At 40.6% G+C, this 72089-nt stretch overlaps 1 protein-coding gene across 1 annotated transcript; it reads left to right on the forward strand.

Annotated features, from left to right (window-relative positions):
* Positions 1–5090: 5090 nt before the first annotated feature.
* Positions 5091–57845, forward strand: SLC6A15 (solute carrier family 6 member 15). The gene is made up of 13 exons (XM_030548614.1): positions 5091–5103; positions 11111–11113; positions 26267–26596; positions 38776–38933; positions 39340–39466; positions 43214–43395; positions 46115–46225; positions 48888–49129; positions 49234–49426; positions 49861–50053; positions 52640–52799; positions 56133–56295; positions 57045–57845. The coding sequence occupies exons 3-13, from the start codon at positions 26308–26310 to the stop codon at positions 57414–57416; spliced, it is 2190 nt and encodes a 729-aa protein (XP_030404474.1). The 5' UTR covers positions 5091–5103; positions 11111–11113; positions 26267–26307; the 3' UTR covers positions 57417–57845.
* Positions 57846–72089: the final 14244 nt, after the last annotated feature.

Here is a 72089-nt window from a genome sequence, read left to right on the forward strand (position 1 = left end):
AACAGTCAGGACTAGGAAAGGGACAAGCTAGAGGGGATGGGGCAGAAGGGGTCAAGCTTCGGGGAAATGAGCAGAAGAATCTGTGCACACTGGAACACATTCCACTCCAAAGCTTGGAATGGAACCCAAGATTCTTGAGTCGCATCATTCCTCCGCCGTTAGTGAAACCTACTGGCAAAGTATGTGTCTCACTCCCCACTAATGCTAGTCCAGGTAAAGGATGATAACATACCATTGCTATTAGTTGCTTAGTTAGCTCAAGTGGCAGAGGTATATGTGGTGAATCTAAAGTTTCCAATCCTGCTGATGCGGGTGTCAATATGATGCCACACAGTGGAATTTCAATTTTTTCAATATGATTTTCTAAAAACCTAGTAAATTACACAGAAAAAACTATGTTAAAAACACAATTAAGGTTGCAAAGTCAAGCACTCAAAAGTTAGGAAATGCTAGATTTAAAGTTGTCTATATTTGTGTTTATGCCTTGTGATACCGTCTTTAATAATATGATCACATATGATTTTTTTCCACAGGACTCCTGTCTTATTCAGTGTATAGAATGGTCTTGCTGCAAGGATGAATCAGTTATGTAATAAAGGAGGTTGTCGCTTGTAGCGCCTCGCCTCATTTGTTGCAGAAGTTGAAGGTTGTGTAGTGAATGAGGCAGGGCTGAAGGGAGGAGAAAGGCTGGTTTCATGGCTAAAACAGTGGGCTGCTGCCCTGGAGAACTGGATTCTATCCTTACCTCTGCCACAAAATTCCTGTGTGATGTTCAACAAATCATTTAACACAAATGTTTCAGAGGTGGTCACTAGCTATGTGCTCCTCATTTTCTGGATGCCTGACTGGAGTTCCTGAGGTCTGACTTGCTGCATTTGCAGAAGTGCTGAGTACTCACAAATGCCACTGCAGTCATTGACAGCTGTGCTTCAAAGTGCTATACAACGCTAAGTACTCTGAAAAAATCGTGTATTAGGTGTCTCAAATTGCGCAGCCAAAATTAGTGGATAAATTTACCTTAATCTCTCTGTGCCTCAGCTCCCCATCTGTAAAATGGGGATACCACCCCATCACTTTACAGGGGTGTTGTGAAGATAAATTAACTGTGGAGCACTCAGATACTATACTAATAAACACCACTGAAAGCTAAGAGGAAATTAATAATTTGATCTTCATAACAGAGTTTGAATAGTGTGCAGTAATAAGGTCCAGGACAACACATTGAACAGAGATGAAAAAACAAAATATTCCAAAGCTGCTCATTAAGTGACCACTGTCTGTCTTGTGTACTGAATGAAGCAAAGGGTCCTGTGGGAAAAATAGTATGTGATAACATAATTAAAAACTGTATTATAGTGCATATGCACAAGAGCACCGAATTAAGGTTGCACAGGGAAATGTCTCTCCCAAAATGCCTCCAACATTTTGCAGTCCTTTTAGAAGTCATCCACAGCGTGGCTGCAGGACTCATACATTGTTACTCCTGATCTCAATTTTTCAAATGTATGATCAGATCCTCATTCCCAGGCCTTCACCTCACTAATTTCCCAAATCACCTCCTCACCTCCACTCTTCCATCTTCCTACTCTCCCATCCCTCAGAGAGCTCTTCTTCCTCACTCCTTCATTAACTGCCCTGCCCCAACTCCCAGCACAACTCCTCACCTCCACCCTACATCCAATCCAATTCTTCAAAATACAGCTGGGCTCCTCACCTGCCTCTGGGCTCTCCCACCGCCCAGCTCAACTCCTCCACATCCTCTTTCCATTCCATGTACTTTTTAGCTCCTCACTCCTGTGTTTCTCCACCCCTGTGCCCTCTCCCGTTCCTCTATCAGCATGTCAACCACAAAACACACAAAAATACACACACTCCTCCCATCCCTTGCCTTACAGATTCTAACTCTCCATCCTGCCCAACTGCAGTGGAACGCTGGACCTGGGCCAAGGGCATGGTAAGAGCCATAACTACTTCAGCTTTCCCATAACCCTTAGGCAGACAGGTACCTTTCATGTGTGCACTAGGGGTGCAGTGGTGGTAGCGGAGGGGAAGAGGGTGGAAAAAGGCGCTTCTTGCCTTTGTGAGACAGGGCAAGGAGCATATTGCAGGTGCCATGGACCAGCGCTGGAGACAGGGTGGGGCCAGCTGGGGGCTGCTGATAGTTCTTGAACACAAACAGCAGAGCCTTAAACAAACAGGGCTAAGGACCACCAGGCAGCAGCACGCGTGTGGAATGGAGCACTGGGCCCCCAGCCCCACACCCATCACCCCCATCGCTGGCTGAGCAAGGATGCAGCTGCGGGCGGGAGTTGCAGAGTTTCCTCTGCGTCAAGGGAGGCGCGGCTCCCCCCTGCCCACCCTCTTTCCACCGGCGCCGCTCTCCACCTCGTGTTCTTTTTTTTTTTTTTTTTTTGTGTCCGCCTTTAAGCCGCCGCTGCATAGAGGGCTGGGCACATGTGCGCCTGCATGTCGCACACAAACCCTACGACAAACACGCTCATTCATTCACGCCAAGCACACAGGGCGAAGCCAGCCTCCGCTGCAGGGCCTCGCCCCGCGGGACACCCCAAAGAAAGGTAGGTAAGGCGGCCGCATCGCCGGGCAAGGGGGCATGTCTGGGGCGGGTGTGGGGGTGTGGGTGAAGGGGAGAGAGGAAGGGAGAGGAATCAGGAGTCCCCACTGGATGCTCCAGGCTTTATTGCTCCCAAGCCATCTTGTGCGGGTCGTGATCTGGCGGGATGGAAAGAAACACATCATCGGGGGCAAGGTTTGCCTGGTAGGCTAGTACCAGTAGTGGGGTTTGCGGGCACCAGAGAACTCACGCTGGGGGAGTAAAGAGAGTCCCCCTCCCCCCGCTTATCCGTGTGTGCTGGGAGCTGAGGGGAAGTGGTTTCTCTCCGCCCGGTGTTTCCCCTCTCGCAGAAGCCAGGGGCATTGTCACAGCAATCCCTGGGAGATTCTCTTTGCTAGACTGAACATCGCCTGTTCCGAGGGAAGCGTGTTTGCCCTTGGGGAAACAATAGTCTGGCCAGATGGAAAGAGGCGCCGTGTGCTCTGATTCGGTGGGGTTGGGTTTTCTTTCTCTTTTGGCGGGGAGTTCCTTTCCTTGTGTGGATCAAAAGCATTTCATTCAGGTCCCGCGCGTTGTGTAAAACGCCTTGGTTGCCTGCGTGTCTGCAGCGCACGGAAGGGAGCATTTAATCTGGAGATCTGCCTTTCTGGATTTAGCTATTTCGGTGGCTCCGCGGGAACTGCCTGATCTTAATCGTTTAAGCTATGTAGGGGATGAAAGAGGATGAATAGCGCCGGTTGCGCCTGTAGCGGTTCCCAAATCTGCATCTCTCTCTCTCTCTCTCTTTAATTGGAGGGCCGCGAATGGATGCGAGGTTTAGGGAAAAATCCTCAGAAGGCAGGATCTGCTCGGATGAGGCTACTGTCATATTATTTTGGAGGCGGGGGCGAGGGGCCGGGATCATTTTAGCGGTGGTAGGGAGGAAGAGATCCGGATGCTGTCTCATTCTGTGTATCCAATGGTCATGGCCAGTGCGTATTCCTCTTTCTCCCACGCCTTCCGAATCTCAGTCTGGCTGGAGTAACTCGGAGGTGGGGGGGCACACAAGGCTGGTCTCCTGTGATGTCAGCCATGTTTGGGTGGGTATGTTAATGAGGATCTCTCCCCAGTCTTGTTCGGTCTTTGGTTTTTTCGCCCTCCCGCATTTTAAGGCTCATCCCCTCTCCCCAGCACACGTACAACAATATATCTCAGAGAGAGGGGAGATTCACGCCTGTAATTTTCATGCTGTGACTGGACTCTGCGCTACTGGATTCCTTTTATAATCCTCCTCATTGCCTATATGCTCCTGTAATATTTCCCTTGGGTTGTTGCTAGTATGGGAATGAACTGCTAGCCATGCAGAGGTTCAGCATTTCTCTGCCATACAGTACTTTGTTTTGGTTGAGGAAGCACATAGGATATTTAAAAGGTATCATCGTCTCCTTGCCCTTAGGGATGCAAAGGAATGTAGATTTCCATTGCACAAAATTTAATTTTATTTGTTAAATTTTGCAATCAAAGTTTTATATTACCATGCGGATCAGCCATTTTAGACCATCTGGTATTTAGTATTTGCTACATATCAATCACAGTATTTGTAGTAGCATTGGTTAATAAGTGACCCTAACTATTTTCAAAACACAGTCCTCCTCTTAAGAGGCAATTATTATTTTTAATAGAGGATAAAGATGCTGGTTTCTCCCAATTTCTTTTTCCCTCAAAAAATGAATAAATTAGCACTAGTGATTTCATAAGAGTCAGATGTTACATCAGCCGTTACGCTTGTGCACTCAGATATGTTCTCTCCAGACAACTTTCTCCCTTTGATAAAAATGACAAAATTTTCCCCAAATCCTTGTTGCAACTTACTTACCAGACAACCATTTGTATTGCTATTTTCTGCATTAAAATGAAAATTTAGTTAACTAAATGTTAGAAAACCCAAATCAGGATTTCTCCATTTTGGACGTCTTTGCCATTATTGAAGGATTGAATTTATACATAGGAGCTATTAAATAAACAGCTCCTTACACACACAGAACTCCTTGGGAGATGAATATTACACTCCAAGTACAAGGGGAGGGGAGCCTTCCTGTTGATTTTGGTCTTAGAATCCAGAATTGGGTCCCCTCATAGAAATTCAGATGTGCCACCAACAGTGGAATTAAGAAGTTGCTGATGCAATTCCAAGTTACGTTCTCAGAATACAGCTGATTCATTGATTCATAGATTCCAAGGCTAGAAGGGACAATTGTGACCATCCAGTCTGACCTACTGTATAACATAAATCATAGAACTTCCTCCAAAATAATTCCTTTTAGAAAAATAACCAGTATTGATTTACAAATTCTTGTTGATGGATAATTCATCACAAACCTTGATAAGTTGTTCAAATGGTTTATTACTCTTATTTAAAAAAAAAGCCTTATTTCCTGTCTGAATTTGTGTTCTCTGTATTTTAAATTATTTAAAAGTGTTGGAATATTTTAACATTAAAGTAAAATATGTTCCTTCATGTTTCTTCCTATCAGATTTCTCTTTGTCATCCTCTTCTTTTGGTAATTATCTCATGACTTAAGGATCAGGATCAATTTTTCAGGCAAGTGATTTGGCAGCTATGTAGTTCCCTGAAGTTGTTAAATTATTTTTGGTTATTTACAGAGACTATTTTCTCTCCACTCACTACATTTTTCATTTTAATCCTCTCTAACACAAAAGAATATCTGATCTTTTCACCAATTAAATATTAAGTTCTATAAAATCTATTATGAAATTACTTACAGTTGAGTGAACTAAGATGGCCGACAAAACTGCTTTACTTAATGCAAGCTTTTAGCACTTTTGGTCCTTATAGGCAGAGTTGGTAACAATCACTATATTTACATTGCCTAGTAGCTTCTATTATAAAAAGATTCTTGTGATCTTTTTTTAGAAATGCTAACACATCCACTGTTTGCAGCAGGCCTTTGAAGTTTTTCATGGAGAAACACCCAGCTAGAAAAGTACATTTTTCTTTTGTCCTTTGAAATTTCATATAGATTTAACTCCTTTTCCCTTTTTCACTTCTATTCCTCAGGGAAAATTTAGCAACCTACCATAATAATAACTGAACACCAACATTCCAAAGACCTGGGCCCACACCACCAAATAGCAGCAGAACACACTGTACTTGGTGTGCCACATCTCAGGTGAGTACTCTAAACGCTGGGCTAAAAGTTATGAGCGAAGTCATCTTGTGTGGAACTGCACACCTACAGGGTCGGGCCCCACAGGTGAGTGAGGTGGAAGAGGCCTGTCTTCCCTCAGTTGGTGCATCACACTGGATTTTAAACATCTGGATGTCTAGAATGAGGCAGCAGTGCACATGCTCAAAGGCAGGGACATAGGCGCAGAGCCGTAACATTCTCTCCCAATGAAAATCCACGCAGATTGGGTAACCAATAGGACAGTTCTCCAGAGGCCTAAAAGGATCAGGAGGAAATACCGATCAGGAACCAGTAGACCAGTTAAGGAGGCTAGCCTGCTTTTGCTCAGGGGCAGAACTGGGTGACATTGGGACAGAGGAGGAGCTCATCAGGGCTAACTGGGAAATCAGCCTAAGGGCCTGCCCTAAGCACTGCAACTAAGCATTTGCATTTTGAAGAAATTTCCCCCCTCGTTGTTGAAAAGCACAGATAGCCAAATCTTGAGTTGCTATTTTTGTTTAGAGCTTGATGTCAAGCTTACAGCCCTAAGTAGGTGGCCAGCTTTTCAGACCAAGGCATGGAGCAGCTCCCGTACCACATGCAGCCTTGCCTGCCTCAACTTGGACCCAGAAGTGGGATTGACTTTTTTTGTAAAGGGGAACTATGGAGAAGATCATACAACTCCTAGCTTAGCAGCAGCAGGTCCAGGCAGAGGCCCAGCGGCTTTTTCGGAAGGGCAATGGGAGACTTGGTGAGCCACCCAATAGCAACAAGCAAGCAATAATGGCAGCAGCAGTTTTAGGGGGCAATACTGGAATGGATCACCAGCTGCTCCCACTCTGAAGTGATTCAGACAGCCCCAGTATTGTCCTTTCCAAAGTGGGACCTGCTGCTAACCCTGAGACATATCTTGTTACGTTTGAGCTGATAGGTGCTGCCACACAGTGGGAGGCCACATAGGCCACACGACTAGCCCCTTTTCTGACTGGGGAAGCCAGGTGGCCTACCTGTCCTTAGATGATGAAGCTGCAAAGGATTCTGATACCCTGAAAGCTACTGTCTCGACCAATGAGGGGTATTGCCAGAGACGATTCTAGACAGAACATTTCCTGCCAGGGGTAAAATCCCAGGCTGTGGCCTAGCGGCTAAAGGACTAAGCTGCCCACCAGCTCCGGCTGGCATCCCACTGTCCAGCCAAGATTCTAGAGGTGATGGTGCTCGAACAGTACCTAGATATTCTGCCAACTGCCATCCAAACCTGGGTATGCTGATACAATCTCAGCACGGTGACAGTTCAACTCACATAGGACTTTATGGCAACAGGTTGGTCCAGCCAGAGCGAATGGCTCTTGTCTGGTGAAGCCTGGCCCCAACCTCCTGAAGAGTCAACTTGAGGTACTAGAAAAGGCCCAGGGGGCTCCCAGAGAAGTCCCAAAATGAGGGGTACCTTCCCAATGGAACCCAGAAGGCACCCCCTCAAATGATGGCAGTCAATGAAAGACACTAACTCTCACATTACTTGGTGGTATCTGGAGTTAGAACCCTATGCCTTTTGTGTACACCAGCCAGGTTCACAGCATCAGAATGCAGATTTCTTTTTCTGGGAGGGTGGCATTATTGCAGAGGAGGGAGATTGGGCCAATAGGCCCATTCTGTGGGGCGGAGGTGTGTGATGGGGTCTATTAGGACTTCTCTGCCCCCTGCTGCAGGCATCAGTGCCCAAAACTCCTAGCCCAAGGAAAATCTTCTAAGAACAGGCGATCAACAAGCCAGTCCTCCAAGGGTCAGGAGAAAATATTGACTACTCAGGAACCAGCAAGCCAGTTAAGAACTTTGCAGACTAAGGTGGGGAGAGGCCCTGAAGGGGACACTACACACCATCTCTGCCTGTCACAGTGACAAGTGTTGAGAAGTCTATAGAATCTGCTGAGAAGATTAGAGGAACAAGAGATAAAATTATGATCTGTTCAGGCCACAATTTAGATGATTATTAGAGACAACCTACAAATGCAGAACAAAAATGGCACTCAAGAATTCCAAAATAAAATAATCTTAGATATTCTCCAGATGTCCAATTGGAGATACCCAAATATTAGTCCCTGCTGTGCCACTGATTTGCAAGGAGAAAGTTGCCATTGAGTTAATGAACCAACTATCAACAAATATTTACTGAAGTCTGATGCTTCTGTGAAGAATAGTTTCAACCCCTAGCTAAGCCATATTGTTTGCCTAATAATTACAGAAAGAATCCTCCAATGGACCTGAGTGTTCTGATGAGAGAACAAGAGGGAGAAATGAAGGACTTATTTGGCCTGTATTTAAGATTGTGAAAGAAATCCCTGTTCTAAGAGAGATCCCAAGAAGAACATTTATTAGGAATTGAGGGCTATATTCACTGTTAAAATAAGCAAACATAATTTCACTGAAGTCAGTAGATATGCACCTACTTACATGAGTGGTAAATTTGGTCCCGCGTCTTTAAATTATTTTGCCTGGGTCAAAATATTTAATTGGGGTAGGGGTATTTAAGGGGGAGATACTCATTATTTCTCATGCCTCCAAACCAAAGGTTCATTTCTGAGCCTATAAGCAAAATTGTAATGTCGCATTTTCTGTTATATTCCTGCATATCTCAGGTAGAATCACAAGGGAACACATAGACCTAGGTCCCTCTTTATATGGATGAGTTCACATCTTTCATAAGGGAAAGATCAAGTCAGATGCAGCTTGAGTCTTCATCTGTTTCTACCACACTGGTTGATAATTGTTTGGAGTCTAGCCTTAGAGACAATATGGATGAAACTGAGAACGCCATGTTTTCCTAACAGATTAAAATTTCTTAAGAGTTTTATGAACACTTGTATAACAGTTTTATGATGGGAAACTTGTATTAACTTTTTGGTGCGTATATCTACATTAATTAACTAGGACAAAATGCTATAACATGCAGCTCCTACTGAGGAGCAATATAATGGCCACTCCTATACTTTCCCATCTTGTAGGGTGCAGAAGGGAAACAATGGGCTTGACTTGGCAGGAAGAAGACAGTGCAGGCTCTGGATACCTGCAAGGATATGCTGCTGCATTGCAGCAGTAGTTCAATGTCTACTAAACAGAGTACTGTAATGTAGCATAGCTTTTCCTTTATGTGATTAGTTGCCTGCAAACAGGTCTTCACCAACTTTAGCCATTCTTCACAATCACACTCTGCCTCCAAAACTTGATCAATCCTGCTACCTTTCCCCTCCCATTCCTATTTCCCAGTCAGAACTGATGTCTTTCAGATCTTCCCCCAGGTCCAATCAACAGCACCGGTCCACTTCTTCTCAGTTCAGCTCTGAACTGCACCTCTGCTCCTGCTCTTTTTCTTTTCCTCTCCCAGCATTAGTTTCCACTGTCCTGCTCTATATTTGGACTGACTCCTGCAAGGTTCCTTTGCTCAGAGCTTTTTGCACATAAATCTCAGAGGTGGGTAAGTATCATCATCATTTTACAGATGGGAAAACTGAAGCCTGGAGATGTGATTTGACCAAGGTCAGAAAGCCACTCAGTGGCAGAGTGAGGATAGAATCTTGACGACTAGTCCAGTATCTTATCTGCAGAACTACACTATCCTTCATTGGAATCAATGGGACATTTTGTGAATGGGAGAAGAAGGCACTTAACACCTTGCAGACTGGACTTTAAACTGTTCTGGCATCTTCTTCACAAAGTTAGGAGAATATGGCATGAACTCCATATACCTTTTCATACCATGCATTCCACCTTTCCCTAACTCCGCAAAGTTATGAACAGAGCTACCCCTGAAAGGAACATTGAGCTCTAAGAGAATGAATCTCTTACTCCTCTTAAAGAGTAATCTTGAATTTAAAAGGAAATCGATTTCATTTTTCTTTTTTTCTATTTTGAATGTGTAAGTATAGTATATTATATTAGTATTAAGTGAGACTTTTCAAACAAACAAAAGAAATTCTGCTGTATTTGATGTTTATTGCTAGTCTTTTATAAAGCTTTAAAAGTGATATCTTCATTTTGTCTTTGTTTCCTTTACGTAAATGTCCAAATGAGGGCCGAAACTAAATAAATATAATATATTAATTAGTGTGTTTAGACTCTTTCATTTTCTTTTTGACTAATGATTTTAATTTTGATTAAATACAAAATAAAATGTATAAAAATAAAATGAAAAAGAAATAAAATACATTACAATACACCTTCCATTAAAGGCATGTTGGGATCTATATGTTTTCAGATGATAGTATGTCTGAAAGCTATGAATCTAAAAACAATTATGTTTTACTTTATGTCAAAATAGATCTTTGCTATGGCTCTTTGCTGTTGAGTTATATCAATCGGTGTAATAATATTCTACTGTACTTTAAAAACTAAAATTGCCTTACATATATATTTGCATATAGGCTGATACTGTGATTATAGCTATAGGATTTCTGGGTCAGCTATGTTCATTTTACTTTCAAATTTGTATGCAATACTACAGATGTTTTGTAAATGTTTTTTTCCCTACTGATGGTAAAAGTCTCCAGCATCATCACTTTTTAATTATTTATTCATACTACATAATTGACTGCTCTTGGAAAACAGTCTATATCCAGTCAATTGCACTCATATATTAATATATACATCTTACTGGATAAGCCTGAAAAGGATTGTTGAGTCAGATTCAAGTTTAAATGCTTAAAAAAGGATTTAAATATTGGTGATGGTCTCTGGTATAGTGGAAAACAGTGCAAAGCTGCTACAACTCTTAATGAGAGAGCAGGAATGGGTGGCAGTGAAACCTCCCTAAATGGGCAGGACCAGCAGGAAAAAGCTGTCTAGCCAGGCTGCTTAGAGAATGTATCTATTCAGATTCTCCCACTGGTGAAGTTCCTAGGTGTCTGATTGGAAATTTGAACTCCTCTCTGCCTCCTGACAAACTCCATCTGCCTGTCATCATCATTAAATGTCTGTAGTCTACCAAGGACTGTTGTGCCAGCCAGAGTGACCAGGGTTGATGGCGTCACACCATGTATTGTGTAGTGAAGTTCCCAGATCTGGCCGGGGTCAGGAGTAGCACCAGGGTTTCTGACGCCCTAGGTGGACGGCCGTTTCGCTGCCCCCCACGGCCCTGGTGGACCTACCGCAGTGATGCTGGCGGGCGGTCCGCTGGTCTAAAGGCTCCGGTGGTCCTGCCGCAGGCAAGACTGCGGTAGGTCTGCCGGAGCCTTTAGACCAGCGCACTGTGCACTGAAATGACTGCGGCAGCTCCACTGGAGCCTTTCTAGCAGCGGATCGTCCGCCGACATGACTGCGGTAGGTCCACTGGACCCGCGTGCCGCCCCCCAAAATAGCGCCCCCCCCAAATTCTGACGCCCTAGGCCATTGCCTAGGTCGCCTAAATGGTAGCGCCGGCCCTGCCAGGGGTGAAAGTAGAAATAGGGACTTATCGGTATGGGGCTGGATTGGGACCGACTCTGGCCCCCGGAAGGGGCGGGGCCTTGGGCAGAAGGGACGGGGATGAGGGGGTCAGAGCCAGCCCCGGCCTGCCCTACAGCCATGTTATTTGCCAGGTCACATAGCTCTGGACAGTTGTCAGAAGGTTGGTTTCTGAGCATGTGGAAGACCATTATGAAAATCTAGCTCTTCTTGTGTCCTATACGGTACATGCATCCATGGTCATGGCTCATCCACCTTTACCACCGTTGTGGAATGTGTCTCTGTTCCACTGGGTCTGTCATTGGCTTTAGTAAGGGATGAATTTTCCATCAGAGGCAATATGCATGACTGGTCCAGAGTTATACTTCCCATCTGCCTGTGCCAGCTTTTCCGAATGTGGCTGTGAACTTAAAAGAAAAGTTGTGACTCTGTATACAGTGAAGCTAAGACAGTTAAAGAGTACATTCAAGCTTAAATTCCCCACTGAAGGTATTAATATTGCTTCAGCTATTAACAAACTCACAGTAATGTGAGAGGTCCGGTGGTTAGGTTACTAGCTTAGGAGTTAGGAGACCTGGGTTCAATTCCCTGCTCTTCCACAGACTTCCTGTGTGACCTTGGGCAAGTCACTTAGGCCCTGAGCCTCAAAGGTACTTAGTCATTGCTCCACTCAGCATTGCAATGACTAACCTCTAGGCAGCCTGTTGCCTAGGGGAATTTTCAGCCTGAAGCTAGGCACTCAACCTCCCCATACAATGCATGGGAAGAGTCAGGTGCCTAAAAAGGGATCATCTGAGACTAGAAAGCTGAGCTAGGAGCTGTCTAGGATAGCCAGGAGTAAAATGCTTAGGAGAGAGGTGTAGGCATCCAAGTGTCTGATCTGGTTCATGCCTCCCTGTGCTAGGGATCTTCAGCCATGAATCCTCTTCTGGAGTTCGGCCACTTCAATAGTCAATGCTCTAGCAGCTGAAACCATATCCCTGCCTCCAGTTCATACTTGATACCTCTCAGTTGTCCTACATTTCCTTGAGTCCCCGGCTGTCTTTTGAGTGAGTGCCGTGCTGCCCCCTTCACCTATGAGTGGCCTGCATTTGGCTTTCCTGCTGTGGGGTCTGATAGGTATCAGGTCTTGAGCATATTCAGAGATGACCCCCCCTGCTGAGAAATGCATTTCCCTGCATAGTTTAAGAATTCTGCTTCAGGGCCTTAGCGTCTCTGTGCTTCAGTTCTCCATCTTAAAAAAAGATAATAATAATAGTACACACTACCTCACAAGGGAGTTGTGAGGATAAGTACATTAAACATTGTGAGGTGCTCTGATACTCTGATGATAGGGGGTCAATATAAGTACCTAATGTAGATAAAATCTAAGCGGGTTACTTTCTTTTCTGAATCTAGACTTATTGGGTATGTCTATACAGCCTGCAGCAACGAGGTTCCAGGCCAGGTCGATGGACTCCGTGTTGCGGGGATCATGCTTGCACTCTAAAAATTGCTGTTTAGCCAATGCTTTGAAGGTACGGCTTGGGCTGGTGCTCAGGCTCTGAGGCCCACTTCCTCAAGGGCCCACCCCTTGGCTTTAGAGCCTAGGCTTCAGCTTAACCACAACACTTACACAGCTATTTTTAGCAAAGTAGTGTGAGCCCTGTGAGCCTGAGTCTGTCAACCTGAGCTGGGAGTCTTGCTGCCCGGGGATGTGTAGACATACCCATTATGCCTTGACTGTAGTAAATAATAAAGCTCCCACTGTCTTCTCCAGGAGAAAGATTGGGCCCATAGTTTCGATGATGCAAATGTCAACATGATTCTCTTAGTTTTGATATTTCAACAGTAGAAAGAAAAGGCAACATTTTAATTTAACCAATTTAAAAAATGTCTAAGAGATGATAATCATTAGTCAGTTGCTAGCTGGGTATTGTTTTAATTTAGAAGGTTTGCTTATAAATGATTGTGAAGGGATTTCCAAAGAATTCTGATTGTGCTAGTTCAGATTATTAATTACTATTAACATGTTCCTATTTGTGTATTTTGTTCTAAAATATTTTTAACTGGGTCACACATCACCTATACCAGCAATTTCCATTCTGTTAAGTTCTCTTAGACATCAAAGGGCACTTGTCCAGTCGATTTAAGACCAAATTTAGATTTTTAAAAACAGGGATTTACACAGCAAAAGGGCACGGGGTTGGGGGAGGGAGTTTCTTTGGTTTTCTGTTGCTGTTAAATTCCAAAGCAAAAATTCTTTTCCCATTTAAAAAAAAGAAAAAGTCCTCTATTGTAGCGTTTCCAAGCTAAACGATGCAACAACAGCCTGTGTACGAAAATGGGCATGTAAAACTGTCTAGAAACAAAAATTAAACTGACTAGTTTATTTCCATTGTCCAGATCAAGTTAAACAAACAGCATTAATGATGAGAAAATTAGACTTTAGATATCCTTTCAGTGGGAAGGTATTATTAATAGTAGAGCCAGTGATTTTTTAAAATATACAAGATTTTAAATTGTCCCTTTAAACTTGCACTGAGTTGAAATATTTTTATAGCAAGTTTTATATTAGAACTAAAGTTTGCTTTTTTTTTGCTTTTGAACTGCACTGCAAAAACTGTTTTGTTGTCAGTTAGTATCTTTTAAGCCTTCAAGAAACTGCAGAGGTTGCCATAAGACTAATCTGGGGTTATGAAGTGACTGTCCTATTAGGAAAATCTCAGAATGATGAACATATTTAAGGCTTGATTTTGTCATAAATCTATAAATGTGTAACTCCAGGCTATGGAATAATTAATATAGTAGGAGGTAGGAGCTGGTGGAGTAGGCCCCATAGTCCAGCAACACCACAAAGCCTTTCACTAACAATGATTTCCCCCCCAAGGCTTTATTCTTGTGGTTTGTGTCACACAGATTTTTGGAAGCAAATAGTCAGTAAAAAGGGAGTAAAACAACAATCTCAACCTGTGGTTGAAACCCAGCCATATAGCAACTGTGTGTGACACTGCAAGCTACTTTTATAGAGTGTCCTAGATGTTCTCTAATGGGGCCCCAAGTCCCCAGCCCTGCCGCAGTTCTTTCCCTTTGCACCTGTAGGTCTGAGCAGGGCATTAACTCGCTACTTGCCAATGCTCAGTTAGGTTTTCTGCATTTGGCCAGACAGGGGTTCCCTCAGCTTTCATGCAGTGATGTGGAGCTGATGCTATTTTGTTTACATGCCAAAAAATGCTTATTCCCAAATCTGCATTTTTGGTAGTATGTACCCCAAAAGCAATGTGGTTTGGTGAAGGATTTAAATGGTTACAGTGAAATGCTGAGTCTATTCTAGTACCTTGTGTTGGAACGTCATTAGCTCCTAACTACATTTGTAATGGTATTATTAGTGGGGAATTGTTTTTCCCCCTAATGTTAGATAACAGAAGTAGAGTGGACACATATAAGTGACATGGTCTAAATTTGCCTATCAGTCACTGCTATATGACTTCATCAGCCTGCTTAGAAGGTAGCCAGGAATGGTCCTAATGTGGCAACACAGCAGATTATCTGGCAGTAATACCAAACTCAGGAGTTCACTACTTGGAACATAAACCAAAAATAAGCCTGTGAGATTTATTTCCAATATATAATGCAAACACAGTTCATTTCTAGAGTAGGCACCTGTGATGGGTTCCCCCTGGGTGCCACCAGCAACTGGGATACCACTGAGCCCTCTGACCCACCAGCCTGGGCTCTCTCTCTCTCACACTGTGTTTCTGTGACAAGCTGCAAAGCCCTCCAACTTGCACTTTCACCAGCATTCACACAAATAGGGATACACCCGACTGAAGTCACACACAGGCTCTCTAACCTCCAGCCTAGGACCCCAGAGCGGCATCATCCCTCCTTGGTCTAATCTGGCCAGTATATGGGTTTAACAGCCAGTCCGCCTCTCCTTCAATATGAAGAGGACTATGCACACTTGTAACCAAGCTGAGATTTTTCACTAGACACCTTAGTCAAACACACATTGGTTTGGATTAAAACATAAAATAAATTAATTAACTACAAAGGATAGATTTTAAGTGATTATAAGGGATTAAAAACAGATCAAAGCATATTACCTAGCAAATAAACAAAAACACAACCTAAGCTTAATATACTAAAGAGATTAGATATGAGTAGCAAATTCTCTCCCTAAATGTTGAAACAAGTAGGCTGCAGAAATTCTTAAGGGACTAGCTGCACTTTCTTGAAGCTCAGAAACCCCAGGAGTTTCTTTCACAGGCTAAAAATCACTTTTAACCTGGGTCTAGCATTTCTCCCAAGTTCAGTCCTTGTTCCTCGGGTGTTTCCAAGAGTCTCTTTGGGGTGGGGAGTTGGTGAAGATGATGTCACTCCCCTCCCTTAAATAGCTTTTGCAAGTGCTGGGAAGTCTTTTTATCCATGCTTATTTCCCATGCAACTCAGTGGAAAATCATTGGTATTCCAGGATGGAGTCCAGTACCAGGTGACCTGGTCACCTGTCTCTGTGGGGTCCTGGCAGCCATGATTCAGAGACTGTTTACAGTGTCCCCAGGAAGGCTTCAAGGTGGGAGATAAGCTTTTCCTAAGGCCTATCATTCTTCCTAATGGTTCATTAACTTTGAATGAGTCCTTCCCAGCCAGCCATCTAGACTGAGTGAATTCTACCTGGTGGGCATTCGCCATGTATAAACACATTTGTAATAGATACATAGACAATATTCCTAACTTCAGATACAAAAATGATACATGCATACAAATAGGATAATCATATTCAGTAAATCATAACCTTTCCAAAGATATCTCACATGACCTGATCTTGCATAAAATACATCATAGTTGTGCCATAATCATATCATAAAGATATCACTCTCAAGAATATGGGGTGCAGTGCCACAGCACTTACACATGCATTACAGTATCATTCTAAGGAAAATACCATGGGGTGGGATGTGCCCTGTTTCACAGATTATTTAGGCTGAAAGGGACCTCAAGTTCAACCCCCTGCTCAAAGCAGGACCAATCCCCTTATTCCCCCCTCAAGGATTGAACTCACAACCCTGGGTTTAAGCAGGCTAATGCTCAAACCACTGAGGTAGCCCTCTCCCCATTTGTTGTCCCTCAGGGCCACATTTTTTATTTTGTCATATCACTACATCCTAATCAGTAACCAACCCACTCCAAGTAAACAGAAAGCCAGTGTTACACAGGAGGTCAGACTAGATGATCACAATGTTCCCTTCTGGCCTCAGAATGTAGTAAAACTCATGTCAGAGTGCTTAGTAGTTTTGGCTACATCCAGGACTCCAGATAATAAAGCCCAACATTTAGTACAACACACAGGTTCTTTGTATTCAGCCTTATGAAAATCACTGGTTTAAAGTATTCTTTGTTTTATTTTATTATTTTAGGGACAGGGTCTGTCTTCTATTCCAGCAGTTCTCAAAATTTAGCAAACCAAAGACCCCCGTTTTGATTTAAAACAGACAGAACAGAATGGAAATGGTTCATACAAAATGTGAAGGGGTGGTAGCATTTCCTTATAAATGCCTATTGTCTCAGATAAGTAAAGAGAAAAGACACCCCATCTTTTTTGTTGTGGCATGTTATTGCTGGTTGTCATATGCCTTTCGCTTTAGGGATGTGCTACAATACATATCACATTATGCTACAACTTCCTCTGTTTTTGTTGGGAACCGAACTGCTTGGTGAAAAAAAATCTAACTTGACAGAGGGTCCAGGACATGATTTACCATAATATTTGCTCTGTTGTGACAGGTAACATTCTTGGTATATGTTCTCTCCTAAATGATCCATTCTGGAATAAATCACATAAATCATTGGGAGTAATCTGATTTTTCTTTAGAAAATTAGTTATGTCACATATAATGCTCTGTCTGTTTGCTTAAGTGGACAGTAAGTTGCTGAGGAAACGAGGCACTAATTCAGGTTGTTGTATAAAGGGAAGAAATAATGCATAGTTTACAATGAGATATATGGGGTGAATGTGAAATTATATAAGGGCAAAAGTGGCTGGCAACTTGATCATATTGTTCTTGGACTGAACATAACATATATGAAAAAAGCATTCCCATTGCTATCTGCATAAGAGCTGAAAAGCAAGAAATAATAATAATAAAAGAAAGAAGTAGCAGAAGCTAGGACCTGTCATAATTCCTGTATGCCCCAATAGTGCATAGAAATACTTCAGATACTTCAGAAATGAACATATATGAATTTTCCTCTTCAGATTTGTTCCTTAAAATTAAAAGTTTTTGAGAGATTAATTTAAATTATAGGCTAATTTATATGGAGCCAAGATAGTGAGGCTGGGAATTATTTTGCTTTCATTACAAGATAACAGTTAAACATGTGGTCATGATCTAATTTGAGAGGATATTGAATTAGGTTACATATTAGGCAAAAATTTCCCAGAAGGCTTAAGAGGTAAGGAAAATCTCATCTGGGAACCTGTAGAATTTGCAAGCATCTGAGAATTCTGAACATTTTGAATATGACATGTTGGTCATTCAGTGAAGTAGTGAAATGGACTAGAAGGGGCAATGATACTTAGCACTGTTTTTGTTATTTTTAATTTCTCTTCCATACAGTTGCCAGAGGTTTTTGAAAATAATTCTATTCTAGCTTTTTAGTCCCTGAGAAAGATTGCTTGTTCCATCATTCACATTTATTTCTAGAAGAAATTACTCTTATAAGTTACATTTTAAAATTGAAAGTCTTGTTTAAGAAGTCTATTTCATTCTCTGGAAGCTAAAAATATAGTTCAAGGGTATACTGCTGAAAAATCAGTGGAAACACCTCTGTCTCTAATGATTATGGTTGTGACTTCAATGGGATGACTCATGTACTTAAAATGTTATTATTATTCATTATTTATATTCTGAGAGCACCTAAAGATTCTAGTCATGCTGGGACCCCTTTGTGCTGGGTACTGTACACACAATAGAACAGAACAGCATTTCTCAAACTGGGGTCTGCAGATAGCTGGGGGTCTGCGAGGGTACTCCAGGGGCCCCAGGGGCCCCATTGATCAACTCTTCCTCCTCCCTCCTAAACACCTTCTGCATGTTGGGGAACAGTAGTTCAGCAGCGTGCAGGAGGTACTGGGAAGGAGGAGAAGGAGCGGGGACAGGGTGCGCTTGGAGGAGGGGGTGGAATCATGTCTGGGGGCTGCCAGCCCCACTATCAACTCGTTCCCCTCCCTCCGAGTGCCTCCTGCGCGCTGCTGAACAGCTGTTCCCCAGCATGCAGGATGCGCTGACAGGGAGGGGGAGGAGAGGGGACGAGGCGTGCTTGTAGGAGGGAATGGGAAGAGGCGGGGGAGGGGTGGAGCAGAGGCGAGAAGAGGTGGGGTGGGGTGGGCCTTGGGGGAACGGGTGGGGTGGAGTGGGGGGCAGGATCTGGAGCTGAGCAGGAGGCTTGGTGGGGGGGTCTGTGAAAATTTAAAAAATCAAAATGAGGGTCTTTGAGTTGCTGAAGTTAGAAGTAACCATTGGAATAGAAGACACACCCTGTCCCTAAAAAGGCAAGATAAACAAACATACAGAGATAAACAACAAAAAGTATGATACTATTTCTTCCCACTTTTCCCTTTATATAACACCTCACTGTCCCACCAATCTCTGCTGAGTTTGCTGCTAGTCCATTATGAGCTTAAGTACTTTTCAGAATTGGTGCCTCTGTCGGCCCTATTTCTAGTTCAACACATGCCAGAATGCCCCTTAACTTAAAGTGTGGAAAATATTCTACTCAGCAGTCACCCCATATACAGTTTTTGTCACCCATTTTCATATTATTTCTGCCGAAGTAGACATTAAAGGGGTAATGTGGATTGTGCATGGGAGCCAGTTTCAGGCCTGGAAGCATACATGCACCAATGGTATCTTCAAGACCCTGCTCCAGGATGCTCTTCTGGGGCATGTGACACAGAAAGCCTGCAGAGCAACCTTGCTGCCACTTTTAGGGAAACCAAAATAGGAGTGGAAAACATTTGTTTTGTGCATGGGAGTCTGGTGGGTGCCCTGTCAGGATGTGAATCTTAGAATATAGAGTAATGTATTCATTAATGCTAATTTAAAAGGGCATTTTGAGGCCAATTTATAGTCTACAGTATCCTCTAGAGACTTGAAAACAAATACTCTTTATTTTCCCTTTTTCTACTTAACAAGTGTTTATATTTTTCTATCAAGAAAAGCATACAAATAGGTTTTGTTTATTTCTCTTCCAAAGCATGGGCTTTGTTACATAATCTATGATAAAGGTAGATATGTGCACGTCATTGGCAATGCTGCTTTGTACCATAATAGCAAAGAGATATGTATGACCCGTTCTTGTTTTACCTCTTTAAGAGTCAACATCCGTTTCATAGCAGTAGGTTCATCTCAGGTAGCAAAGCAGGCAGTGCACACATTGACCTAGATTCATTGAGAAACTGCATTTTCTAATGCTGCTGAAGTGAGCTTTGGATTTCCATTGCTGCATTTATTTCCCTTGGCCCACTCTTTTGCATTCACAAACCTATATGAATTGTCAGTTACAGTTAATGGTGTTGTGTGTTGCCTTTATACTAACATGGCAAGTACAGTTATAAGTGCATTGGGTCTAATATTATTCAGTTGTTATTTGAAAAAAAAAATTGTCTACATAGGAACTTGTTGTTAAAAAAAATCTAATCGTCCAGTCAGGATGACCGTATTAGAGGAAGGGAGTTTATGTAAGTAGCAATCACAAAGAGGCAGGACTCATGAAGAAATGTGCTAATGTGCTCATCCTTCCTCTTCTGAAGCATGCAGGAGCCCTCCTACATTTTGGACTCCATGGATGAAGAGGGATGGGAAATGGGCAGGAGATGAGACACTTGGGTCATACCACTTTCCATGGCATTATCTCCCTCTAATCTTGCAGGCTTCCTCACTCAAGATGATAGCACTTACATTGACAGTGAATCCAGTTCTTTTTCTGCAAACATTCCTCTTGATTAGCTGCAGGCTGAGGTCTGGGGAAAAATAACTCCCTTCATTGCTGTCATCTGGCATTAAGACTACAGTGGAGTCCTACTGCTAGAGGCCAGATGCTGCTACAGAAACTCTGAAAGCCTAGAGGAGTTTTCATGCATCACATAAATCATGATTCCCCATCAGTTGGGACTTCAAGATTAGGCCTTTTGGGTAAATTTACTTACTTCAGAGGGCCTGCACCAACCTGTCCACATCACTTAAGTCTGAATTATAAGACCTCTGGTAGGGGTTTAAATTGTCCAGATGGCTTCATACCAGTCCTTTGCAGTAGGCTGAACATCACCCTATGAGAAGAGGGAAAAATTCCTTCCAAAGCACTTTCCCAGAAATCGGATAGCCACTCAGATATGTCTACAGTACTTTATGAGCAGTTGCAAGCAAGCCCAAATATCTTTTTAAATGGCTTATTGTGTTAAAAGAAAGCATAATTATATATACTTTATATGTCTATGCTAAAATATATATGTTCAAAAGGGAACACAGGTTTAAAAACACAGGTTGTCAGACATTTCAGCCTGTATTCAGATATCCTCTTTCCCCAAAATAATTGTATCTAAAGCACCATTTCAGCTCACTCTGAAGAAATGAAAAGACCTACCTTGAAAATGTGTTTGGGGGCTCTTACATTTCTTGTGCTGTATAGTTATGCACACAATATAGGCTGTCCACACTGTTAAAGCAACAGCACTTCTCTGTATATTAAATTTGAAAATCTTACTGATGTCGGAGTTTCAGGAAACAATTTCAGAAAATGTAGGCTGCCCCCATTAAGATTCTTAATAAATAAATTCCAGAAAAAAATAATTTCAAGTTTTTAGCCACAAGTCAAATAGAAATTCTGAACTGAGATTTTTAATTTTATTTTAGACATGTACCAGATGACAATATACGTAGGTATGACTACATGAAAATATTAGCAGTTGGGAAGTTGGTCTGTAAAGACTTCTTAAGAACATAAGAATGGCCATACTGGGTCAAACCAAAGGTCCACCTACCCCAGTATCCTGTCTTCCGATAGTGGCCAGTGCCAGGTGCCCCTAAGAGAATGAACAGAACAGGTAGTCGTCAAGTTATCCTTCCCCTATTGCCCATTCCCAGCTTCCGGCAAACAGATGCTAAGGACACCATCTCTGCCTGTCCTGGCTAATAGCCATTGATGGACCTATCCTCTGTTAATTGATCTAATTCTTTTTTGAACTCTGTTATAGTTTTGGCCTTCACATCATCCTCTGGCAAAGAGTTCCACAGGTTGACCATGCGTGTATGAAACAATACTTCCTTTTGTTTGTTTTAAACCTGCTGCCTATTAATTTAATAGTTGTTGTGTTATGAGAAGAAGTAAGTAACACTTCCTTATTTACTTTCTCCACACCAGTCATGATTTTATATACTCTATCGTGTTTTCCAAGCTGAAAAGTCTCCATTTTATTCATCTCTCCTCATACGGAAGTCGTTCCATACACTTAATAATTTTTGTTGCCCTTTTCTGAAACTTTTCTAATTCTAATATATCTCTTTTGGGATGGGGCGACCACATTGCATGCAGTATTCAAGATGGGGCATACCATGGATTTATATAGAGACAATATGATATTTTCTATCTTAATATCTTTCACTTAATGATTCCCAACATTCTGTTTGCTTTTTTGACTGCTGCTGCCCATTGAGTGGATGTTTTCAGACAACTATACACAATGATTCCAATATCTCTTTCTCGAGTGGTAACAGCTAATTTAGACCCCATCATTTTAAATATATAGTTGGGTTTACGTTTTCCAGAGTGCATTGCTTTGCATGTATCAACATGGAATTTCATCTGCCATTTTGTTGCCTATCACCCAGTTTTGAGGGATCTTTTTGTAGCTCTTCGCAGTCTGTCTGGGACTTAACTATCTTGAGTAATTTTGTATCATCTGCAAATTTTGCCACCTCACTGTTTACCCCTTTATTCCAGATCATTTATGAATATGTTTAATAGGACTGGGCCCAGTACAGACTCCCGGTGGACACCACTATTTACCTCTCTCAATTCTGAAAACTGACCATTTATTTCTACCTTTTGTTTCCTATCTTTTAACCAGTTACCAATCCATGAGAGGACCTTCCCTCATATTCCATGACAGCTTACTTTGCTTAAGAGCCTTTGGTGAGGGACCTTGTCAAAGGCTTTCTGAAAATCTAAGTACACTACATCCACTGAATCCCCCTTGTCCACATGCTTGTTGACCCCGTCAAAGAAGTCTAGTAGATTGATGAGGCATAATTTCCCTTTACAAAAACCATGTTTACTATTCCCCAACGAATTATGTTCATCTATGTGTCTGACAATTTTGTTCTTTAATATAGTTTAAACCAGTTTGCCTGGTACTCAAGTCAGGCTTACCGGCCTGTAATTGGTGGGTTCACCTGTGGAGCCCTTTAAAAAAATTGGTGTTACATTAACTATCCTCCACTCATTTGGTACAGAAGCTGATTTAAATGATAGGTTACAGACTAGAGTTAGTAGTTGTGCAATTTCACATTTGAATTCCTTCAGACTTCTTGGGTGAATATCATCTGGTCCTGGTGCCTTATTACTGTTTAGTTTATCAATTTGTTCCCAAACATCCTCTAATGACACCTCAATCTGGGACAGTTCCTCAGATTTATCACCTAAAAAGAATGGCTCAGATTTGGGAATCTACCTCATATCCTCAGCCGTGAAGACCGATGCAAAAAATTCATTTTGTTTCTCCACAATGACCTTATTGTCCTTGACTGCTCTGTTAGCATCTCAATTGTCCAATGGCCCCACTGGTTGTTTAGCAGGCTTCCTGCTTCTGATGTTTTGTTTTTTTTTTTTTTTGCTGTTACTTTATGAGTCTTTGGCTAGCTGTTCTTCAAATTCTTTTTTGGTCTTAATTATATTTTTACATTTCATTTGCCAGAGTTTATGCTCCCTTGTATTTTCCTCACTAGGATTTAACTTCCACTTTTTAAATAATGCCTTTTTGTCTTTCACTGCCTCTTTTATTTAGTTGTTTAGCCACGGTGGCACTTCTTTGGTTCTCTTACTATGTTTTTTTTTTAATTTAAGGTATACGTTTAAGTTGAGCCTCTTATGATGATGTCTTTAAAAAGTTTCCATGCAGCTTGCAGGGATTTCACTTTTGGCACTGTGCCCTTTAATTTCTGTTTAACTAACCTCATTTTTGTGTAGCTCCCTTTTCTGAAATTAAACACTGCAGTGTTGGGCCACAGTGGTGTTTCCCACACCACAGGTTTGTTAAATTTAATTATATTATGGTCACTATTACCAAGAAGTACAGCTATATTTACCACTTGGACCAGATTCTGTGCTCCACTAAGGACTAAAGCAAGAATTGCCTCTCCTCTGGTGGGTTCCAGGACTAGCTGCTCCAAGAAGCGGTCATTTAAGGTGTCAAGAAACTTTATCTCTGCGTCCTGTCCTGAGGTGACATGTACCCAGTCAATATGGGGACAGTTGAAATCCCCCATTATTATTGATTTTTTTTATTTTAATAGCCTCTCTAATCTCCCTGAGCATTTCACAGTCATGATCACAACCTGGTCAGGTGGTTGGTAATGTATCGCTACTGCTATATTTTTATTATTAGAGCACAAAATTATTCTCCATAGAGATTCTTTGGTACAGTTGGGTTCATTTAAGAGTTTTACTTCATTTGAGTCTATACTTTTTTTCACATATAGTGCCACTGACCCACCAGCACGAACTGTTCTGTCCTTCCAATATATTTGATACCGTGATATTACTTTGTCCCATTGATTATCCTCATTCCACTAAGTTTCCTATTATACCTATTGTATCAATATCCTCATTTAATACAAGGCACTCTAGTTTACCCATCTTATTATTTAGACTTCTAGCACTGGTATATAAGCACTTAAAAAACTTGTCACTTTTTAGCTGTCTGCCATGATGTAATTGAATGGGATGTTTTTTTATTTGACTGTTTTCCCTCAGATCCTACCTTTATTTTATCATCTTCCATCCTCTCCTCCTTAGTAGGACATAGAGAATCTCCATTAATAGATCCTCCCCTAAGGGATGTCACTGTCCAAACCATCATGCTCCTCTACTCCTGTCAGCTCTGTCTCAGTCCTTAGTTTGAAAACTGCTCTTTGACCTTTTAATTTTAAGGGCCAGCAGTCTGGTTCCATTTTGGCTTAGGTGGAGGCCGTCCTTCCTGTATAGGCTCCCTATTTCCAAAAAGTCTTCCCAGTTCCTAATAAATCTAAATCCCTTCTCTCTACACCATCGTCTCATCCTCACATTGAGACCCACCCTGCAGTTCTGCCTCTCTAACTGGCCCTGTGCGTGGAACTGGAAGCCTTTCAGAGAACGCTACCATGGAGGTCCTGGACTTCAATCTCTTACCTAGCATTCTAAATTTGACCTCCAGGACCTCTATCCTATCCTTCCCTATGTCACCGATACCTATATGTACCACAATCACCAGTTCCTCCCCAGGACTACACGTAAATCTATCTTGATGTCTTGAGAGATCCGCAACTTTTGTACCGGGCAGGCATGTCACCATGAGGTTCTCCTGGTCATCAGAAACCCAGCTATCCATGTTTCTAATGATCAAATCCCCCATAACTATTACCTGTCTCTTCCTAATAACTGGAGTTTCCTCTCTTGGAGAGGTATCCCCAGTGCAAGAGGATACAACAACCTCATCTGGACGGAAGGTCCCAACTATGGGATCATTTCCCTCTGCTCCAGTTGGATGGTCTCCCTCCCTGAGACTTTCATCCTTCTCAACAGCACCAAAGCTGTCAGACTAGGGGTGGTACCATTCTACTGTGTCCTGGATAGCTTCATCTATATACCTCTGTCTCCCGTATCTCCTCCAGTTCAGCCACTCAGGTCTTCAAAGCCTGTACACAATCTCTGAGAGCCAGGAGCTCCTTGCACTGAATGCACACATATGCCACCTGCCAGGGCAAGTAATCATACATGCTGCACTGGATGCAGTAAACTGGATAGCCCCCACTCTGTTGCTGAACTTCTGCCTGCATTATCTTTTTACTCCTGCAGCTCATTCCTTTGTTGTTTTACTTTTATCAGGAGGTGCTTGGCTTTAAGTTTAAAGAATGTTAAGTGTATCTAGCCCCCTGGCTCACACTCCCTCCTCTAAACTCCCTTGCGAAATTCCCTGTTAGCTGCTCCTGATGGATGCTAAAGGGTTTAGGGATTAAAGCCTCATTAAGAAGCTCTCAGCTTTGCCTAGAAGGCTGCTAGGCTTAGCACACACACAGTCAGCTCACGGTCTCCCAAACAAATAGACCACATGGTATATTTCAATCAGGCAGCAAGCACACCACAAACACACACACTACAAATAACCAATTTACCCGAAGGGTCACATAATTGCTCCTCCTTCACCTGGAGAACTCCCTTGCGAAACTCCGCGGTTAGCCTCTTCTTTTTGCTAGCTTCTCTGGTTGCTTAGGAGCAGCCTTTTGAAAGCGCTGGTCTTCCTGAGTAGCCCCAGCCCCTGGTTAAGGGTTGATGGGTGCTAAAGGGCTTAGGGATCAAAGCCTTATTAAGAAGCTCTCAGTCTTGCCTAGCAGGCCGCTAGACTCTGTGCACACACGGTAGTTCTTAGTAGTTGAGTGAAACATATCTTAAAGAGACACTTGAAATCTGAAAGGCAGAGTCAAGTGGATTATCATAACTTAATGTAAATCAGAATTTGGACTTCCACATATTGATGGTGTCTCTCTGACATTTTATTTATAAGGAGAAGAATATAACTATTATGGTAGTCTACAGGCAAATTAAAACAACCAACCAAAAGATGAGTTAGGAGTTTTCTTGTAACCTAATGTGAAAATAAACTGAAATAGATAAATGAGCAAATAACGTTCCTAATTACATTTTCTTGTATAATTTAATAATCTATTCTTTTTATTAAATTCACAGGTATATATAGTTGAAACATTTAGAACCAGCGTCTTCCTTCTCCTGAACACTCTGTATGAAGGACTGCTCTGACATCCTCTTCAGTCTAGCTGTTCAGTGAATTACCAGCATTTTTGGAACTGAACCTGACCCACTTACACCTTTTCCTTATTGCAAATGCCTAAGAACAGCAAGGTGGTAAAAAGAGAACTAGACGATGAGGTTATCGAGTCAGTTAAGGATCTTCTCTCTAATGAAGACTCTGCAGATGATGCCTTTAAGAAGAGTGAACTGCTGGTTGATGATCAAGAACATAAAGATGTAGATGTTGAAGAGGGGTCAGATATAGAAGATGAAAGACCAGCCTGGAACAGCAAACTTCAGTATATTCTGGCACAAGTTGGATTTTCTGTAGGGTTGGGAAATGTGTGGCGATTCCCATATCTGTGTCAGAAAAATGGTGGAGGTAAGGGTCGGTTTTTATGAACTTGCCTTGCTGATTTCATTGTAAAAACCAGATAAATTTCTCCAGAGTCTAAAATTTATCTTTTAATTTTGGCAAGTGTTTATGAGAAGAAAGCACCCCATCTTTATTTTAGAGAGACAGATCTGCTGAAGGAAGCAGTACATTATCCTGATAAGCTTCTTTGGCCTTGTGTTTTGTGGTAGAATTTCCCTATTCATGTAACTGTTTTATTTTAACTTAAATTTTTGCTAAGCAAGGTCCTTTCATTTGTTATTTTCATAGGCAGATTGTGGAATGTGAAATAGTTAGGGTTTGATTCTCAGTCACACTAGGCCTCTTTACACCATTCAGGCAGTGTAATGGGACATTTAAATGGACACATATTTAATGTACACTCACTTTAAGGACCAAATGGAGACTTAGAATAACTGAGTGTTAGGTCATTTTTAATTAGATCACTACTTCCTAGATAGTTTGATCATGATCAGTTCTTTGCCAGAACAAAATATTATGGAAATGTAATGGAGTCTCTACAGGTAATTCATAACTTTAATTATACAGTGTATAATATGAGACAAAAAGGAGTTAATCTAGATGTTAACAGAACATATTATGCTAGGATATAAAATTGCTTCACTTCTTCTTAATACCTTTCACATAAAAAATAAACCACATCAAGTTGCATATTACTTGTCCGTTGATACATGTCTTAGATACATTGTGAGGCTCGAGCTGGGGCCTTCCTTCAAGATATGCAACAATAGCCTATTAATCCACACCCTGGGATGGCTGACTGCTCAGCTGAGTTGAAAAAGAATCTGTCCATATTTGCTGAACCAAAAATGAGAAGGTTCTAGAGAATTGAAAACAAACAAGAACTTTTATTCATGGTGCACATTAAGGGTCATATTCTTCAAAATGTACAGACTGGGACAACGGATGCCATGAAAGGCTACAGAATCAGGCCTAAAATAGTTATTTGAATTCTAACCTGTGGTCACAATGGCCCACATTCCATAGCTGCATAGCTCTCATTCATTTCAAACAATGGAAGAGTTTCCACCCTTCATTTAACTTTAATTTGTACCTTTATTCTGGAGCTAGAACCATTACATTGTTGGGTCCCTGTGGAACTGACTCATTTCCTTGTCTCTGTGCTAAATAGGTGGTTCCGATCGAGAAACTGGAAATTGGATATAGTGTACTTGAAAACCATATATTCTTTCTGTTTAAGGGCTGTTTGTAGGCAGTATATGGGTAGGGTAGGGCTGATCATGTATCCTCATTGGCAAACAAACAAGTTAAACTAATTCACATTCAGTAAAGGAGTGGCCACTTTTCTGCACCCAGTTCAGTTTCCAAAGGGTATTGAGATGCAGTCCCATGCACAGTGCTTTACAATAGTCTACTTATCAAACTTATCGTTATTCTGTGAAACTTTGGTTAGTGCTAATCAGCTATGAATTTTTGCAAACTCATTGCTTAATTCTGTGAACCAGCAGCACCAGTCTATCAGCTGCTTTCCTTAGAGCAAGGAAAGATTGGTTTGATATGGTTAGACATCTAGACAAGTACTGTGTCAGCTTCTGCTTGCCAAATTAATCCAGAAGAAACACAAAATTATTAATAAAATAAAAAAATGTATATTTAATTAAATGATTTAAGATAACAATAAAGCAAGATGGGGAGACTTTGATATAAATGGATACTCAAACATAAGTTTTGATTCTTCTCTTTTTGCACCCAGATTTTTAGACTGTTCAGTCTATTTTGCATTGCAATTAGAGTGCTCTTGCATAAATTTCACAAAGCCTATTTGAAATGTCTTTGTCAGAACTGCTCTACAATCTTCCATTAAGATCACTTGATTAAAGTATCTGCATGAGTTCTGATTATATAGCAAGACATCTTCATGTAGATTTTCCAATAGAACAGCTTTTCCAATATGATAATATTTATTGACCTACAAACTTTAGTCTAATCCAAACTTTTATTCTTTAACTATAAGCTACTTATACTTGACAAATAACTGCAGACAATGAAGAGCCTCGTGAATATTTTTAGAAGTAAACCAATCAATTTCCAGCTACCAAAAAATAATATATTTATTGACTAAAAAGCTTTCCATTAGAATAATAAATTTACCATATTTCCTTTTACATAATGTGTTTTAAAATCATTAATAGTATGTAAACTTTTATGATGGGCCTACCTTCAACATTTTTATTCTTGACATTTGTGACTTTAAAGATACAAATAACTACAGAAAAGAATTGTAGGCATGAGGCTGAATTGGTTACAGATAATTTCTCTAGTGAAAATATTGGTTTTATCCCAGTTCCTTAATGAGACTTGACTAGACTGGCGATAGGACTTGGGTGCCTCCAAACACTTTTCCTTTCTCTGTTTCCAGATCTCCCTATTCACTTTGACTCCCTAGTTTACTAGTTCTCTCTCTCTCTCTGACCTTGGGGTTTCAGACCTTTTTTTGCTTGCTCCCTTCTTGCACTCGTCTATAGAAGCTTATCAGTATTTTGAATTATATTTAGTATTGAACATGTTGTTGACATACAGAGCACACCATGTTATCCACAGATTGGTATGGAGGCAGTTCTTATAATGTTTGTTTTTCATTATAGTTTGAAGAAAGAAAGAATATGGAAATTGATTTGGGGGAGTGATATCAAGGTTACAGGGATAAAATAATGTCAGTGTCAATTAAGGACACCTTACTTACTGTGACCGGGGTCCTAGCAGGGAGCTATGGTCACTCAGTTAGGGTGAACTGCAAAAAATGGGGCAGACAATTCCCATAAAGCTGGTGGACATTCCAATACTTAGATTTACCAAGCCAGAATAAAACAGATTCTTTGTTACCTTGCTGGTTACTCAGAAGTCCAAACAACACAGTTGCCTTAAAGTGAGCCAGCCTCAGGCCTCCATTCAGATACCCATGATGAAAATTTCTATAAATCTTATTTCATCATATAAAGGGAAAGGTTCTACCAAACCCAGGGGATTGGACACATTACCTCCCAGGCTAATGAATGTTTCAGATCTTGCCCAAATACACGCTACAGCCAATTCTTATTAACTAAATTAAAATTTGTTAAAAAACGAAAGAGAGAGAGAGACTATGGTTAAAAGATCAATATACATACAGCTGTAGAGTTAAATTGATTGAGGCTCGGATTCATAGACGAGATGGTGAACTTTGTAGTTACAAAGAGTTCTTTCAGGAATAGTTCATAGGTTATAGTTCCATGTCCAAATCTCATATTCAGGGTGTACCAGCTCAACTGAGACCTCAGTCTTGGGCCTCAAACTTCGCCTGATGAAGCCTAAGCAGATCTGAGAAGATAGAATCAGGGCCCAAGGATCTTTTATACAATTTCATGTCTTTTGACAAGTTGGAATTCCTCAGGCCACGTCCAGACTAGGTATTAAAATCGATTTTAGATATGCAACTTCAGCTACGGGAATAACGTAGCTGAAGTCGAATTTCTAAAATCGAGGTACTCACCAGTCTGGACGGCGCTGCATCGATGTCCGCGGCTCTCCGTGTCGATTCCGGAACTCCTTTCGGATTGATGGAGTTCCGGAATCGATGTAAGCGCGCTCGGGGATCGATACATCGCGTCCAGACTAGACGCGATATATCGATCCCCGAGCTATCGATTTTAACCCGCCGATGCCGCGGGTTAGTCTGGACGAGGGCTCAGGGAACAAAACGTAATTAGAGTGACTTTGAAGGAGGTCCATCACTGGTACTTAGCTATACGAATTAACATAAGGCCATTTGCTTGTTCCTCCATCATTCACAATATATTTCAAAAAGAGATGAATACTGAGATATTCTGTGTTTACAATTCATTTAAATGACAGGATGTTCTTTTGACCTCTGAATTATCGGAATACAGCATAGACAGGTACTGTTGATTATGTCGTTGACCCTACTCAGACATATGTAAATACACAAAACCACAAACATTATCTGCCCACATGTCTTTTGAGGGTTATTTATTTTGCAGGATGTTTAACCCTTTCTAGCCATGTATCACACTTACATAAAGAATGATTATGTAAATTATGTCTAACCAAGATTTGCAATACTGGCTCACAAGTCAGACTTCATAGGACTTGCTGGGTCATATACAGGACCAGCGCCAGGGTTTTGAGCGCCCTAGGCGCACAGCAATTTCGCCTCCCCACGCGCTGGTCCCGTGGCTCCGGTGGAGCTGCTGCAGTGGTGCCTGCGGGAGGTCCACCGGAGCTGTGCGAGGAGCCGACCATCTGCAGGCACAAATGCGGCAGCTCCACCGGAGCCGCGGACCAGCGGACCCGCCGCAGGCACCACTGCGGCAGCTCCACCGGAGCCGCCTGCCACCCCCTCCTGCAAAACGGCGCCCACCAATTATTCTGGCGCCCTAGGCGATTGCCTAGGCTGCCTAAATGGTAGCGCCGGCCCTGGTCATATACTCACATTAGGAACTCCAGAAAACACAGATCTAGGAAACTGTTAAATATCATCAACAGTATTTTTCTACCTGGAGCTCTTTTGGAGTTGATTATTTCCATGCGCATATTTGACTGCGATACATTTTATTTAATCACACATTATTTATATTACAGTTCACAGCTTTCTCTAAAGTGCTGAGTCATGCACAGCTTTAATCCAAGCAATCTGAAATTGATAGTTTGGGATGTCAGGTCAGAAAATATAACAATAACATCATATTACTATAGATAATTTTATTAGAATACAAATCTATTTTATATACAGATCTGAACTATAAAGCTATATTAACACATATTTTAATGTTACAACTTGCAGCTTCAAAAGGAAAATAGGCATAGAAAGTGAAATCTGGACATTAATCCTTAGAAGTTAAATTCTAAAACTTTATTTTGAATATACATATTTGAACATACATCATTAAGTCTGGGCCAAATCCTTAGAGCTGTGCAAAATATCTGGAGCTTGATCTTGTGAAGTGCTAAAGATTCTCAATTCCTTTTGACTGACAGTGGTAATTAAACATCTCTCAAGGTTCCACTCACTGTATTCAGTCCAACAAGTAATGGCAAACCAGACCTTCTATAGCTCCTTGTTGCTCACAGCTATCTGCTATCTCATCATTACTTGCTGATCTTCCTGTATTTTTTTGAACAAAATGAATATTTAAAGACAACTTTTTCTCCCTAGGGGAAATACCAGCAAATTCAATTGCTTAAAATATACATCTTGATACCAAGTACAACTAATATAGATTACCTATTCTACTAGTATTAAGCATATTGAAGATAATCATATCCTGAAGCATGCTGAACACATTCACTTCCTATGGGAGTTGTATATGTTTATTAGTAGCCTGATTAGGCTTCAGTTGCCATGAATTTTAAGCTCTTGATTGTCCTAACATTTAGCATGTCACTCCTTTCAATATTCCTGTTGAGCTAAAGAATAGGAAGAGCAGCAAGTAACGATGAACAAGCTGATAGCTAGAAGCAGCAGCAGCAGGAAAGCTATAGAATCTACTTCATCATTACTTTTTGGAAGGCCTGTACTGACTGGAATTCTGAGAATTATGAAAAAAAAAATGCTGAAATTTTAGTGATCAGTAATTCAAACCCACAGTTCCGTTGACTAATCTTACTAAAATAAACTACAAATCAGACACTCTTGAATTTTCCAAATCTGAGTACAGGTGGATTCATTAATGAATTCTTGGTCACTAACTTGTAATAGATGGTTTCAAGTTATCACATGTGACTATAAGAGTTTTTCTCAAGTTCAACTTTACAAATTCTAGTTTGAACTGTATTATTGAGTGTGAGAATTATGAGAGGGCTGCAATGAACTTTTGAAGTATATTGCAAGTTTAATTCTCATTCCATTAAAGCTAATTGCTCAAGGCTAGTTTCAACCCTAAACATAGCATTACTTAAATAATAGCTGTAACTGAACAAATTAAGACTGTGAAAGATCAGTTGAGTGAAACATTTAGTATTTTTTATTACCCATATCTGTGTTTGTGCATGTGTGTATGCAAAATTAATATTCTTACAGGAGTGAACAACCCAATTTAGAATATATAATCCAGTAGGACACTAAACTTCAGTATTTGATAGTTTACCTCAATTTATTGTAACTTGCATAAATTGGACCTTAGACATTTAAGATGTGTTGGCTCAGATCTCTGTCTGCCAGACCAATGATTCCTGATGCTGAGTATGCAGAAAGCAGGAGATGTAAAGTTTTGGACCAAATCCTACTCAGAGTAATGGCAAAACTCATTTTAGTTTCAATGGGAGCAGAATCAGATTCTTAATATTCAGATGGGGAAAAGTCAGCAGCAATAATTTAAATAAATCTGAAAATGTACTTTCTAGATTTATCAGCACATACCAGCAGTGAGTGACAGAAAGAAGGTCCTGTTAAAAGTGACAGTACTGTATGGGCCAGGGTATCATACATAAAATGCTGAATCTGTGATTTGACAGAAAAATATTTTTGAGATATAAAACAGAACTGTTGCATGAAAATACAGAAACATACCAAACCATGACACTCAAAGGGCTATCTTGAAAGTTGGCATGTAGAGCCACTTTTACCTATGTACTGTGTTAATTTGGGATGCTATTAGTAAATATGGCCAAATGTTGCCAAATTGAATAGGAATTATCCTCATTTTTCATGTACGCTACAACACCCATGTGCCAAGTTTTCATGCATTGGAAAGAATGTTTTCATATAATTCCAGTTTCTGAGAGTGTGAGGATGACACTGAAAGAAGCTGAAATAAAACATATTTGTTCTGATTCTATGCTGACTAGGGTGACCAGATAATAAATGTAAAAAATTAGGATGGGGTGGAGGGTAATAAGCACCTATATAAGACAAAGCCCTGAATATCAGGACTCTTCCTCTAAAATTGGGACATCTGGAACACCCTGATACTGAACACCCTGATACACCTGTGCACTGAAAGTAACAGAGTTGCACAGGGTTAAGACAATGCAGAATTATGCCAAGGTAAATTTGGCCCATTGGTTTAATTGATAAACCTTCCAACCTACAACTGGTGTACAAAAGGACCCCAATTCAGCACAGGAGTTAAGTATGTGCTTAACTTTAGAGCCTTGTGGTTAAGCTTGTAGATTGGGGTGCTGAAGACATGGGTTCAGGTCCTGATCTAATACAGCCATCCTGGGTAACATTAGTCAGTTAAGTCTAGTTTTTAAAGTTATTTAAGTGCTGCTCCACTCATCATTACAAGACCCAAGAAATTTAGACAGCTAAGTCTCATTTTCAAAAGTGACTTAGATACTTAGGAGCTTAAATCTCACTGAAAGTTTTTTGCAACAGCACACAATCCCTGTATAAGTCAAAAATGTCCACTTTTGCTGCTCTGATAGCAGTTAACATATACGGTGTCTGAAGGTAGGTTGATTTAGTATGTGATTACATCACTACTACTCTGTTGAGTGTGGTTATATGCACACAAAATCTAGTACAATCAAGTAGCCTGGTCAGAGAGTGCTCGCTCCTTGGCAAGGTTTGGCTCGAAATGATATGCACTTACTTAACAGAAAGTGCTTTCTAAACATGAGAGTTCTTGGTTTTTTAAATTTTAAAAGGTGCATGGGCATTTTCCAATGACTACTACACTATCTGTGTGATGGAAAACCATTTCTACAAGTGACAGGGGGTATGTCTACACTACGGGATTATTCCGATTTTACATAAACTGGCTTTGTAAAACAGATTGTATAAAGTCGAGTGCATGCGGCCACACTAAGCACGTTAATTCGGCGGTGTGCATCCACGTACCGAGGCTAGCGTCGATTTCCAGAGCGTTGCACTGTGGGTAGCTATCCTGTAGCTATCCATAGTTCCCGCAGTCTCCCCCACCCATTGGAATTCTGGGTTGAGATCCCACTGCAAAAACAGTGTCGCAGGTGATTCTGAGTAAATGTCATCACTCAATCCTTCCTCCATGAAAGCAACGGCAGACAATCATTTTGCGCCCTTTTTCCCTGCATTGCCCTGGCAGACCCCATAGCATGGCAACCAGGGAGCCCGTTTTGCCTTTTGTCACTGTCACTGTATGTGTACTGGATGCTGCTGACAGACGAGGTACTGCAGTGCTACACAGCAGCATTCATTTGCCTTTGCAGGATAGCAGAGATGGTTACCATCCCTATTGCACCGTCTGCCATGCCATTGTAAATTGGCGATGAAATGACGGTTATTAGTTGTTCTGTACCGTCTGCTGCTGTCATGGGTGCTCTTGGCTGGCCTCACTGAGGTTGGCCGGGGGCGCATGGACAAAAATGGGAATGACTCCCCAGGTCATTCCCTTCTTTATGTTTTGTCTAAAAATAGAGTCAGTGCTGCCTGGAATATGGGGCAAGTGTACTAGAGAACCAGAGAGCACAGCCGCTCCGTGTCAGAGCCCCAGAGATCCCGCAGAAATGATGAGCTGCATGCCATTCACGGGGGGTGCCCCTGCAACAACCCCACCCATTGATTCCCTCCTCCCCCAACCCTCCTGGGCTACCGTGGCAGTGTCCCCCCATTTGTGTGATGAAGTAATAAAGAATGCAGGAATAAGAAACACTGACTTTTTAGTGAGATAAAATGAGGGGGAGGAAGCCTCCAGATGCTATGATAGTCCAGGCAGTACAGAATCTTTTCTTTAGACATGAAGGGGGGGCTGATAGAGCTCAGCCTCCAGTTGCTATGGTGAGGACAGTTACCAGCTGTTCTGTACCATCTGCCGGGGATGACTGGGAGTCATTCCCATTTTTACCCAGACGCCCCTGGCCAACCTCACCGAGGCCAGCCAGGAGCACTCACCGGCTGATGATGATGACGGATAGCAGTCATATTGTACCGTCTGCCATCGGGAAGGGGATGCTGGTGTTCAGCGCTGCAGCACCCCATCTACCAGCAGCATGCAGTAGACATAGAGTGACACTGAAGAAAGGCGAGAAACGTTTTTTTTCCCTTTTCTTTCAGGGGGAGGAAAGGGTGTAAATTGACGACATATACCCTGAAACACCCGGGAAAATGTTTTTGACCCTTCAGGCATTGGGAGCTCAGCCAAGAATGCAAATACTTTTCGGCGACTGCGGGGACTGTGGGATAGCTGGAGTCCTCAGTACCCCTTCCCTCCCTCCATGACAGCACTGGGCTGTGGACTCTGTATCATAGGCTGGAGATTTTTTCAAATGCTTTGTCATTTCGTCTTCTGTAACGGAGCTGTGATAGAACAGATTTGTCTCCTCATACAGCGATCAGATCCAGTATCTCCCGTACAGTCCATGCTGGAGCTGTTTTTGGATTTGGGACTGCATCACCACCCATGCTGATCAGAGCTCCACGCTGGGCAAACAGGAAATGAAATTCAAAAGTTCGCGGGGCTTTTCCTGTCTACCTGGCCAGTGCATCCGAGTTCAGATTGCTTTCCAGAGTGGTCACAATGGTGCACAGTGGGATACCGCTCGGAGGCCAATACCGTCGATTTGTGGCCACGCTAACCCTAATCCGACATAGCAATACCGATTTCAGCGCTACTCCTCTTGTCGGGGAGGAGTACAGAAACTAGTTTAAAGAGCCCTTTATATGAATATAAAGGGCCTCGTTGTGTGGACGGGTGCAGGATTAAATTGGTTTAACGCTGCTAAATTCGGTTTAAATGCGTAGTGTAGACCAGGCCAGGCAGAGATTAAAACTGGAACTGCTTTAATAGAATCATAGAACTATGGGGCTGAAAGGGACACTGAGCGATCATCTTGTCTATCCCCAGACACTGAGACATGATTAGTATGCCTAGACTATTCCTGATAGGTGTGTCTAACCCGTTCTTAAAATCCTCAGTGACAGGAATTCCACAACCTCCTAGATAACCTGTTTCAGTGCTGACCTATCCTTATAGTTTGAAAGTATTTCCTAATATCTAACCTAAATCTCCCTTGCTTCAAATGAACCCCATTACTTCTTGTTCTACGCTTGGTGGACATGGAGAACAATTAATCACTATGCTCTTTATAACAGTCTGTTACATATTTGAAAATTACATATTTATTATCATGACCACCCCCCTCAGTTTTTCGTCTCAAGAACAAACATGGCTAATTCTTTCAACCTTTCCTCTCAAGTAATGTTTTCTAAACATCTTATTTTTGTTGTGCTCCTCTGAACTCTCCAGTTTTTCCACAACTTTCTTAAAGTGTGGTGTCCAGAACTGGACTCAGTACTCCAGCTGAGTCTACACCAGGGCCAACTAGAGTGAGACAGTTGTCTCCCTTGCTCTAGACATGACACTACTGTTTATACAACCCAGAATGAGATTTGCTTTTTTTCCATCAGCATCACATTCTTAGCCCATATTCAGTTTGTGATCTGCTATAACCCCTAGCTCTTTTTCTGCAGTATTACTGCTGGCCATTATTTCCCATTTTGTTTTTGTGCATTTGATTTTTCCTTTATAACTGCAGTACTTTGCACTTGTCTATATTGAATTTCATCTTATTGATTTCAGACCAATTCTCCAATTTATCAAGATAAATTAAAATTCCAATCTCACCTTCCAAAGTGCTTGCAACCTCTCCAAGCTTGATGTTGTCTGCAATTTTTACATGTGTACTCTGTACATTCAAGTCATGAATGACAATGTTTAATAGTACAGACCCAGGAGTGACCCCACTTGACATGTCTTCCCAATTTGACAGTGAACTACAGAGAACTATTCTCTGAGTATGTTTTTTCAACCTGTTGGGCACCCACCCAGGAGCGGCGCCATGGTTTTGGCGCCCTAGGCGGGGGTCCTTCCGCGCTCCCAGTCGGCGGCAATTCGGCGGCGGGGGGGCCCTTCCTCACTCCCGGTCTTCGGGGCACTTCAGCAGTGGGTCCCAGAGCGAGTGAACAACCCGCTGCAGAATTGCCGCTGAAGACCCGGAGCGCGGAAGGACTCCCCGCTGCCGAATTGCTCAAATTGCTCCTCAAATTGCTGCACTCCCAAATTGTGGCACCTGCGATCACCTAAATGGAAGCGTTGGCCGTGCACCCACCTTATAATAGTTTCATCTAGACCACATTTCCCTAGTTTGCTTATGAGACTGTAATGTGAGACTGTCTCAGAAACTTCACTAAAGTCCAGATATATCATATCTACTGCTTCCCCCTGTCCATTATGCCAGTTATCCTGTCAAAGAAAAAGAAGAAAATTAGAGTAGTTTAGAATGATTTATACTTGATATGTCCATGTTGGCTATTACTTCTCACCTTATTATCCACTAGCTGCTTAATAATATATCGTTTAGTAATTTGTTCCAGTATCTTTTTGGGTATCAAGGTTAGGATGACTGGTGTATAATTCACCAGGACCTCTTTATTCCCATTTTTAAAGACAAGTATTAATGTTTGCTATCCTCCAGGACCTCATCTGTCCTCTAAATGTTCTCTAAGATCATTACAAATGGCTCAGCTTGCATCAGCTAGTTCCTTAAGTGGTATGGGGTAAGCTTCATCTGGCGCTGCTGACTTGAAGATATCTAATTTATCTAAAAAGAATGAGGAGTACTTGTGGCACCTTAGAGACTAACACATTTATTTGAACATAAGCTTTTGTGGGCTAAAACCCACTTCATCGGGTGCATGCAGTGGAAAATACAGTAGGAAGATATATATACACAGAGAACATGAAAAAATGGGTGTTGCCATACCAACTGTAATGAGAGTAATTAATTAAGGTGAGCTATAACGTGAGCTATTATCTACTAGTGTTTTTTCTCCTGCTCACCTAATAGCCCACCTTAATTAATTACTCTCAAATAAATGTGTTAGTCTCTAAGGTGCCACAAGTACTCCTTGTTCTTTTTGCTGATACAGACTAACACGGCTACCACTCTGAAACCTGTAATTTATCTAAATATTCTTTAATCTGTTCTTTCTCTATTCTGGTCTATAATTGTTCTCACTTGTTAATATTATGTTAAGCATCTAGTCACAATCTTTTAATGGAGACTGAAGGAAAAAAAACACACACATTAAAGACGTCAGCCACTTGTGTCATCCATTATTTGTTCTCCTTTAAGAAATTTACACCTGCCCCTGTCTTAGAAGACTCTTCCTCATCCTAATAGTGATTGATGTCCTCTTGTTTTCATAGGTGCATATCTTGTGCCGTACTTAATTTTGCTGATGATAATAGGGATTCCACTTTTTTTCCTGGAGCTTTCTGTGGGCCAGAGAATCCGACGAGGAAGCATTGGCGTATGGAATTACATCAGCCCCATGCTTGGTGGAATTGGATTTGCAAGCTGTGTAGTAAGTTTATAATTTACATAGTCTGATGTTCTCCAGAACATCACAATGAAATACATTGGGACTTTCTGCTCAGTTTTAACCAAAGGTTAATAATTTGTGTCCTAGCTCCAGGGCTAATTTACAATGTTTACAGAATCCATAAAACTCATATTCTAATATATAAAAATATTAGTCTTTTGGGAAAAAGAGAGTCTGCTAAAATATTAGCAAGGTATGCAGGATAAACATACAAAAAATAATTTGGAAAATATTGGACTTTTGAGTATATCCGCAAGGGCCAAATCACAGAGCCTTTATTCATTCCTTACTCAATTTTATGTAGTGCAAGATTTAGCTTGTTTTATTTACTTAACTTAAGATATGCAATTGTTTAATAAAGCTTTTAATATCTTGTTTTATACTTCAGGTATGTTTCTTTGTGGCCCTCTACTACAATGTCATCATTGGATGGAGTTTGTTTTACTTTTCTCAGTCGTTTCAGCACCCCTTGCCATGGGATCAGTGTCCTTTGGTGAAAAATATTTCTCACACATGTAAGTCTTGGGTATAGTCTTTTTTTACAGTCACTTTTGGCCTGATCCAAAATCCACTGAAGTCAAGGGCAGTCTCTGCACTAATTTCAATGGTCTTTGAGTTAGACCCTTTATTTGACTATCGCCATTTTAAAATAACAACTTTTTTTTAGGGCTGTCACGTTTAAGTTTTTTAATCATATGATTAATCACAGTGTTAAAAAATAATAGAATACCGTTTATTTAAATATTTGTGGATGTTTTCTAAATTTTCAAATATATTGATTTCAATTACAACACAGAATATACAGAGTACAGTGCTCACTTTATATTTATTTTTATTACAAATATTTGCACTATAAAAAAGAAAAGAAATAGTATTTTTCAATTCACTTAATACAAGTACTGCAGTGCAGTCTCTTTATCATGAAAGTTGAACTTACAACTGTAGAGTTATGTGCAAAAAAAAATGCATTCAAAAATAAAACAATGTAAAACTTTAGAGCCTACAAGTCCACTAAGTACTATTTCTTGTTCAGCCAATCGCTCAGACAAAAAAGTCTGGTTACAATTTGCAGAAGATAATGCTGCCTGCTTCCTGTTTACAATGTCACCTAAAAGTGAGAACAGACGTTCTCATGGCACTGTTGTAACCGGCGTCGCAAGATATTTATGTGCCAGATACACTAAAGATTCATATGTCCCTTCATGCTTCAACCACCATTCCAGAGGACATGCGTCCATGCTGATGACGGGTTCTGTTCGATAACGATCCAAAGCAGAGTGGACTGAAGCATGTTCATTTCCATCATCTGAGTCAGATGCCACCAGCAGAAGGTTGATTTTCTCTTTTGGTGGTTTGGGTTCTGTAGTTTCCACATCTGAGTGTGGCTTTTTTAAGACTTTTGAAAGCATGCTCTACACCTCATCCCTCAGATTTTGGAAGCACTTCAGATTCTTAAACTTTGGATCAAGTGCTGTAGCTAATTTTAGAAATCTCACATTGGTACCTTCTTTGCATTTCGTCAAATCTGCTGTGAAGCTGTTCTTAAAATGAACATGTGCTGGGTCATCATCCGAGACTGCTATAACATGAAATATACATTAACAGGTGTGTTGTAAACAAGACACGAGAAGTCATTCTTCCGCTTTACTCTGTGCTGGTTAGGCCTCAACTGGAGTATTGTGTCCAGTTCTGGGCACCGCATTTCAAGAAAGATGTGGAGAAATTGGAGAGGGTCCAGAGAAGAGCAACAAGAATGATTAAAGGTCTTGAGAACATGACCTATGAAGGAAGGCTGAAGGAATTGGGTTTATTTAGTTTGGAAAAGAGAAGACTGAGAGGGGACCTGATATCAGTTTTCAGGTATCTAAAAGGGTGTCATCAGGAGGAGGGAGAAAACTTGTTCACCTTAGCCTCCAATGATAGAACAAGAAGCAATGGGCTTAAACTGCAGCAAGGGAGATTTAGGTTGGACATTAGGAAAAAGTTCCTAACTGTCAGGGTAGTTAAACACTGGAATAGATTGCCTAGGGAAGTTGTGGAATCTCCATCGCTGGAGATATTTAAGAGTAGGTTAGATAAATGTCTATTAGGGATGGTTTAGACAGTATTTGGTCCTGCCATGAGGGCAGGGGACTGGACTCGATGACCTCTCGAGGTCCCTTCCAGTCCTAGAGTCTATGAGTCTATGAGTCTATGAGAATGTGGGTAAAACAGAACAGGAGACATACAGTTCTCCCTCAAGGAGTTCTGTCACAAATGTAATTAATGCATTATTTTGTAATGACCATCATCAACATGGAAGCATGTCCTCTGGAATGGTGGCCTAAGCATGAAGGGGCATGCAAACATTTAGCATATCTGGCATGAAAATACCTTGCAACGTCCGCAATAAAAGTGCCATGTGAATGCCTGTTCTCACTTTCAGGTGACACTGTAAATAAGAAGCAGTCAGCAGTATCTCCCATAAATGTAAACAAACTTGTTTGTCTTAGTGATTGGCTGAACAAGAAGAAGGACTGAGTGGACGTGTAGGCTCTAAAGTTTTACATTGTTTTGTTTCTAAGTATAGTTATGTTCAAAAAATCTGCATTTGTAAGTTACACTTTCATGATAAAGATATTGCGCTGCAGTACTTGTATGAGGTGAATTGAAAAATACTATAGCAAAAGCTGTTTTATCCGGCACTTCACCAACTGGAAGGCTCTATAAACCAGCATTTCTGATCTTCATTGTAATTCCAGTTTATAGTCTGGTTGGTGTGGGGCCAGCAGGGGCTTAGGGCACAGGAGGGGATGTGGAGCGTGGGCCCTAGGAGGGAGTTTGGTTGTGGGTGGGGGTTTGGGGCATGGGAGGGAGGGCCGTGACTTGTCCCAGCTGCTCCTAGGCCAAGGCGCAGCAAGCAGCTCTGTGTGCTGCCCACGTCCTTCCCCGAGCACTAGCAACACAGCTTCCATTAGCTGGGAACCGGAGCCAATGGGAGCTGCGGGGGCGGCGCCCGTGCTTGGAGACTCAGGCAGTGTGCAAAGCTGCCTGCTGCGCCTTCATGTAGGAGCAGCTGGGACAGGTCACCGCTTGCGGGGACCCACTCAAGGTGAGCAGCCCTGAGATCTGGCACCCTGCACCCTGTCCCGTGCCCCAAACCGCTGCCTCAGACCCCATCCTGCACCCAAACTTCCTCCCAGAGCCCATGCTCCACACCCCCTCTCCCACCCAAACTCCCTCCCTCTTAGTTAACCAGCATTTTTCACTTACCAGCATCCCCTATTCGCCCAACATGCTGGACAAAACAGCTTTTACTGTATTTCTTTTATCGTTTTTACACTGCAAGTATTTGTAATAAAAAATATTAATATAAAGTGAGTACTGTACACTTGGTATTCTGTGATGTAATAGAAATCAACATTTTTGAAAATGTAGAAAAAGATCCACAAATATATTAAATTTCAACAGTGCGAGTGCAATTAATTTTTTAATTATGATTAATTTTTTTGAGTTAATCACGTGAGTTAACTGCGATTAATTGACAGCTCTACTTTCTTTTAACCTACTAGTCTTTAAGTAACACCTAAGATTAATGTAACTGAAAGAGACTAAAGAAAAAGATATATTTTCTCTGTATTTTCCAGTTAGTTTGCTTTGCATATTTGACAGCATGCCATATATAGTCCGTTTCCATGGGGTTGACCCCATTTGAGAAACACTGGCCTAGTACATCCCATCACACACCCTTATTTGAAAATGGCTTCACCATATTTATTTCAAAATTAACATCATCCACATTTCAGAATAACTTTATAGTAAATTACTTTCCATAATGATAATGGAAAACCTGGCACATGATTCACAGCTTCATAATGCAGAAAGTCTAATTTATGCATAATTGATTACATTCAACTTTGTGCAGAAAACTATGTCCAAGGCCTATGCGCAGTACTCAAAGCCCTATTTTGAGGATTTACATGGGATTTAAGTGATTCATAGGCTTTGGGTTGGTGTTCTGCGCATGAATGAATTTCACTTCCGGGGAGTACAGTTGGGTATTTTTTCAAGGGCCTTATTCAAAACTTTCCATTCAGTAGGTCTCAGATTCCATCTTTGAACTATGATGTTTTCTTATTAATAGACTTTAAAATGATGCCCCCATGGTAATAAAATATATAAGAACTAATTCAAGGTTGCTGTGATGCTTTGCTGTAAGATTGTGAAAGTACTTTTTACCCAACGTCCAAAGATCAATAATGATTTGTTGACTTTTTTGCCAGTTGTGGAGCCTGAGTGTGAAAAAAGCTCTGCTACCACCTATTACTGGTACAGAGAAGCACTGAACATTTCCAACTCTCTCTCAGAGAGTGGGGGTCTGAACTGGAAAATGACTCTGTGCTTGCTGGCTGCCTGGATTCTGGTTTGCCTGGCAATGATCAAAGGCATTCAGTCTTCAGGCAAAGTGAGTATATTCTTTGTCTTAATTACAGTGTTTTACTTTCTGTACATTCTTACTTGCCACTTCCTTTACGTACCGTCTCATAAAATCTGCACGAGCAGACTAAAGGCTGTGACTCATCTAGAATTTTTATAATCTCAGGTAGAGAACTGTGGATATCTAAGCATAAAACTGTAGACATAATGTTTGGTTATAAAGAGAGAGTGCTGAAGTCTGAGAACCCATTTTTTTTTCATTTGACATAAATAATGCAGGTAATTTCACCTCTGTTTTATTGCATCACTGATACATGTGTATATGTTTTTGTGTCAGATAAAGAGATGAGATGGCTCCCACCACATCCATTCCCATTTACAGGATGGTAGATTGCTTCCTTATGATCTGTTATCATTTTGTTCCCCTATCTCACAGAGTCCCATGCTGCTGTAACATCCTTGATCATGAGGGCTGGATACAGCTCCCTTTGGAAGCCTTCATTGTTTCTTTTCAACCTTTTTGATTAGCCATCCCCTTTTGCTGCTGAGGAGGAGAGGGATAGATGCCACAGAGTAATTCTCATGCTTGAACTCTCTCTCATGTGCGCTCTCTGTGTTAAAGAGTCATTTGGGCCAGCAAGAAAGTAAAAAAGAGCACAAGCATGAAAATGACTCTATAGTCCAGTAGTTAGAGCACTGGGAGGTGGGGACTGAGGATCCAGCCCTCCTGTGTTAATGACTAATTATCCAGAGTGCACAACTTCAGCAGAAGAGAGCACCCACATCAGAATATGCCATAGCCCAGTGGCAGATCCCTGCTCAAATTCCTTCACCTCCTCAGGGAGGGTGGGTCTTGAACTGTGAGTTTCCCACATGCCAGGAGAATACCCTTACCACTGGGCTAAATGTTAAGAGGGTAGGTGTCCTCTTCCTCCTTCTCCTCTCTATTTTGTGTAAACTCACCTGAGGGGCCCAATCTATTAGCTGTGTTTGGAGGCTGTCCACCATCAGGCACACACATAACTGAGGAGACAGAAAGCCAATCTTCCCCGGATATGTGAATCGCTCTGGAGATTAGATGGGAGATAGGCATGCAGGTGCCTAGAGAGAGGCAGCAATGTACATTCCAGAGGCAGAATCATAGGTGCCTAGGGAAACTTTACAGTAAAATCTTAGGTGCCAAGTGAGTTTAGGCACCTACAGGGGTCAGTGGAAATTTTATGCATCACAGTAAAGCTTAAAACTGGGACTGTCAATAAAGTTACATGTGAGTGTAAATGTTTACAGGGTTGGGTCCTAAATCGGGCTGTCTCAACTAGCATTTAGAAAGGAGACACCTGAGGAATGCTGCAGGAAGGTCTGAAGTTTATGGAGGGGCATTTTGGGATGGATCTAGAAGGTGGCAATGGCAATAATCCTCCCCCCAGGTTCGTCCTCCAGTTATTCCTGATCCTAAGTGAGTCTACAAAATTTGTATTTAACATGACTGGAAGTACTCACCTAGAACTTCCACCCATAATCTGCTGCCCTGGAGGCAAGAGGACTGAGTCAAATGTCAGGCTGTATTATAAAATTCTAGCCAAATTTAAGGGAATTCATCTTTCCTCAATGTTCAGCCCCAGATAAGAAAAAAAAAATTGCCCTTAAGACTGGCTGGTTCTGGCACCTTATTGTTGACAGCATCATCTGCTCAGTTCTTTGCAATCAGAAAATCTTGTGATAGGATGTTACATCAGATCATGATGAATTATCACATGCCTCTTTAGCATATTCCAGTAACAGACATGATTTAAATGTGGCCTGTTTTGACACATAACGAAACGATTGAGCTTTCCAAGCACCAAACCCATTTACTAGCCTTTTCAAGAACAGATAAGGAATGAAAGATAGCATTTCACTTATTGGATACTATTTTCTTTCCAGTATGAGATCAGATAAGTTAACAATAAAGCAAAAAGATATTTATCACAAGGGGTTGCAAGTACCCCCGAAAATTAAGCTATATGCTTGTAAAACCAAATGAAGTCAGCCCTCAAGTATAAGGCAAGAACCTGGTCCTTAGCTGCATTGGTGTTGTAGAGTGTAGGAGTAGGGTTGTCCTGGCTCAGAAAGTTGGTCTGGATTGTATTCTAGGGCTCTAAAGTGTACTAACTTCTGTGCCTACTAGCCCAGTGAGATATGATCTTCAGGCAAGGGGGAATGGTCCAATCCCTATGCAACATGGCTCAAATCCCATGGATTTTGGGGCATTTGCACATGGTTTTGGGCTTCCCTTCTTTCTTGGCAATACACATTATTTGGTCGGGTGAACCCACTGAGCTACCTGTTATCCCCCTTCCAAAGGGAGTACAAGTTGCAAATGATAACAATGCTGCAAAAAGCAGCCACTTTCTTCATCATGGTTTCTGCCTGAAACAGAGTACATTTAGAAACGGAAGCAAAGTCCTTAAGAGTGGCTGCTCCCCACTCCTCTCATCAGGACTGACATACTCATTGGATTTCCATGGAACCCCAATTCTGTGTTGTTCAACCAACCAGAGCAGATATTGTACTATAATTGTTTCTGCAATTTGGGGAACCATTTGAGAAATGTTACCTTGTTTTTGCTCCTTTCTGCACCATAGAGGGGAACAGAGAGTCTGTCTTGCAATTTAATCTTGGTCATGCAATTGACTATAGAAAATGAAACTCTGGAAAAAGAAAAAAAGCCATGCATGTCTTTTTAATGTTCTTTTAATGTTTTTCAGATCATGTATTTTAGTTCCCTTTTCCCTTATGTGGTACTTATATGCTTTCTAGTCAGAGGACTGCTCTTAAATGGTTCCATGGATGGAATTCGTCACATGTTTACACCTAAGGTATGTGCTTAGTTTCCATTGAATGTGCACATATTGCTTCAATGGCAAATTGTTCATTTATGAATTCTTTGAATAATAAAACACTGGGCTTAGCAGCCTTCTTTCAGGGCCTGCTCCTGCTCCCACTGTAATAAATGGGACATTTTTCATTGACTTCAGTGGCACAGGAATAAGCCCTTAGAGCCTACCTGCTCAGAAATACATACGGGATCTGTTCCTGTTTCTGTACAAGTCAGTTCTATAGCTGAGTTAAGTGGAAGCAGGACTGGCCCTCACAGATGAATATTAAATAATATATGAGAAAACTGAAGGGGTCATTGTGGCCAGAGAAAAACAACAAGAAGGTTACCCCTTGTTTGAATGTCGGGAACACCATCAGTAGGTTAAAATAACCTATGTTAGCAATCGTATTGTTTTTTACTTGCATGATAGTAATGCTAAGAGTCCCTAACTGAGATCCAGGCCCATTATGCTAGGCACTGCACAAACACATAGTGAGAGACAGTCTGTGCCCTAAATTAGCGTGCCAGCTAAATAGACAAGACAGTTGCTGGGTGGTTGAGAGGAAGTGTTGTCCCAATTTCTACAGATGGAAAACCAAGGCATAGAGATATTAAGTGACTTGCCTACGGTCATACAGGAAACCTGTAGCAGAGGCAGGAATTGAACTGAGAGCTCCTGAGGTGTAGTTCAGTGCTTTAACTGAGAGCTCCTGATTTGCAATTCAGTGCTTCAAACACAGGACTATCTTTCTTTTAACCATAAAAACGCTCTGGGGCCAGATCCTGAAGGAAGCTAAGCTCCCCAGCTCCCACTGAACAAAAGGGATTCAGCATCTCGTAGGAGTTGTCCCATCATGATTTAAACATAGTGATAAGTACATTACAAATAATACTGATGATTTTTTTTTATTAAAAGATCTTAGTAATAAAATTGTTCACATAAATAATGTTTAAAGAAAAATGTATTCTTAATATTTTCCATTGGTCTCCAGATATGTGTCTCAAAACCAGATTTTCATTACTATCGAATGATGGTATAAATACAGGAGGGGATAATGTTGTTTGCAGTGTATATAACCAGAAGATTGTCACTTGAACATTGGCTTGATGTAGATAGAGTAGCAAACGAAATATATATAGGCCTGATTCAAAGCCCATTAAAGTCAGTTACTAGGGCAGAAATATCACATTATGTGGAGAAATGTTTCCTTATACCCCACAAAAACTGAAATGAAAATCCTCTATATTAACAGAGCAAATAAAAATGTGAAAAAAATGTTCTGACATGCTGGCAGGAATTAAGAGTGTATATTTAGCTCCATCTAGTGAGCAAGCACTAGAAATGATTCTGTGATAGATACACTCAACATTTGAAGTATTTGTAGAGTACAGCATATCTGTTTGTACCGTTTGTAACTACAGTACTGTGCATCTTTACAGAAAAATATATATTTTCACCTTCACACTAAAGATCCATTTGTCAGAACTTCCAGAATCATAATTAGATTTATGAAAAAAGCTCCTTTACATATGATATATGTGTAATCTTTCCAATTTTTACAGAAAGTTGGAAACTTTTTTAAATTGCATTGAAGTAACTTGAGGCATATTTTGCTTAAAGTAAGGAAAACACAATAAATTAATGTAACTATTCTGATGCTTTTATTTTCTTATAAAACTAATGAAATTTAAATACAAAGCATGTCATCAAAATTAAGGTCTTTTCATGTTATATATAATTTCATAACATATTTATGAAGGTATGGTTCAGTTTGATCTCAGTAGACAAATCTAATATGACCAATTTAACATCAGCTTCTGACCTTCTTTGAGATCTATGGAAGAAAAACAACATATAAGAACTAGACAGTGTTGTTATTCTGTTGTGATCTACTAATTGGGTAGATCCAAGATAAACAGGTGATGGAGTATAAATTATCTAGTTTCACCAAAGGCATTCATTGAAATTGGATTGGCTGAAGAAGCAATGCAAATGGAATTTACAATCAATTTTCAGTGCAGGTCCAAATTTTCACTTGGATATGTGATCTATTTAAGTCAGTGAGAGGTTTATGTGTATATTTGAAGACAGAATTTGACCCACAGATATCAGTATAGGTTATAGTGGCCAGATTTTATTCTGCTCGTTGAATCTTTCTGCACAGACTATAACGTAAGTGCATTCACAGAACTCTCCCTTGTTAACACAACACAATTCCACATGATCCTTCATGTAATTCATTTTTGTTATTCCAACAATCTTCAACATACTTTATTTTAATTTTATAAAGGAAACATATCCCAAAATATCTTAACAATTGCAATTTAAATCAATTAATCCAGTTAAATAGGAAACATACTATAATATGGCCTCCAATACCAGGATACAACTAGCTACTATTTTAACAATGAACATAACTGGCCAGCAGTGGCTCATTATGTTCCTCTTGGACTGTGTGTAAAGCTAGTGAAAATCTTGGTCCATACATTCCTCCAGTGGTATAATTAATATTCAGCTTTTGTTCTAATATCGTATAAATAAATTTGTGCTTTAGCATTTTAGTTTGTGTGGTTTATCTTACAGGATTGTATGTTGTCTATCCATACAAAAAAAATACTGTATTTTGTAGCTGACATATATTGTGTCTAATTTCAAACAGCTTGAAATAATGCTGGAGCCCAAGGTCTGGAGAGAAGCTGCTACTCAGGTGTTCTTTGCCTTAGGGCTTGGATTTGGTGGAGTCATTGCCTTTTCAAGCTACAACAAGAGAGACAACAACTGCCATTTCGATGCTGTTCTGGTGTCCTTCATCAATTTTTTCACTTCTGTGCTGGCAACTTTGGTGGTGTTTGCTGTTCTGGGCTTCAAAGCAAATATCATAAATGAGAAATGCATTACCCAGTATGAATATTCATTTATTTTCTTAATTTTTATGGTATATTTCACTTAGGAATTCACACAAGAAGTCCTCTGATTTATTATCACTATTTCATTGTGTTTTACAGAAATTCAGAAAAGATTTTAAATCTTTTGAAAATAGGCAATCTGAGCCAGGATATGATCCCCCATCATATCAATTTCTCTAGCATCACAGCAGAGGATTACAATTTAGTTTATGACATCATTCAAAAAGTTAAAGAAGAAGAATTTCCGGCTCTTGGCCTGAAATCCTGTCAGATTGAAGATGAACTTAATAAGGTTAGAATGATGTTTGTGTCTTCAATACAAAGATTATGAATGGTTAGGTATTTTATTAGCCATCTGTTACTGTGAAATATAAAGAATGCAGTATTCTATATCTAAAATTGGCTTTATTTTCTGAGCAGCCCCTCATCTGTAAACAAATGGGCATAATCTAAAGCCCCAATCAGATTTTTTGGATCAGTCCCCTAATCAATGTCTCTGTGTTGAGTGACTGTATGCTATGGTCAAGATATACTGATCCTGAGGTCATAAAATATAACGAGCCTGATTTTCAGACATTTAGAACATGCAATATTATGGATGGGAGGCAGAATTTGTGTACACAAGCTTACAAAAATATGTGAATAAATATTGACCCACTGTTAGTTTGACTCACAGTTTGCTCTGTTGTCTCCATTAATCATCTCATGTGGCTTTCTTATTGACAGGCTGTTCAAGGCACTGGTTTAGCTTTTATTGCCTTTACAGAAGCAATGACCCACTTCCCTGCTTCTCCTTTCTGGTCAGTGATGTTCTTCCTCATGTTGGTAAATCTGGGACTTGGCAGTATGTTTGGAACCATTGAAGGAATCATCACACCTATTGTTGATGCCTTCAAAGTAAGGAAAGAAATTCTTACTGGTGAGTTTTACAAATTTTCATCTCTCATTAGCCCAATAAAATAGATCTCCTCCTTACTTCTTTGGAGAAGAATAAGAGGTATTTCATGTTTTTATTGGCATGAAGAGTTGCGCCACAGAATATAGCAGAGTGTAATTTAACTGCAGTCTAGTCTGTACTCTCTATTCCCCAGCACCAAATACATAGCTCCATAAAGAATTTTTACTGTGTGTAATTCAAGTTGTATAACAGTTTCCATTCTGAGCTCCTTTAAAGTCAGTCATTCTTAAGTCTCCCAAAATGTTTGCCATTCAAGCATAGACAAGTATGACAATGTAAATAAAAAAGAATGAAAAAAATAAATATAAGATGCTAAAAGTTATGCACAAAGGAATGAAAGTTTCACATGCAGCCTTAATAGTGGCTTGTCCTGATTTATGAGTGATTAATGGGGCATCCTTAACCATCTTTTACTAATCTTTTCTTTAGATAGAGGAAAAAATGAGGTAAAGAAATAAACAGTGAGATGAAATTTGCAGTTCAAAAAGTCTATAGAACTACCACAGTGGACTAAGCAAATTGCCCATTCACTCTGATAGCCTACTGCCAGAAATGTTCTATGTCAGATATTTATGAGGAAGATAGCATCCCTGCACCCACAATTCATAAAAAATACATTTTTACTGAGAGTTAGGCCCAGCCAGTAATGAACTGGGCTCCCATGGGTTCCTATACAATTTTGAAAAATGGCACCTGTCTAAATCTTAGGTGCCTGAATAGCTTTAAAAATCTGGCCTTGGAAGACTTAGTTAACAAGTAGTGCTTAAAAGGAAACATGTGCTTCAGTTGTTTGCTCGATCAGGGCCTTACAATTTTCACAAAGGCTAATCAGCAGATATTCATGAATGCTGAGCCATTGAATAGAAATGCTCACCACTTCTGAAAAACAGCCCTTAAGTTCTTTTGCTTCTTTAAAACCCTATCAAATAACTTGTGTAACATTAATATAGTTTGAAAATTAGCTACTTGTTCTGAATGTGTATATGAATGCCTTGTTGCCACGTAATACAATTTTAGCACTTCACAATAAATTGTTTTCAGAATTGATCTCTAACCTCCAAATTCTACTCTGGATTATATCTCATACAGTGCCAGTTGAATTGCACAGCATAAACACCAACAGGAGAATTTGGCATGAAGAGTCATAGATACCCACAAATCTGCAATTTTGATTAAAGTGTTCCTGCATTTGTAACTTGCAGCATTATGGGCCTGATTCAGCAAAGCACTCAAGTATCTCCAAATCTCCATTGCCTTCACTGAGACTTATCTCATGCTTAAATACTTTGGGGTGTATGTGTTCAGTGACATTAGTGCTCTTATCCGAGTCTCCGTATACATATTGTTGCATACTCTGGCTATATACAACATGAAGGCATAGAGGGAAGAGTTAACGATTCAGGGATAATCTCAAATCTGAGAGTGGGATTTTCAAAAGCACACAGTATGGGGCTAAATCTGTTTCACTGAAGTCTCTAGGATAACTCCTATTTATTTTAGTGGGAGCAGTTAGGCCAGTGCTGAGCCCTTTTGAAGATTCCACCCTAACCTTCCCTGCTTTTGTCAATTTGTGTTGGGCCCTGAGTGCTATGATTAACATCCATTTTTTATTTTAATAGATGTTTCTTTATGAATGCTTTAATTCAAAACTTTTTTCTCCAAAAGATATTAATAAAGTAAACTGTGGCTACACGATAAAAAAAGATAAATTTATTTTTATATGACCATATTTACAAAATTATTGTTCTCTTTCCTTACAGTACTTAAGTCAATACATATATTGGCTGGAGTATAATCAGTGGCCCTTATGGGGTACTGTTACACTTTGGGGCCAATCCTACAAGTCTTCTCTGTTTGGAGTATTTGTCTCACTGTATTACTATTGTGGGGTCCAGTCCTGTTCCCACTGAAGCCAATGGCAGAAATCCCATTGACTTTCATCACTGAATTTCATTGACTTTGGGACGGAGATTGCCAGCTGGACTTTAGAAGAAGAAAAGGTTGTGATGCTGTTGCTTTGAAAGCAAGTAAATGCACATAGTTCCCATGGCAAGTAAATGCAATCTGAATCAAGGTGGCAGTGAATGAGTCTACCTAGTAAACCTATATAGTTGTTTGGTTTTGAAAGATGTGGTCTAAAATTTTGACGCACTTAACTTTAGTTGATGGAAAGAGAGAACTAAGGACCAGTTCACAGCATGAACTGCATTAAGTGTACCGTTTTCCTGGATTCCACCCTTACATTCACTCTAAGTGTCTAATGATAAATAGTCCTTGATTCAGCAAAGAACTTATTTTGCTGAATCAAGGCTGCCTTACATTCTAGTAATTACTTCAAATTTTTGACTGCTAGCTGCCTAGGGAACGGCTAAGATTCCTTTGATGGCTTTACTGTGCCAGTGCAAAGGTGGGAAGATAAGAAGGGAAAACTAGTGTAAATAATTAATAAAGCGAAACAATTATTATTTTGATGTTTGATAACTTTCTTCCTTCCTTTTTCTGATGCATGATTATGGTTACAATTCTAATTTCTGTCCTTTGTTCCAGTCATCTGCTGTCTGGTGGCATTTTTAATTGGCCTGATCTTTGTGCAGCGCTCTGGAAATTATTTTGTCACAATGTTTGATGATTATTCTGCTACTCTGCCTCTACTTATTGTGGTCATTTTGGAGAATATTGCCATTTCTCAAGTTTATGGGATAGACAAGTAAGTTCAGGAAATGGAGTCGCTCCTTTCGGTGATTGTTAATATGCTGATGCTTTTCGTCGTTATCCTTATTATTGTTTTAGTTGTATAGGATCAGCAGCCCACTGGATGAGGTAAAGACAGATCCCTGCCACAGAGAACTTTCAGATGATCTAGGCAGCATACAAAAACAGAGAAGGGAAGGGGAACGATGAACTGAAGAGTGAAATCAAGCCTTCGTCTTGGGGTTGTTTTTTTCTTGTGTGTGTAGGTACATTATTTCTGGTAGGTTATGGGTGTCAGGGTGGGTGAGCCTGTGCTTGTAGGACTCCTGAGGGAAGTGCGTTTTTAAGGATGGATTTGGAGTATATATTGGACCAGGGTAGGAGGAGGGTTATAAATCTATGGGGGCAGTATGGAAGAAGGCCTGCAAGCACGAATAGTAGAGGGACACAAAGGGTTGATTAGACCAGTGCAACAGAGACGAGGAAGTCAGTGGCAAGAGACAAGGTCAGAGAGATGGGCAGGATGAGAAAAGTCTTGAAGTCAAGGAAGAGGAGTATAAATTTGATCTACACAGCAAGAGGAAGCCAATGGAGGGATTTCAAGAAGAGTTAAACATACTTAGAGTAGTGGGTGAGAAAAAATATATGATTTTTAACAGATTGAATTATTTGACAATATGACATGAGAGGTAGTCTCTCAAGTTGGAAGGCGCCAGCCCATTTAAGTCTTTTTAGGTCAAAATCAACACATTAATTAGACTAAATACAGAAACTAACAGTCAGCCAGTGCAGATCGTGGAACTGTAATGTCACACACTCTCATCAAGGTGTATTACTTACTAGACTGGCTACTGCATACTACACCGCTAAAGTTTCTAGACTGAGTCAACGTAAAGTCCCATGCAAAATGCATTGCATTAATCTAGTCTTGAGGTGTCACAGGCATGGAACAGGGTACCTAGATCCAAATTAAAAGAAAACTGTTTCAATCAACTAGTCAGCGCAGATGATGAAAAGAATATGGCTTTGTTGTAAATCCAGTCTCAGATTTAATAATCATGAAGCATTGACCCTACATATGTCAAATGCATTTGTCTCCTGTCTTGATTTATCAGTCAAAGGTATTACTTTGGCAGTGGTTCCACAGGGTATCCTGATGATTCAACTGAAAGTGTCTGTGAGTCACGGCATGTACTGTAGTCCAGCATTCAAACGGACCTTTGAATTCATTGCTAAGCTCTAAACATCACTCATGGTTTATATATCCCTGCACTAACCTCAGTATGGAACCAAATATTATTTGCAGAGACCACTTGAATCTGAAGTACTCAAACTGTCATTGACAAGTAGCTATTAATTATCAGGCCTAGAAGCTTGAGTCAAAGGTCAGGACCACATTGTGGTAGATGCTGGGCAAACATAGTACAAAAAGGTAGTGCCTGTCCCATACAGCTAATAATCTAAGTGTAAGAAAAGAGACAGCAGGTGGATACAGACCGACGGGGGAACACAGGGAAACATGAAACAGTATTGATCAGCCTGATAGGCAGCGGTCTCAGCACAGCACCTATCCCTCAAGATTTCTATAGGCATCACAGCAAAGGAGAGTTTCAGGGAGGTGACCTTGTGGATGCTTATGTGGAGCACCTCCCAAGCATGAGGAGCAGCATAGGAGAAAGTAAGAAAGTGTTTGAAAATGTAACAAGTGGGTGATGAAGGCTGTCATTGACAAATCAGAGGCAGGAAATGACATCTTAATCTTATATGAAAGATGATAGGTAGTGTGGGGTTAGGTCATGAAGAATCTTAAAAGTGAAGACAAGTAGCTTATGTTTGCTATGGTGGAGAAAGAGGATCTATATACCAAGGGTTAAAGCCATTTGTGAAATCAGTTATTTTTACTAGTTTTAACTATGTCCTTTGCTCACAATGAAGTATATTTTCAGTGGTATGTTTCCAGGAATTAGATGAGATTTTATGTCATAGTAACCTTGTATGGGGCATTTCTTCCACGACATTAATTACAGTAGAAACATTTTGTTACAGTAACATTCAAATAGGGAAATGAAACAGCAAAAGAGTTAAAATGCTGTCAGAGTTTGCTGACCAAACCCAAAAGGAACCAGTTCTAAGTTAACGTTCTCATTTTCTGCTGGCATTGGAGTATGTGTACTTTTTCATCAGAAAGTCCTAAAACAATAGGCTTGGTTCAGAACATATGTTGCACTACCAAGGAACAGTGGCAGTCAAGACCTCACACAGTCATTCAACAACTGATGAGGTGCAAAATGGTAGCTTGTTGATAATGTAAATTATTATAATATATAGCTCACTTGAATTCAAAATTAGTTTTGTAACATCTATTTTGTCCTTTCTGGTTCCCTACTTGAATGTGAATTCAAAAGTAATGGCATATGCCTAAATAGATATCCCAGCACAATATGAACACTTCAGTAGGTTTTGAGTTGGGTTCAGGGTAATATTTCTTTTTACACTTAGACTGGTTTGGGGTAGTATCTTTGAACTAGCAGACAGCTGCAAGAATGGGTTGGAAAAGCTTATAACAGTGGGGTTTTTTTCCTAATGTATCACCCCTAAACATTAGTGTTAAATCTTTCTGAGCTGAACACTGTGGATTTTCACAATGATTCATCAACATTCAAAATATGTTTCTTTCTTATTTTAGGGTCATCTATTCAGGGGCGGCTCTAGCTTTTTTGCCGCCAGCACAGCAGGCAGGCTGCCTTCGGCGGTTTGCTTGCGGCAGGTCCGCCGGTCCTGTGGCTTCAGCGTACCCGCCGCCGAATTGCTGCTGAATCCGTGGGACTGGCAGACCTCCTGCAGGCAAGCCGCTGAATCCGCGGGACCAGCAGACCTCCCGCAGGCAAGCCGCCGAAGCTGTGGAACCAGGGACCTCCCGCAGGCAAGCTGCCGAAGGCTGCCTGACTGCCACCCTCGCAGGGACTGGCAGGGCGGCCCTCGCAGCTTGCCGCCCCAGGCACGCGCTTGGTGCTCTGGTGCCTGGAGCCGCCGCTGCATTTAATCTATATTTGTGACACATCAGGAACTAAACATTGGCCTAACATCATTTAGGGATCACACTCATTTCTGCTTGTGGCTTAATCAGGATTCAAACATAAGTTTTCTGGCACTCTGAGTGAACTTGATCTGAGCTGATTCAACCTTTGTTAATACAGGTACTGTTTGTAAACCATACAATTGATCTAAATGCAGATATTTCTATTTTACCTTTTATTGGTGTGCCGATTGTTGCAAATTAGCTGATATGTCTCAACTACATACACTCAAAACCTCAGTTTCTGAACTAATAATGTGCATTTCCCCCCAGATTTATGGAGGACCTTAAGGATATGCTTGGTTTTTCTCCAAACCAGTATTATTACTACATATGGAAGTATGTTTCCCCTGTAGTATTGTTATTTTTGCTGGTAGCTAGTATTGTCCAAATGGGATTAAGTCCTCCTGGTTACAATGCATGGATTGAAGAAAAGGTAAGTAACAACATATACCATTGCCAGAATAATGTAACATGTATTTAAGGTGCTTTTGCTAGCCCATGAAAAGACACTTTTGTAATTCATATAGTTCATTACAAATGTAAACAAGGCCACTTTTGTTTCTAGTTATACTAATACAAAACCATCACTACTTTTAATATAGCATTGGTTCTTTCATTTCCAAAAAAGGTAGTCACTGGATGACACCTCCCTTTTATCTTGTGTCAGTGCTGATTTGTTGGGTTGCATGTGTGAGAGATAGGATGAAAGGGGGAAGTATTAAGGCATTTGTTTGTTTGTTTAAATTAAAGCAGAATACACAGTGGTGGCACTGAGCTAGCATCAGTTGTTTCATCATGGAACTAAATATTCAGATTAGGCATTTAATGGCCACTCCCCTTGGAAGCTGGAACACCATATCAGTGAACAGCTACTTTATAGAACAATCTGTGATTGTCTAGTATAGTGGGATAAGGACAGTCAGTTTCTAGGAAATCTAGCTATATTGTTTTTCAGCAAAGAATTGGTAATGTTCTGTTTTCTATGTTTTTTTGCAACATTAGCACTGCTCTTAGTGCTTATTTCATCTCATGTAGCAACACCAAATCTGGGGTTGAGAGCTAATCAAAATGTGGGGCAAGTTAATGTTTGATATGAATAGGAGTTTCGCCTGGGTTAGGATTGCAAGCTTTGTCTCTTATTAAGTAACAACGTATTAATTGCCTTTCTCTTGTCCCGCATAGGCTACTGAGGAGTTCCTGAGCTATCCACCCTGGGGAATGATTGTCTGTATATCTCTGATGATATTGGCCATACTTCCTGTCCCTATAGTCTTCATAGTCCGCCGCTGCAATCTTATTGATGATAGCTCTGGTAGTTTGGCTGCTGTATCCTACAAAAGAGGACGGATAATAAAGGAGCCTGTTAATCTAGAGGGAGATGATGCAAGTCTGATTCATGGGAAGATTCCAAGTGAGCAGCCATCTCCAAATTTTGGTAAAAACATATACCGGAAACAGACTGGATCCACAACTCTGGATACTGCTCCCAATGGACGCTATGGTATTGGCTATCTAATGGCAGATATGCCAGATATGCCAGAGTCTGACTTGTAGCTAGAGAACAAAATCACTTTTTTTTTGTTTATACTGTATCACTAAACATTGGGTCTCTAACAGAAGTTGTCCGCTTAACTTACTAGAGTGCGATCTCAGGTGCCCCCTAGCTACACTCTTTAAAATGTCATGACGGTACATACAGAGTGAAAATTCTCTTTGTATTGATCTTCTGGTTTTATATTGCATTAGGACATAAGAACAGCCATACTGGGTCAAACCACAAGCCCATCCAACCCACTATCATGTCCTCTGACAGTCGCCAATGCCAGGTGCCCCAGAGGGAATGAACAGAACAGGCAATCATCAAGCCATCCATTCTCAGTCACCCAACCCCAGCCTCCATCAATCAGATGCCAGGGACACCATCTCTGCCTATCCTGGCTAATAGCCATTGATGGTTCTATCCTCCATGAATTTATCTAGTTCTTTTTTGAACCCTGTTATAGTCTTGGCCTTCACAACATCCTCTGGCAAAGAGTTCCACAGATTGACTGTGCGTTGTGTGAAGAAATACTTCCTTTTGTTTCTTTTAAACATGCTGCCTATTAATTTCATTTGGTGACCTGCTAGTTCTTGTGTTATGAGGAGTAAATAACACTTCCTTATTTACTTTCTCCACACCAGTCATGATTTTATAGACCTCAATCATATTCCCCCTTAGTTGTCTTTTTTCCAAGCTGAAAAGTCCCAGTCTTATTAATCATGTTCCATGGCCCTAATCATTTTTGTTGCCCTTCTGTGAACCTTTTCCAAATCCAATATATATATATATTTTTTTTTAGATGGGGCAACCACATCTGCATGCAGTATTCAATATGTGGGCATACCATGGATTTGTATAGAGGCAATATGATATTTTTTCTATCCACAGTGACTCCAAGATCTCTTCCTTGAGTGGTAACAGCTAATTTAGACCGCATAATTTTGTATGTATAGCTTGGATTATGTTTTCCAATGTGCATTACTTTATATTTATCAACATAAAATTTCATCTGCCATATTGTTGCCCTGTCACCCAGTTTTGTGAGATCCCTTTTGTAACTCTTTGCAGTCTGCTTTGGACTTGACTATCTTGAGTGTTGAAGGGAAAACATACCACATTAAAAAAATCAGTGATGGCCTAGGTCTGTCAAGATAGCCAAGATTTTTTTTTAAATTTAATTTGAAAGCTTTCTGTCTATAAAGTACAGTTGTTATCTCAGTTTGCAGCAATTTCTCAATTGATGTAATATTTCTGACTTGGTTTAACTGAAAATCTCTTTTTTGATTTCAGGTTAACTCCCAAATATTAGAAGTGAGCCTCAAAAATAGTTCACCAAACCCATATTTCTTCACACAATTGTATATACATTATGTAGATATGCTGTACTTATTTTGTTAGCACTGATAATTACTTGGGCTATTAGCTGAGTACAAAATCTTACAAACTATTTTCTTATGTAACAGCTGTATAGAAAAGTAGTATTAGAAAACCAAGGAGGAGGCTTCTAATGGGAATACAAGAAAGATTCCCAGTTCACTGAGGACTGCTTAAGCTGTGGCTGTATATTTTATGTAAAATATTTTCTTTTTCAGTGTGAAAATGATGTAAGAATGAGTCACTCCAAGACTCTTCAGGATTATGCAGATTCTGCATTTTTTCTAAGCTGTGTGCCTAAAAAAACCCTTCTTGTTATTTATTGTGGTTACAAGATTACATATATATTATATTTATATAATATACTTGTAATGTAAATATGTATATTAATACTGTATGTAATGGTTTCAAAACTTGAAACAAGATGGCTTTTTTAATTAGTCTCTTTCTGTTTTGCTTCTGGTTTATGCAAAAAGAAATCCTTGGTTTTTTTAGTGAATGATTGTTAAGAACTGTATGGCATTACATTTTAATCTATGAATAAAGAGAGTGAAAAAAAGATGTTTATTTGTTATCGCCAGATATGTTTTTTATAGTGTAACACTCTTGCCTATCAGCTGGGCTAGCTGAAAGAACAGTGTTCACAAACTGGAGATAGGTTCTCAAAGCCTGTACAAGCAAAAATATGTTTAACTGGGAGGTCATGTTTTCATTAAATTACTGCATCAGGAATAAGGATTTTTATTATTACTACAATAATTTATGTAGCCCTGTAAATGTACATAGCATTTTACAAATCCAGACCTATTACATGCTCCAAGGAACTTATAAACTATAGAATCAATTATGCTTTTAACACAAGTCCTGAGCAAAGAGTAGAGAATGGCTATTTTAGCCAGGAGCAGAACAAGGAATCAGATTGTGTCTCTGGGAGGGGAATGCAAGAAAGTCAGAACCCACTATCTGGTACCTTGTTCTCCTGCCACCCCCCACTTCCTCTGGGATTGTCTTGCAGCTATCATCCTATTCCTGACTGCCCCTCTTTATGTCTACATAGATAGCAGAGTAAGTTGTGAAGGTTGCTTTGCTTCTCCGCTGCTACCTGTGCTTCTGATAGCCCACACAAGTAAGCATTATGATTGCTTATTTCTTTGCACAGATGCATAAGGTGGCTCAAAATTGAACCTTAAGCTATACTACAACAGTGTGTGATTCAGAATAAAATATTTGCATGTGAAAATAAATGTCCAGAGTAAGCTATGCAACATATAAAATACAACATGCCCAGGAACAAGTATTATTATATTATTTGTCTCTGGGAATAGTTCCATCCCATGCCTGTCCCCCACCTCCCTTAAGATCTTCTGAAATAATTTTCATTAATAATGATGAAGAAGAAGATCTTCTCAAGTTAGCTAACAGTGGCTCAGAGAAAAAAAAACTTATCAGGTTACTTAAACTTTTTGAATATTGTTCTGCCTCTTATCTGCATAAAGTGTGGTCTATGAGGTCTAGCTTACCTGTTGGAACTTACACAGGGCAACTGAAATTGTTCAAAAGGGTCATTCATCAGAGATCTCTGTGGTCAGCAGATGATGTTAGTAATTGTATACTGTCACTGTGCCTCCATGAGTCACAACTCAGAATACCAAATTCAGGACAAACTGCTGAGAAATAGAGCAGACACACCCCAAAACTGGTGGTTATTCTCCCATAAGATATATCATACTAGCAACAAAAAAAACCTTTGGTTTCACCACACTGGCTAACAAGAAGTCAGAAAAGCAGTCTCCTTGGGCATTCCAGTCCTGATTCAACATCCAGGCACTAGACTTACAGATGAGTGGCTATTTAAAACCAATTTCATCAACCAAAAGTGTTCCTCTGATCCCAAAGGACCAGCCACATATCCAGGTCAATATATAACTCAGATCTTACCTCAAAATCTTGCTGTTGCCCATCCTTTAGTATCTAAAATCTAAAGGTTTGTTTTTAGAAAGAAAGAAAGAAAGAAAGAAAGAAAGAAAGAAAGAAAGAAAGAAAGAAAGAAAGAAAGAAAGAAAGGTGAGAAAATTGTTTAAAGAAATCAGAATACATACTGGTTGCTTCCAAATCACTGGAAGGTCCTCAGTCCTTTGGTTAGAATGCTCCCATTAGTATAAGTCCATAGTCCAGAGAGTTGAGGAGGAAAGAGGCAAAATGGAGATGTTTCCAGGACCTTTTATAGCTTCTCTCAAGTGAAGGGAAATCCATTGTTTTATAGCTTCTCTCAAGTGAAGGGAAATCCATTGTTCTCACTGTGGAAAATTACAGGTGACAAGATGGTGATTGGAGTCACATGGGCAAGTCACATGTCCTTGCATGATTTCGCTTAGTCACAGCAGGAAAGTCCATTAAGTATAGATGGGCATCTTCATTGTGAGTTAAGTGTTCTTTAATGGGCCACTCAACTCAAATAGTCCCTTCAAGATGTGCAGGCTAAATACCTTGTGAGCATTACCACAGGAACAAACGTTTAACATCCAGGCACTAGACTTACAGATGAGTAGCTATTTAAAACCAATTTCATCAACCAAAAGTGTTCCTCTGATCCCAAAGGACCAGCCACATATCCAGGTCAATATATAACTCAGATCTTACCCAAAAATCATGCTGTTGCCCATCCTTTAGTATCTAAAATCTAAAGGTTTGTTTTTAGAAAGAAAGAAAGAAAGAAAGAAAGAAAGAAAGAAAGAAAGAAAGAAAGAAAGAAAGAAAGAAAGAAAGGTGAGAAAATTGTTTAAAGGAATCAGAATACATACTGGTTGCTTCCAAATCACTGGAAGGTCCTCAGTCCTTTGGTTAGAATGCTCCCATTAGTATAAGTCCATAGTCCAGAGAACTGAGGAGGAAAGAGGCAAAATGGAGCCAATACTTATAACTTCAAATACAAAAATGATAGATACATACAAATAGCAAAAATCATATTAATCAAATCATACCCTTTCCATAGACACCTTACTTGACATACTTTGTACAAGATTTGTTGTAATTATATAGCACTGGCAGGAACAATGACCTACATGCTCATATTTTATCAGATAATGTCACATATACCACAGCAGAATAGTAAGAGACCTAGAGGAAATGTGTACAAAATATAGAGATGTGCCCAAACCTGCCACATAGAAGCAGCGGAAGTGTAGGAATGTACTATCATCTACAGAGAGGGGGAATGCCAGGATGGCTCAGGGAAAGGCAGTAAAGTCTAAGAGGACACAAGCCTTGACTGCTGGCTAGAGGGTCCCTGAGCCAGAACCTGGAGTAGAGGGCAGGCCCATGTTCCCATGCCAACCACAAGGAGTAGCGCTATGTAGCAGTGAATGGGAAGACTACCCAGGATTGCTGAGGGAAGACCTTGGTACTCCAGAAGGGACAACACAGATGGTAACCTTGCCAGAGTGTTGTGTTAGAAAGAGGCAGCAGCAGCTTGTGGAGTGAGAGAGGGGCTGCAGACACTGAGAGAGAGAAAGTATGCAACTGCAGGAAGGAGTGTCGACCTTGCAAGCTATTCCCCAGAATGAGCAGGAAGAGGCATCATCCTGGCAGTGACTGCCACTCCCCGTCACAACTGAATAAATGAAGATGATCATACTAACATCTGTTAACAGAACTACCCTTTCCCATGAGACAGCCCCTAGCACAGTATCCTTCATCCTGGTTAAATTCTCTTTGCTTATTCCAGAAATAAGACCAATGACTTCAATGCAACCATAATCACAGAGTGAAGGATTGTCCCAGTATGACATCAAGAGAATCTGTCACCTTTTTCCGCTGTTTCATCTACTTTCTGTAATATTTATATCCTTTCTTTAAAATGGCCACACATTTAAACTGTTAACTCTTGATTAGTTGCATGCCAACAACCATACTTTGATTATCCTGCCATACTGGTTGCATGGAATGTTGTGGGCTCCAGGAATCCCTGTGCTCTAATACACATCCTGTCTACTGCCATTTAAATGCTTGGTGCCTACAGCTGCTATACACCTCCCCTGTTGAAGCTGAGTCCTTTGAAAAATAAAAGCACTGCTGGAAAAGTGTAAGTAAGTGTGGAGGTCCTCAAAGAGTCACCTTAAAAATAGAGTGCAAAAGATTCTGTGCAACCTCCCAGCCCTAGGAGACAAGCCAAACATGAATACATACTGCCTTTTTCAATTCCTGGTGAAAGTCCATTGAAATCTCTGTTGAATTACTCCACGCAGAAGTTTGCCTCAACGTGTGATTTTTGAGTTCCAGAGATCGATTATGCATTGTGTGAAGAAGTCATTTCTTATGTTTAACTTTGCTGACTATTAATTTCATTGGATGACCTCTGGTTCTTTCTTACATGAAGGGGTAAATAACATTTTCCTATTCGTCTTCTTCACACCATTCATAATTTCATAAACCTCCATCATATTCCCCTCTTAGTTCTCTCTTTCCTAGGTTGAACAGTCCCAGTCTTTTTAGTCTCTCCTCATATAAAAGTTGTTCCATACCCATAATCGTTTTTGTTGCCCTTCTCTGTACCTTTTCCAATTCTAATATATCTTTTTTGAGATGGGGTGACCAGAACTGCATAGCATGGATTTATATAGTGGCATTATGATATTTTCGGTCTTCTTATCTATCCCTTTTTTAATGGTTCCTACCATTCTGTTAGCTTTTTTGATAGCCACTGCACATGGAACACATATTTTCGGAGAACTATTCACAATGACTTCAATTTGAGTGGCAACAGCCATTTTAGACCCCATCATTTAAAATGCTTATCTGGGACTATATTTTCCAATGTACTTTACTTTGCAGTTATCAACATTGAGTTTCATCTGACATTTTGATACCCAGTAACCCAGTTTGTAAATCTTCACAGTTAGCTTTGAATTTAACTATCTTGAGTAATTCAATATTGTCTGCGAACTTTGCCACCTCACGGTTTACCATCGTTTCCAAATAGTTAATGAATATGTTGAACAGCACTGGTCCCAGTATAAATCCCTGGGGGACAGCACTATTTACCATTTTCCATTATGAAAACAGATAATTTCATCTTACCCTTTGTTTCCTGTCTTTTAACCATTTACAGGTCCATGAGAGGACCATCTCTCTTATAACATGACTGCTTACTTTGCTTAAGAACCCTTTTTATGTGGGACCATTTCCAAAAGTCCACACTATAGCAACTGGATCACCCTTGTCCACATGCTTGTCGGCACCCTCAAAGAATTCTAATAGCCTGTTGAGGTATGATTTCCCTTTACAAAAGCTGTGTTGACTCTTCCCCAACATATCATGTTCATCTGTCTCTGATAATTCTATCCTTTACTATCATTTCAACCAATGTGCCTCCTTTTGAAGTTACCTTACTGGCCTGTAATTGCCTGGATTGCCTCTAGGGCCCTTTTAAAATATCAGTATGACATTAGTTATCCTCCACTCATCTGGTACAGTGGCTGATTTAAGTGATAGGTTACATACCACAGTTAGTAGTTCTGCAATTCGTATTTGAGTTCCTTCAGAAAACTTGGGTGAATACGATATGGTTCTGGTGACTTATTATTGTTTAATTTATCAATTTGTTCTTAAATCTCCTCTGTTAACAACTCAATCTGGGACAGTTCCTCAGATTTGTCATAAAAAAAGAGTGGCTTGGGTGTGGGAATCTCCATTACATTCTCTGAAAACTGATGCAAAGAATTTATTAAACTTCTCCACAACAATTTGTCCACCTTGATTGTCCTGCAGTCCCATTGATTGTTGCCAGGCTTCCTGCTTCCAATATATTTTTTAAAAATGCTGTTAGTTTTAGTGTCTTTTGCTAGTTGCTCTTCAAATTCTTTTTTGGCCTGCCTAATTATATTTTTACACTTGAGTTCTCAGTATGTATGCTCCTTTCTACATTCCAAACAAGGATTTGACTTCCAGTTCTTAAAGGATGCCTTTTTGCCTCTATACAAACTCTGTAGTTGCTGGAGGGAACAACGTCTTTTATTCTGCTGTTTAGCCATGGTGCCACTTTTTATCCTCTTACTGGTTTTTTTTATTATTATTATTTGGGGTATACATTTAGTTTGAACCTCTATCATGGTGTTTTTAAATTGTTTCCACGCAGCTTCCAGGCATTTCACTCTTGTGACCATTCCTTTTAATTTTCATTTAAGTAGCTTCCTTATATCTCTATAGTCCCATTTCTTGAAATTAAATGGTACTGCGGTGGGTTTCATTGGTATTTTTCCCCCACAAGGATATTAAATGTAATTACATTATGATCAATATTACCAAGCAGTTCATCTATATTCACTTCTTGAACCAGATCTTGTGTGCCATTTAGCCATAAATCACAACTTGCCTCTCCCCTTATGAGTTCCAGGACTAGCTGCTCCAAGAAGCAATCATTAATTATATCTAGAAATGCTATCTCTGCATCCTGTCCTAGCGTGACATATACCCAGTCAGTATGAGGATAGCTAAAATACACCATTATTATTGGGTTTTCTGCTTTTGTAGCCACTCTAATATCTCTGAGCATCTGACAATCATCATTACCATGCCTGGCTAGGTGGTAGGTAGTATATTTCTACTGTTATACTCTTATTATTCAAATATGGACTTTCCATCCACAGAGAAATGACAACACAATAAGTAAAGATTATTTTAGATGTACTAGGGCCTTGGTCCAGCTCTCTCACATCCCCCCATTTCAGATTACTTCACTATTTTTAGTCACTACTTGCTTTGCCAGAAGTGGCAAAAAAGCATAAAGGTGCTTGAGAATATAATGCAGAAAAGGAAGAGAGACAACACAGAAAAGGAATGCTTAAGACATTTAGCTACCAAGAAGTTGGAAGGCATGTAGTGTCATGCCAACCTATTAATTAGTAAGTCTGTTGAAAGAAAAAAAAAATCATTACACAAGGGAATCATGCCCCAAATTAAAGAAAAGATTCTTTGCACCTAATACATTTAGAAAGGGTCCAAATACAAATCATCCATGTGGAAAGTGAAAATATATTAGCACTATAAGTTGTTGCAAAAGTTCAAATGGATATGCTTTCTGTGGTCTGATTGCAAAAATGAAAACTATCAAAGGCCGGCATCAATATAATTAGGCTTGGCAGAATTCAATATTTGTTTATAATTTTAATGGATGATCTCAATATTTATTTTATAAGTTTTAATTTTCAACAGTTTCAGGAAATTATGGATGGATCAGGCATTGAGGGTGTCAGACAATTATTTAATTACAGTAGATGCATAGTCAAAAAACTGAAGCTTTAGGAAAAGACAGATTGTCAACATCACATAAAAATATACAAAGTAAATATCCTTAAATAAAACTCTAATGAATTCTCATGCAGCATTTTTCTTACTTTGTCTTTGCAAATTTCAGTGATCATCAATGAAAATATGTTTTCACTGGTTTTTGTGTGTATGATGAAATTGACATTTACTGACGTTTACTGATAAAAATTGAATCCTTCCAAATCTAAATATAATGTAATCATGCTCCACAACACTTCCTCCAATCCTTGGGTAGAGGGCTGTTGGGCAATGAGCAGAGAGGGCAATGGGCCACAATCCAAGGACCGCACTGTATCTGTGGCTCTGTTCCTATCCTTTCACTGATCCCACAGAAATTTTGCCATGGATACCCCAGAGGGGAACAGATTCCCTAGAAGGCATTTTAGTTTAGAATGCCCACAGAGCAGGCAGCTTATGCTCAGGAAGCCCAGGGTGCATACTGACGTAAGTTGATGATGACCTAGAATTCTTAGGCAGATTGTGCTTGTAGTGGTGCAATCACAGAAGCCATGAGTCAGTTATGTTTGTGATGGTGCAGGGGAGGGAGAGTATTTGTAAAATTGTTTCACAGCCCTGCACTAAAATGGTTCTATAGAGAACAAATTACCGCTCTGTTAATGATTATGAAAAAATGTTGGGAGAACTGTATGTTTATCATCTGAGATGCAGTGTATTTAGATAAACTGAAGTTTGCTCCCTCCTTAATACTCTTTTTGAAAGACTAATACATTTCGCTATGTAAATGTCCAAAAATCGACTAAATTAAAAATAACCCCTAAAACATTGGGCTAGATTTCATGGTGTGTAAAAAGCAAACATGAAATAATCAAACACATAAGGTGTGAATCAGTTCGACTGCCACTGGAGGGTGCTGACATTCCAAAAGTGTGTTGATGAGATGCAAGGTTCATGAAATGGTTGCCAGGGAAAAACTTTTACATTCACATCCCCTGTTAACCAGATAGCAACAGCGACCCTTTCAGAATGAAAATAGGTTTCTATAAAGCAAGAACTGGAAAAACAAAAACTTTCATTTTGTATTCTCAGGTGCTTTCATTAGTATTTGTATTTTATATCTAAGAAAGAAATGGGCAATAAACCTGTAATGCTTAAAAATACAGGGTTAAACTATCTTTTTTTCTGTGTCAGAATGGTCTTCCTTCAGGTCTGAAGTGCAGTAATGACCAGGTAGATAATCAGCTTCTTGCTCTGATATTTTGAATTTTTTCAATTACCACCATAATAAGAGGTCAAATCTGAAATGGATAGTACAGAAGTCAGCAAACTAATCAGCAGACATGAGATAACTTCTCAGATTCTAACCAAGAACACGTCAGTATTGCTTCTCATTCCTTTTCTTCATAAAGACTGAAAGATGCAATGATGGGGAAGGAGGGCGGACACTGAAATATTGCAGCTCACATAGTAATTCATGTAAACTTGGGCGATTTGCTTCAGAAGAAAGGTAGTGGTTTAAATGCTGATATATTATGGCCTTCTCCCACCTTGCCTCACATCTTGTGTAGTCATTTGAACCTGTGGATAAAGCGGGTATGAAATGTTTCCCATTCACACAGGAGAGCCAGTGCCATCTATTAAATTACCAGCACCACTTCTTTTTAGGACATAGAAGTCCCATTAAGTCTTATGTTCACCAGTGTTCAGAATGAAAGAGACTCATAATTAAGGCCCTATTTAACTTTTGATATTGCAGAAAACTGGGGATTCTGCAATATTAGGCTTCCATTGTAATTTTGACAGTGGTAGCCCCGCCATGTATGGGGCTGAGATTGGGAGCCCCAGCCATCCCTGGGCTGAGAGCGGGGGCCCCTGCTGTCAGCCCTGGGCAGCCAACAGCAGGAGCCCTCACTCTCAACCCTGAGCTCCTACTGTCAGTCCTGCCCTCTCCTCCTCCCCCACCCCACTCTCAGCGTTGGGTAACTGACACCAGAAATTCGCGGAAAAGTAATACTGCAAATAATAAAGTCCATTATTATTTTTCCACAATTTTCTGTGGTTTGTCCACAACTCAGCTGCAATTTGTTAACAATCATCCCACAAATCAAGTAGGGCCTTCCTCATAATACAATATGCAAGTTTCAGGTCAGCAACAAGCTCTTTCTTTATTAAACAGGGGAAGGGGCTTTGGCAAAGCACACAGCCTTAAGATAGCTGGAGCCAGCCCATAATTTAAAAATTAGTATGTTAGCATGAATTAGTCATTCAGTGGAAAACCATACAAAGATACCTCTGGCTCTGTGCTATCCCACATCTATGCCAGCTTTTGAAATGTCATCCTGGATGTCCCACAACCCATTCAAATGCAGTGTGTTGAAAGATAAACTTCTCTTCCCTGGCTTTCTTCATCATTACTGATAACTGTTCACCAGATTGTTGGTAGTGGAAGCTGTGGCAGGTTTGAGCAGGAAGACAAAGTTAGAAAACAGATGTTGAAGTTCCAAGGATAAGCACCTACTACTCATGGGGGAATTCTGTGCCTCTGCACAGTGCATAATTTGGAGAAATTAATGCTTTTTGCACAGAATTTCCTTTCCCCCACAGAAATGGGCTGCAGTGTTGCTGGCCGTCACTAGGGGCTGCTGGATCCAGAAGAACCAAGATTACACATGGAAGACACTACTGGGGAGAGGCGGAGGAGGAGGAGGAGCTGGAACATTCCCGGCAGCTACAGTTCCCTGCACACCCTGAGGGAAGCAGGTGGCGGCAAGCAGGAAACTCCACACAAGCCTGGGACCCAGCATTAGGCTGTTTATCCCTCTAGATCTCTGGGCTCTAGTGGGTTAGGGGGTGGTTGTCTGGGCTGAGGGGGCCCTGTGGTTGGGTTCTGGGTGGGTAGGGGTGCGGGTGTTGGGGTGAGGCTCATGGCTGGTTCTGGCAGGATGGGATGTGGGTATCTGGGCTAGAGAGGCCCTGCAGCTGGGCTCCTGGAGGAGAGGGGGATCCGGGTATGTGAGCGGGGGTGAGAGAGGGCGGCACGGCTGCAGTCTGGGGGAGGTTGGAGGTTTGGGTTTATTGTCTGGAGGGGACCCCGCAGCTGGGCTCTAGGGTGGAGTGTTTGTGGGTGTCTGGCCCTCTGGCTAGGCTTAGTGAGAGGAGAGGGCAGAGAAACAGGAACTAGGTTGTCATAGGGGTTTCTTTAACTCTCTACTCTTGGGGGAATTTTTGTGTGTGTCTGTATTGTTACAGACATACTTGCTGAAAGGCATTTTGAAATAAATTACCAACATAATTGAAACTGGTGTGATTATGTAGTGTTATTTTGACAAATAAAATTTGACAAATTTTGCAGAATTTTTATTTTTTTGGTGTAGAACTTAGAAATTTTTAGCATAGATTTTCCCCAGGAGTAGCACCTACCAAGGAGAAGAAGTAGAGCTGTTGAGTAACAAAAATGTCAGAGCTGGAGGAGAGAAGAAATTTGTAGTGAAGGAAGCCCACTTAAGCAACGGCAGAAGGCTAAAGTGTAGAAGGTGATGAGAAGGGAACTCTGAGGCTGTGACGTCAGAATGAGTGAATGATTTGGTGGATATGAGATTGAGGATGTAATCAAGGTGGTAAAAAGACAAGGCTCTTAGGTCAAATAAATAATCAAAATGTACAACTGGAAGGGAGCTCAAAGGGTTATCTAGTCCATCCTCGCATGCTGAGGCAGGACCAAGTAAACCTATACCATCCCTGACAGGTGTTTGTCCAGCTAGTTCTTAAACATGTCCTGCAATGGAGATTCCACAACCTGCCTTGAAAGCTTATTCAAGAGCTTAATTACCCTTATAGTTAGTAAGTTTTTCCTAATGTCTAACTTTAATCTCCTTTGCTACAAATTAACCCAATCACTTCTTGTCCTGCCTTCAATGGACATGGAGAACAATTGATCACTGTCCTCTTGGTAACAGCCTTTAACATGTTAGAAGACTGTTATCAGTTCCCCAAGACTAAACATGCCCAGTTGTTCTAACCTTTCTTGATAGATTGGGTTTTCTAAATCTTTTATCATTTTTGTTGCTCTCCTCTGGTCTCTCCCCAATTTATTCACATCTTTCCTGAAGTATGCTGCCACGAACAGGACACAATACACCAGCTGTGGCCTCAGCACTGCCGAGTACACCAGGACAATTACCTCCCATGTCTTATACATGACATTCCTGTTAAAGCATCCCAAATTTTCATGAGGCAATGACAGAGGAAAGCGGCTAAAGAAATACAACATATTAAAATTATTTTATTTATCAGCTGAATTGAAAACATAACTATTAATAAATAACAAGTAAGTGTTGCTCTAAATTTTAAGCCTAATGAGAGAAAAAACTATGTGAAAGCACTGAAAATTTTAATGCGCTTGGGAAAAGTAAAAATTAAAACATTGTATCTGTAAAGTCCCTGGGCCTGATTCACCACAGCATTATTGTGATTTGACAGTGGAGTAACTCTATCTCCAAAATTGCAGTGATTCAGTGATGAATTATTATTATTATATTATTATTGTTTTATTATCATAGTGCCTAGACGCCCTAGTGATAGGTGCTGTACAAACCCAGAACAAAAAGACAGCCCTTGCACCAAAGAGTTTAGAGTCTAAGGATACGTCTACACTATGGGATTATTCCGATTTTATATAAACCGGTTTTATAAAACAGATTGTATAAAGTCGAGTGCACGCGGCCACACTAAGCACATTAATTTGGCGGTGTGCATCCATGGTCCGAGACTAGCATCGATTTCCGGAGTGTTGCACTGTGGGTAGCTATTCCATAGCTATCCCATAGTTCCCACAGTCTCCCCCGCCCCTTAGAATTCTGGGTTGAGAGCCCAGTGGCTGATGGGGCAAAAATCATTGTCACGGGTGGTTCTGGGTAAATGTTGTCGGACATTCCTTCCTCCAGGAAAGCAACGGCAGACAATCATTTCGAGCCCTTTTTCCCTGGATTGACCCGGCAGACGCCATAGCACGGCAACCATGGAGCCCGTTCAGCTTTTTTTTTTACAGTCACCGTATGTGTACTGGATGCCACGGACAGAGGTTATACTCCAGCGCTACACAGCAGCATTCATTTGCTTTTGCGTGATAGCAAACATGGTTACTAGTTGTTCTGTACAGTCTGCTGCCAGTGTAATTTGGCAATGAGATGATGGTTATCTTCCCTTCTGTGCTGTCCGCTGCTATCATAGATGCCCCTGGCTGAGATCGGCCGGGGGCGCAAACGCAAAACTGGGAATGACTCCCCGAGTCAATCCCTCCTTTATGGTTTCTAAAAATAGAGTCAGTCCTGCCTAGAATATGGGGCAAATGTACTAGAGAAGCAGTGTATCAGAGAGTACAGCTGCTCTGTGTCAGATCCCGCAGAAATGATGAGCTACATGCTATTCATGGGGGGTGCCCCTGCAACAACCCCACCCGTTGCTTCCCTCCTCCCCCAACCTTCCTGGGCTACCGTGGCAGTGTCCCCTCCATTTGTGTTATGAAGTAATAAAGAATGCAGGAATAAGAAACATTGAGTTTTTAGTGACATACAATGAGGGGGAGGCAGCCTCCTGGTGCTATGATAGTCCAGGCAGGACATTAAGCAGTGTGGGGGAGAGGAGCCCAGCATCCCACCGCTATGATAGTCCAGGCAGTACAGAATCTTTTCTTTTCACATGAAAGGGAGGGGGCTGATTGAAGCTCAGCCCCCAGTTGCTATGATGAAGATGGTTACCAGCCGTTCTGTACCATCTATTGGGAATGACCGGGAGTCATTCCTATTTTCACCCAGGCGTCCCTGGCCAGCCTCACCTGAAGCCAGCCAGGAGCACTCACAGGTTGATAAGAAGAATGGTTACCAGTCTTACTGCACCATCTGCCACCGGGGCGGGGAGAGGAGCAGATACTGCTCTTCACTGCTGCAGCATCGCGTCTACCAGCAGCATTCAATAGACATAGGGTGACTTTGAAAAAAGTCAAGAAACGATTTCTTTCCCTTTTCTTTCACGGG

This window comes from Gopherus evgoodei, chromosome 1 (genome assembly GCF_007399415.2).
Source record: "Gopherus evgoodei ecotype Sinaloan lineage chromosome 1, rGopEvg1_v1.p, whole genome shotgun sequence".
In the NCBI taxonomy this organism is placed as follows: domain Eukaryota; kingdom Metazoa; phylum Chordata; order Testudines; family Testudinidae; genus Gopherus; species Gopherus evgoodei.

Bases quoted from the DNA above. Each gene is read 5' to 3' on its own strand.
- SLC6A15 (XM_030548614.1), top strand. From the start codon at position 26,308: ATGCCTAAGAACAGCAAGGTGGTAAAAAGAGAACTAGACGATGAGGTT. The intron at 49,130-49,233 runs GTATGAATATTC...TGTGTTTTACAG, and splicing joins AATGAGAAATGCATTACCCA to AAATTCAGAAAAGATTTTAA. The intron at 49,427-49,860 runs GTTAGAATGATG...TCTTATTGACAG, and splicing joins TTGAAGATGAACTTAATAAG to GCTGTTCAAGGCACTGGTTT.